The sequence below is a fragment of the Chrysemys picta genome, chromosome 12 (genome assembly GCF_011386835.1).
Source record: "Chrysemys picta bellii isolate R12L10 chromosome 12, ASM1138683v2, whole genome shotgun sequence".
NCBI classification, from domain to species: domain Eukaryota; kingdom Metazoa; phylum Chordata; order Testudines; family Emydidae; genus Chrysemys; species Chrysemys picta.
The window spans coordinates 23,021,152-23,085,504 of NC_088802.1; the positions used below are offsets into that span (position 1 = coordinate 23,021,152).

Consider the following 64,353-nt stretch of genomic DNA (forward strand, 5'->3'; position numbering starts at 1 on the left):
TTTGCATTTCATTTGAGCATCAGCTGGCCCTTCCTCGTTTCAGAAATGACTGACCAGGAGACATTGAGATAAGGGTAACATTTAAAAAAAACCATAAGCAATCTTCAAAAGTGACATAAGAGCCTAAATCCCATTGCCTTTCAGTGAGATTTAGGCTGCTAAGCCTTCATAATTAAGGCACTTTTGAAAATGGGATGTAGGCACCTAAATCACTTAGACTATTTTAAAAATGTTGTCTGAACAGATTGAATGAGCTTATTGGATGGGGACTGGGTACATGTCTGCTTACTATGAAGGACAACAGGAAGTTTGGTTGGAGAAAATGAAAGATCAGCTAATGCTCTGCTGAGATTTAAAAAACTTTCTAAGGGAAATGGCTGAGAACTCGGTGTCTAAATCATAGAATCATAGAATCATAGAATCATAGAATATCAGAGTTGGAAGGGACCTCAAGAGGTCATCTAGTCCAACCCCCTGCTCAAAGCAGGACCAATTCCCAGCTAAATCATCCCAGCCAGGGCTTTGTCAAGCCGGGCCTTAAAAACCTCCAAGGAAGGAGACTCCACCACCTCCCTAGGTAACGCATTCCAGTGTTTCACCACCCTCCTAGTGAAGTAGTTTTTCCTGATATCCAACCTGGACTTCCCCCACCGCAACTTGAGACCATTGCTCCTTGTTCTGTCATCTGCCACCACTGAGAACAGCCGAGCTCCATCCTCTTTGGAACCCCCCTTCAGGTAGTTGAAGGCTGCTATCAAATCCCCCCTCATTCTTCTCTTCTGGAGACTAAACAATCCCAGTTCTCTCAGCCTCTCCTCATAAGTCATATGCTCCAGACCCCTAATCATTTTTGTTGCCCTCCGCTGGACTCTTTCCAATTTTTCCACATCCTTCTTGTAGTGTGGGGCCCAAAACTGGACACAGTATTCCAGATGAGGCCTCACCAATGTCGAATAAAGGGGAACGATCACGTTCCTCGATCTGCTGGCAATGCCCCTACTTATACAGCCCAAAATGCCGTTAGCCTTCTTGGCAACAAGAGCACACTGTTGACTCATATCCAGCTTCTCGTCCACTGTGACCCCTAGGTCCTTTTCAGCAGAACTGCTACCTAGCCATTCGGTCCCTAGTCTGTAGCAGTGCATGGGATTCTTCCGTCCTAAGTGCAGGACTCTGCACTTGTCCTTGTTGAACCTCATCAGGTTTTTTTCTGCCCAATCCTCTAATTTGTCTAGGTCCCTCTGTATCCGATCCCTACCCTCTAGTGTATCTACCACGCCTCCTAGTTTAGTGTCATCTGCAAACTTGCTGAGAGTGCAGTCCACACCATCCTCCAGATCATTAATAAAGATATTAAACAAAACCGGCCCCAGGACCGACCCTTGGGGCACTCCACTTGAAACCGGCTGCCAACTAGACATGGAGCCATTGATCACTACCCGTTGAGCCCGACGATCTAGCCAGCTTTCTATCCACCTTACAGTCCATTCATCCAGCCCATACTTCTTTAACTTGGTGGCAAGAATACTGTGGGAGACAGTATCAAAAGCTTTGCTAAAGTCAAGAAATAACACATCCACTGCTTTCCCCTCATCCACAGAGCCAGTTATCTCATCATAGAAGGCAATTAGGTTAGTCAGGCACGACTTCCCCTTCGTGAATCCATGCTGACTGTTCCTGATCACTTTCCTTTCCTCTAAATGTTTCATAATTGATTCCTTGAGGACCTGCTCCATAATTTTTCCAGGGACTGAGGTGAGGCTGACTGGCCTGTAGTTCCCCGGATCCTCCTTCTTCCCTTTTTTAAAGATGGGCACTACATTAGCCTTTTTCCAGTCATCTGGGACCTCCCCCGATCGCCATGAGTTTTCAAAAATAATGGCTAATGGCTCTGCAATCTCACCCGCCAACTCCTTAAGCACCCTCGGATGCAGCGCATCCGGCCCCATGGACTTGTGCACGTCCAGTTTTTCTAAATAGTCCCGAACCACTTCTTTCTCCACAGAGGGCTGGTCACCTTCTCCCCATGCTGTACTGCCCAGTGCAGCAATCTGGGAGCTGACCTTGTGCGTGAAGACAGAGGCAAAAAAATCATTGAGTACATTAGCTTTTTCCACATCCTCGGTCACTAGGTTGCCTCCCTCATTCAGTAAGGGGCCCACACTTTCCTTGATTTTCTTCTTGTTGCTAACATACCTGAAGAAACCCTTCTTGTTACTCTTAACATCTCTTGCTAACTGCAACTCCAAGTGTGATTTGGCCTTCCTGATTTCACTCCTGCACGCCTGAGCAATATTTTTATACTCCTCCCTGGTCATTTGTCCAATCTTCCACTTCTTATAAGCCTCTTTTTTGCGTTTAAGATCAGCAAGGATTTCACTGTTTAGCCAAGCTGGTCGCCTGCCATATTTACTATTCTTTCTACACATCGGGATGGTTTGTTCCTGCAACCTCAATAAGGATTCTTTAAAATACAGCCAGCTCTCCTGGACCCCTTTGCCCTTCATGTTATTCTCCCAGGGGATTCCGCCCATCTGTTCCCTGAGGGAGTCAAAGTCTGCTTTTCTGAAGTCCAGGGTCCATATTCTGCTGCTCTCCTTTCTTCCTTGTGTCAGGATCCTGAACTCGACCATCTCATGGTCACTGCCTCCCAGGTTCCCATCCACTTTTGCTTCCCCTACTAGTTCTTCCCTGTTTGTGAGCAGCAGGTCAAGAAAAGCTTTGCCCCTAGTTGGTTCCTCCAGCACTTGCACCAGGAAATTGTCCCCTACGCTTTCCAAAAATTTCCTGGATTGCCTGTGCACCGCTGTATTGCTCTCCCAGCAGATATCAGGGTGATTAAAGTCTCCCATGAGAACCAGGGCCTGCGATCTAGCAACTTCTGCTAGTTGCCAGAAGAAAGCCTCGTCCACCTCATCCCCCTGGTCTGGTGGTCTATAGCAGACTCCAACCACGACATCACCCTTGTTGCTCCCACTTCTCAACTTTATCCAGAGACTCTCAGGTTTTTCTGCAGTATCATACCGGAGCTCTGAGCAGTCATACTCCTCTCTTACATACAATGCAACTCCCCCACCTTTTCTGCCCTGCCTGTCCTTCCTGAACAGTTTATATCCATCCATGACAGTACTCCAGTCATGTGAGTTATCCCACCAAGTCTCTGTTATACCAATCACATCATAGTTCCCTGACTGTGCCAGGACTTCCAGTTCTCCCTGCTTGTTTCCCAGGCTTCTTGCATTTGTGTATAGGCACTTAAGATAACTCAATGATCGTCCCTCTTTCTCAGCATGAGACAGGAGTCCTCCCCTCTTGCGCTCTCCTGCTTCTGCTTCCTCCCAGGATCCCATTTCCCCACTTACCTCAGGGCTTTGGTCTCCTTCCCCCGGTGAACCTAGTTTAAAGCCCTCCTCACTAGGTTAGCCAGCCTGCTGGCGAAGATGCTCTTCCCTCTCTTCGTTAGGTGGAGCCCGTCTCTGCCTAGCACTCCTTCTCCTTGGAACACCATCCCATGGTCGAAGAATCCAAAGCCTTCTCTCCGACACCACCTGCGTAGCCATTCGTTGACTTCCATGATTCGACGGTCTCTACCCCGGCCTTTTCCTTGCACAGGGAGGATGGACGAGAACACCACTTGCGCCTCAAACTCCTTTATCCTTCTTCCCAGAGCCACGTAGTCTGCAGTGATCCGCTCAAGGTCATTCTTGGCAGTATCATTGGTGCCCACGTGGAGAAGCAGGAAGGGGTAGCGATCCGAGGGCTTGATGAGTCTCGGCAGTCTCTCCGTCACATCGTGTATCCTAGCTCCTGGCAAGCAGCAGACCTCTCGGTTTTCCCGGTCAGGGCGGCAGATAGATGACTCAGTCCCCCTGAGGAGGGAGTCCCCGACCACCACCACCCTCCTCCTCCTCTTGGGAGTGGTGGTCGTGGAACCCCCATCCCTAGGACAGTGCATCTTTTGCCTTCCAATCGGTGGAGTCTCCTTCTGCTCCCTTCCCTCAGATGGGCCATCTAGTCCACTCTCCGCATTAGCACCTGTAGAGAGAACATGGAAACGATTGCTCACCTGTATCTCCATTGCTGGTGCATGGACGCTCCTCTTTCTTCTTCTGGAGGTCACATGCTGCCAAACCTCCTCACAATCCTTCTGTCCCTGCTGCGCCTGCTCTGAATCTTCAGAACATTGTGGCCGTAGAAGCATCTCCTGACGTCTGTCCAGGAAATCTTCGTTTTCCCTTATGCAACGCAGAGTCGATACTTGTTTCTCCAGCCCTCGAACCTTCTCCTCCAATATGGAGACCAGCTTGCACTTTGTACAGACAAAGTCACTTCTGTCCTGCGGAAGAAAGACAAACATGGCACAACCTGTGCAGGTTACAACAGCTGATCGCTCACCTTCCATATCACCGTCCTCTTAGGAGCTTCCTCACCTCTTGCAGGAACTACTCAGAGAAACCTGCAGATGAAAGCCTCAGTGCGCTCTCCCCACGCGAACTCCCAGGCAAACTCCTGCTGTTAGCCTCTGCTGTTCGCCGCTCAGCTGGTTCGCTGCTGACTGCCCTTATATACCAGTCAGGCCCACTCAAGGCCCACCTGGAACAAAGCACTCCCAATTCACACTTTTCAAACAAACAAGCAAGCAATCAAGCACACGGTCAAACTGACCAACTGTCCCAGCAGCAGGCACTCAGATACTCACCTACACAGCCCCCCTAATGCAGCACTTAGCGTACCTCCTCTTGGACAGCTCCCAGGCAAACTCCTGCTGTTAGCCTCTGCTGTTCGCCGCTCAGCTGGTTCGCTGCTGACTGCCCTTATATACCAGTCAGGCCCACTCAAGGCCCACCTACACAGCCCCCCTAATGCAGCACTTAGCGTACCTCCTCTTGGACAGCTCCCAGGCAAACTCCTGCTGTTAGCCTCTGCTGTTCGCCGCTCAGCTGGTTCGCTGCTGACTGCCCTTATATACCAGTCAGGCCCACTCAAGGCCCACCTACACAGCCCCCCTAATGCAGCACTTAGCGTACCTCCTCTTGGACAGCTCCCAGGCAAACTCCTGCTGTTAGCCTCTGCTGTTCGCCGCTCAGCTGGTTCGCTGCTGACTGCCCTTATATACCAGTCAGGCCCACTCAAGGCCCACCTGGAACAAAGCACTCCCAATTCACACTTTTCAAACAAACAAGCAAGCAATCAAGCACACGGTCAAACTGACCAACTGTTCCAGCAGCAGGCACTCAGATACTCACCTACACAGCCCCCCTAATGCAGCACTTAGCGTACCTCCTCTTGGACAGCTCCCAGGCAAACTCCTGCTGTTAGCCTCTGCTGTTCGCCGCTCAGCTGGTTCGCTGCTGACTGCCCTTATATACCAGTCAGGCCCACTCAAGGCCCACCTACACAGCCCCCCTAATGCAGCACTTAGCGTACCTCCTCTTGGACAGCTCCCAGGCAAACTCCTGCTGTTAGCCTCTGCTGTTCGCCGCTCAGCTGGTTCGCTGCTGACTGCCCTTATATACCAGTCAGGCCCACTCAAGGCCCACCTACACAGCCCCCCTAATGCAGCACTTAGCGTACCTCCTCTTGGACAGCTCCCAGGCAAACTCCTGCTGTTAGCCTCTGCTGTTCGCCGCTCAGCTGGTTCGCTGCTGACTGCCCTTATATACCAGTCAGGCCCACTCAAGGCCCACCTGGAACAAAGCACTCCCAATTCACACTTTTCAAACAAACAAGCAAGCAATCAAGCACACGGTCAAACTGACCAACTGTCCCAGCAGCAGGCACTCAGATACTCACCTACACAGCCCCCCTAATGCAGCACTTAGCGTACCTCCTCTTGGACAGCTCCCAGGCAAACTCCTGCTGTTAGCCTCTGCTGTTCGCCGCTCAGCTGGTTCGCTGCTGACTGCCCTTATATACCAGTCAGGCCCACTCAAGGCCCACCTGGAACAAAGCACTCCCAATTCACACTTTTCAAACAAACAAGCAAGCAATCAAGCACACGGTCAAACTGACCAACTGTCCCAGCAGCAGGCACTCAGATACTCACCTACACAGCCCCCCTAATGCAGCACTTAGCGTACCTCCTCTTGGACAGCTCCCAGGCAAACTCCTGCTGTTAGCCTCTGCTGTTCGCCGCTCAGCTGGTTCGCTGCTGACTGCCCTTATATACCAGTCAGGCCCACTCAAGGCCCACCTACACAGCCCCCCTAATGCAGCACTTAGCGTACCTCCTCTTGGACAGCTCCCAGGCAAACTCCTGCTGTTAGCCTCTGCTGTTCGCCGCCTAATCAGTTAATCGGCTCTAAAAATCTCAGGTGTAAATTTTATTTCTAGGGTTAATGCATTATTTCTTGACAGTCAACGTAGCATTCACCCAATAAAGACAGAGATTTGTTTTAGCATTAGAAGTTTCTTCCCTCTCCAGGACTTTCCCTTTGAGATTAGAAGTTTTACTCTACCGACATAGTATTTGGTTTATTTTTAGACAAACTTTTCCTTGCTTGTTATATTCCCCAGAACAGACGTGCCTTGGGAGACTGTACCTTCCAACAGACGGATATATAATGAATCAGAAAAGACTTTCAACACTTGGTGGAGGGCATGAGGCACAGGGCACGTTACCAGACATGACAATGGCACCTCGGTAGGTGTTCTGGGCTATGACCTTCAATTTACTGGGAACATGGAAGTATGTGGATCCAGTGGGGAGAGAAGATGGACTGAATAACCTGGATCCTGGTACCTGATATGCTATGTCAGGAGGTGACAACAGAGACTCCAGCTGCTGATAGACCCGCCTTAGAGGTAACTCAACCTTTTCCTTCCTTCTCATTTCAAGGTTCAAGCTCAAGGTTTGGGAATCCAAGGGGAACTGGGCAATGATCTCTCCTAAAGTCCCAACCCAAAGCAAAATGGCAGAATTTGGAGAAAGAAAAGACCGGTCAGGTCACTGCTATCCTAGCTCTTTATCTGCCCCCCATCACCATGGTATCTGGGCACCTCACTGTACTGAATGTATCTATCCTCCCACAACCCCATGAGATGCTATTATCCCTGCTTTCCAGATGGGGACCTGACACACAGAGGGACACATTTAAAGAGGTGTTTCAGCACTTAAAGATACAGAGACAGTCCTAGTGGGCGTTAGGTACTGCACTTGCTCAGGCACCAATCCACATTTTTAGGTACCTACCAGCCTTTGGAAATTTGGCCTGACAGTCACAGAAGGAGTTTGACAAAGGAGGGAATTGAAGTAACATGTGCCAAGTCCAAGGTGAACTCTTCAAACAGTGGAGCATCCTTCATTCCACTTTAAGCTTTCCTCCGGGCTACACACAAGATTTTACTTTTCTTTCTGGCACAGACCTCACTGGGGCATTGAGAGGGTTAGTGAGACGATGTGGGTACAACACGGCTGATATTTGCTGCTGTGCTCAGTGCTAGGAGAGCAGACACTATATACAGGCTTGGTAGAATTCAATTTTATTTGTGCAATTTCAACTAATATTGTTTTGTATTTTTAAGTTTCTTTGCGATTTTTAACTATTTTAGTTTTTATAGTTGCGGGAAATTCAGTGGGGGGTAGGGTTGGGGTCAGGGTTAGGGAAATGGGGTTGTGGGGGACTCCCAGCAGTGACAACAGAGGTACAGGTGGCTCCCTAGATGGCCGAGGGGTCCAAGACACCGCAACTGCTATGACCCAGCAGAGCAGAGATCTGTGGCCATGGCTGCGAGGAGGAGGAGAACGATGAGCCCCGGGCCATAGCAGAGGCCACCCCATAGTTGAATCGCTCCGTTTATAGGTAGAAGCCATCCAGCAGTGGGGGGTGGCCTCTCCCATTGCCAGGGACTCATCCTCATCCTCGCAGACCAGGCTGTGGCTCTGGGTTCTTTCCCTCCAGGACTGTAGCCATCCCCACACCTAGCACCTGTAGGGATGGCTGTCACCATGCTGTGAGAGCTGGGGGCAGAGGGATCCCTGCATGGCCGTGGGATCACTGACACACATCCCTGCCGGCACACGGCGTGGGGGGAGGCTGCGCTAACGCCGCCTGTGACCAATATTTTCTGTTGTTGGTTTCAGTGTCTCAGCTGATAGCAATGTTTACCAACATCTATCCATTGAAACCAAATCCTGCCTAGTCATGAACTCCATAATTTCATGATCAGTTTCACCCAAGCTGCCTTCCACTTTCAGATTCTCAACCAGTTCCTCCCTATTTATCAAAATTAAATCTGCAACAGCCTCTCCCCCTAGTAGCTTTCTCCACCTTCTGAAATTAAAAATTGCCTCCAATTTGGCAGATTTGAAAAAATGGCAGATACGACAGCCAAAAAAAGAGAGAGAGAGAATTAATAGTTTTTTAACCACATAAAGGAAAAAAAGAATAAAATGTAGAGCTGATAAAAAATTCTCTATTTTTCCATCAGAAAATACCAATTCATCAAGATCAAAATGTTACATGGAAACAAATTTATTTCTACAAAATTTTGTTAGGGGAAAAAAAAGTTGTTATATATTGTTTTATAAATGAAATACAATAAAATTTAAATAATTTTAAATGTACACATAAAATACAATAAATAATAAAAAACATAAGTAATCTAAAATAAAAATAACCTAGAAATAAAATTAATAATACATATATTTTTAAAAAGTCAAAATTGGCATGAAAGCCAACATTTGACATCATGGAATTACCCATGAAATGGAAATTTGGGTTCCTCACCACTCTACTAATATAAAAATATAATATTTCTTACAAATTTCCAATAGAAATCTTTATGCAAGAGAGGGTAAATTTTTAGCAAAATTGATAGATTCTAGCTTTAAAAGGAGATTGGGTAACTGTATGACCAGCTGTAACATTTCCAACACTGGGGCCCAACTGTATAAGATGGTCACCTGGCTGGGTCTCTGTAAGTGGAGTGTCCTACTGCAGGACTATGAGCTATTGTCATAGGGAAGGACAGGTGTTTCTGCATAAAATTTTCAAAGGGTGCTAATTGAGTTACGCTGCCAATTTCCCCTGCAATTCACTTGCAGTTGGCTGCCCACCCATTGCAATTCCCAGCCCTATTTGCTTGGTTTGTTTCTTTGTTGTGGCTGCCCCTAAAATATAAAATCCTGACCCATTTCAGCAGTGGAACTCCAGCCTATGTTGTTCTGCTTTTAGACACCAGGCAGTCACTATTTGAACCAATATCTACCTAATGTGTCTCCTCTATCTGTGTTCCTGTGCTGTTGTGGCTGAGCCCCAACACCATTGTATCTGAGTGCTTGGTGCCATCTGTCAAGGTACTACACAGCTTTCCAGAGAAATTAACATTTTGTTTAACCTGCAGTTTGCTCAGATATGAAATCTGTCCCAGGGATCAAGAGAGATGGCATTCCCGCTCCCCGTCTTCTATTCTCAACTCAACTATTATTTCAGTAACCAGTAGAGGGAGACAATGAAAATAATGCTGATATTTATTGAGTGAATTTTGTTAATTTATGTCACAGAGTTAATTTCTAACCCATAGACACACTTCATGGCAAGCCCAGAACAGGGAAATGAAACTTTCATCACAGAATTCATCCTCCTGGGATTTGGGACGCTCCCTGAACTGCAAATCCTTCTTTTCCTGCTATTTCTCGTGATCTACATTGCAACCGTGGCTGGGAACATCCTCATTGTGACCTTAGCTGTGACTGATCAGCACCTTCACACCCCCATGTACTTCTTCCTGGGGAACTTGTCCTGCTTGGAGACCTTCTACACCTCCACCATCCTACCCAGCATGCTGACCGGTCTCCTGACTGAGGACAGGACTGTTTCATTTAGTGGGTGTCTCACACAATATTATTTCTTTGGTTCTCTGGCAGGTACGGAATGCCTTCTCTTATCGGTGATGTCTTATGATCGGTATTTAGCGATATGCAATCCAATGCACTATGCAGCCCGTATGAGTGGCAGGGTCTGGCTCCAGCTTGCAGGTGGTTCTTGGCTAGGTGGCTTCCTAGGTAGTAGCATAGCAATGTTGTCGATATCACAGTTAACTTTCTGTGGCCCCAATGATATTGACCATTTCTTTTGCGATCTGATCCCCCTGATAAATCTCTCCTGTAATGATCCTCAGCTGATGGAAATGTTGGCTTTCACACTCAGCTTGATTTTTTTACTGGTCCCTTTCCTACTTACTTTGATGTCCTACATCTGTATCATTGCGACCATCCTGAGAATCCCTTCCACCACTGGGAGGCAAAAGGCCTTTTCTACCTGCTCCTCCCACCTCATTGTGGTGACCATTTATTATGGAACTCTACTCATTGTTTATATGTTCCCAACAACCAATGCACTGAGTGACTTCAAGAAAGTTCTCTCTGTTGTCTACACTGTCCTGACTCCCCTGGTCAATCCCCTCATCTACAGCCTGAGAAATAAAGAGGTCAAGGAGGCTCTGAGGAAAGCTTGCACAAGATGCAGGTTTGGACAATGCTAGCTGATCTGTTTCCTTGGGTTAAAATGAAATAGATATAACATGGAGTGATTTGGGGTCAGTATCAAAGCCTACTAAAGTAGAAGGTCATGTTTTCATTCGCTTCCATTGATTTCTTGTCATGCTTTTGCAGAGTCACAGAGAAATGGAGGTGCACAGACCTTTTAAAAACCTGTGACCCTGTTCTTTTTTGGACCAATATCAGATACCACTGGTGGTTACTACTGGGCTGGTGGGAGACTTGAACTGGTGGCTGATCGAAGTTCAGACAATGCGGGGAGATTGTGCTCAGGGAGAAAATGCAGGATAAATGGACGCAGTTGGAATCCATCCCTTGGAGAGTGAGATATCCCCAGACACACACAACATTTACATTATAAAAATGTAAGATTGCAACATCACCATGGAATTCCAATGACAGGAAATTGTACAATTAACTTCTTTTTTTTTTTATTGTTTATTTCATCCCCAGGCTTCTTTCCAAAGGGAGAGAAAAGCAAAAGGAAACTCTCCAACCTGTGCCACAGAACACAGGACACCAGCCCATGCCTCTTATTTGCCCATTTTCAAAAGTGACTTAGGGCCAGATTTCTAAAGGTATTTAGGTGCCTGGCACATGAGTCAGGCAGGGGAACATCTACCTTCCCCAGATTTCTGCATCGCTCTGGGGCTATGGCATGCGGATGCCTGGTGTGAGGCTGCAGAGGCATGTTGAGAGGCAGAAACATTGGGACTTACGGCACTTTTAAAGCAAAAATTTATGTGCCTACAGGGTTTCCCAACTAATTGGGTTAGTGGTGGGGAAATGCATAGAAATCAGTTATCCAGAGCTCCAGTTGTAATTGACAATGGCACCTAAGGGTGTTGGGTGCTGAAGGAACAGTAATCCACACCATGTAGAGTCAAGCACAGGAGTTTATTACACACATCGCTGGCGGAGTGTCTCTTTGCTTATCAGGCTCAGAGACACTGCAGAACAATTAATTACAATAGATTATATAGGGTGCTCATTGGGAGGAGAGAAGCAATGAGGGATGGGTTTTCCCAAGCCCCTGGATAGGTTCTAGCAGCAAGACAAGATAAGCATAATAAGCCAATGGTCTAAAAGATTACATAATGGCTCCGCCCATGGCCCAAATTAACATATTGCTGACACACAGGTAATTACCCCCAAACTATGTCTATTAAAGTGTATAGGTCAAATCCTAATGTTGGGGTTCAGGGGAAGGAGGTAGCAGCTCTCCCAGTTGACCAACAGATACATTCCTGGAGATTTAAAGCAAAAAAGCAGTAATTAGTATTTAACAATAACAATAGTTTATAAGTGTACCCTTGCATTTCTCTGGGCTAGGACTGGCATACATCTGTGAGAGGAGGTTGTCATAACTTATGTCAATTATATTAGGTCTCTCTCTGAACTCTGTCTGGGATCTGAGGGGTATTGTACCACTATCTCCTCCCTGCATTAGGGAGTAACCGTGAGGCCTTTCTCAGTGCTTCATGTGTCTATAACTTGCGATAAGGACGCCCAATTACATTTGGAGTTATGCTGACTCTGCTTACTGACTTGAAACACACAAAGTTATCTGTTTACCCCAGCTGTCTCTCAGCTACGTATTGTTCTTTCTTAGCTAGTCTTCATCCGGGCCTATATGAAAAGTTCTTGGCAGAAACAGTAGTTAAGATTTTACATCCACAGCAAATGGATTTTGGCCCTTCGGGTGCCCAACTCCCATTCACTGTCCATAGGATTTGGGTGTTTAACATTACCTCTTATGGGAAAACCCAGCCTGTACATTTATAGGCAAACCACTATCCTGAGATTTCCTTCCACTTCCACCAGTTCCTTCTCATGTTTTACCATTTTTAGGCGACCCTAATAATTGTGTCTCTGTTACCAAAAGCATTGTACAATAAAAGAACTAAACTAAGTCTTCTCTTTCTGCCGTCTTTGTTGTCATACATCCCATTATCTACTCCCTTCATAACCAGTGTGAGGAATACATGTGTGAAGGTTTGTCTACACATAGAAGTTGCACCACTTTACCTATACTGGAATATCCCTGCCTGTGACAGGGCCGCGTGCTCTGGGCTGGAGAGCCTGGGGCCAAGCCAGCCCTGATTAGAGAAGAAGCCCAGCTGAGGGGAATCAGGCAATGTTCAATAAAGGGCAGAAGGGGGCTAGAGTAAGAGGCCAGCTCAGGAGGCTGAATTGAGACTTGAGAGCGTGAGAGAGGCTCCTGCAGGGAACACCCTGAGACCAGGGGAATTGCTCCATTATATGGGGAATGAAGAAAGGAAACAGATGAGGGGCTGTTTTCTGGGCTGCCCTGAGTCATCCAGGATGCCCCATGAGGTGTCCCAGCACCTACACAGACTGGATGCAATTATACTGATGTAAAGATGCTCATATCAATATAGCTCATTCCCATATGGGAAGGGGAATAAGTGATACCTGTTTAAGGCACCTTTTAACTGGTAAACTGTGTCTGAACTGGAGGTTGTACCCATAGAACTATTTCCATAACAAAGTCACAGCACTAATCAAAATAGTTATACTGATGCAAAATTTGGGTGGAGACCTTGTGTGAGTGAATCCCTGTGAAAATACATCTGTCCATTCATGGCTTTGAAATGAACTCTGATAATCCAAGGAAACTGTCTTTCGCATTCATAGAATCATAGAAAAGTAGTGTGATGTTGCACTCTATATGATTTTATGAAAATATGTTAATGTAACAGGAATATGCTTCATGCAAAAGGTCTCTTGTAAGGTATCATTACAAAGCTTATAATCTACTGAGTGTATAATCCTCTTTGTATAAATGTACCACTCTTGTATCTAAAAATAGAAATATGAAATATAACTCTGAGGGCCTATTGTAATTATGCAAAGTGTGGGCCATTAATGGTGGTTTGGAATCTTGATGACTCCTGTGGTGGGGCGATTACCCCACACCTAGAGAGACTGGGCTGCGGCAGGCCTAGGCGCCTGCGTAGACGCGCGGCCAATCAGGAGAGGGCTTACTGGGAGCCAATAAGAAGGCAGATTGGAGCCAGCCAATCACGGCCCGGCTTAGCCATATAAAAGGCTGCCCAGAGCAGGAGCAGTCAGTCTGTCCCAGACCTTCAGAGGGGAAGGTCTATCTCCAGAGCTGGGAGGCCAGCACCACGGACAGCGCAGTGCAGGCCAGCCTGAGAGAGTGGGAGAAGGCCCTACTCCATAGCCTGCTAGGCGGCAGGCCTGGGAGGAGGAGGCCTAGCATAGCGAAGGGCTGTTGGGGAAGCGGTCCAGAGGGATAGTCAGAGGAGGAAGGAGAAGGAAGACAGTGAGACTGTCACCCGAGGGCTTCTGGACCGGGACTCAGAGTAGTGGGCGGGCCTGAGTCCCCCCCCCCCTTTTTCCCCCCTTTGTTTGCTGTGCTACCCCACGCACAGCCACAGGCCGCAGGGAGCGGCCGGTCAGAACCACACCAGATCCTAGACTGTGAGGATTGGACTTGAAGGTGTGGGGCTGTTGTTTACCCCCTCCCCCGGAAGGGGGTGTGATTGGACAAAGGGACACTGTCGGAGGGCAGTGCTCCGGAAGAGGACGCCGACGTCGGGAGCAACGCACGTCCGTGCACCCCACAGAGGCGAGACGACAGGCTGAACGCCACCCAAAGAGGACGCTCTACTGGCACAAAACTAATTCCCCGAAGCGGCCGGGAGGAGGCGCCACAGCGGTGAGCTACAGACCCTGTCACAACTCCCATTAACCAGGACAATTGACTGCAGATGGCTCTGTTTTACCTATAAGCCTTCCTGTATACTGTGTGCTGGCAAGTGCGTAATGAAGTTTTACAGTGACAAGTGATCATGTCACCTGAATTGGAATCCATCTTTAACCTGGTGCTTTTCCATTGAGAAGGGGGATGGGTGGGAACCCAGAGGGATAAAGGATTCCCGCCTTATGCAATATATATAAATGGATGGAACAGAACAAAGAGGAGGAACCATCATGAGGAATCCCCTAGCTACCACCTGAGCTGGAACAAGGGCTGTACCAGGGGAGAGCTCTTCTAGACCTACTGCTCACAAACCGTGAAGAATTAGTAGGGGAAGCAAAAGTGGATGGGAACCTGGGAGGCAGTGACCATGAGATGGTCGAGTTCAGGATCCTGACACAAGGAAGAAAGAAGAGCAACAGAATACGGACCCTGCACTTCAGAAAAGCAGACTTTGACTCCCTCAGGGAACTAATGGGCAGGATCCTCTGGGAGAATAACATGAGGGGGAAAGGAGTCCAGGAGAGCTGGCTGTATTTTAAAGAATCCTTACTGAGGTTGCAGGAAAAAAACATCCCGATGTGTAGAAAGAATAGTAAGTATGGCAGGCGACCAGCTTGGCTAAAGAGTGAAATCCTTGCTGATCTTAAAAGCAAAAAAGAAGCTTACAAGAAGTGGAAGATTGGACAAATGACCAGGGAGGAGTATAAAAATATTGCTCAGGCATGCAGGAGTGAAATCAGGAAGGCCAAATCACACTTGGAGTTGCAGCTAGCAAGAGATGTTAAGAGTAACAAGAAGGGTTTCTTCAGGTATGTTAGCAACAAAAAGAAAGTCAAGGAAAGTGTGGGCCCCTTACTGAAAGAGGGAGGCAACCTAGTGACAGAGGATGTGGAAAAAGCTAATGTACACAATCCTTTTTTTGCCTCTGTCTTCACGAACAAGATCAGCTCCCAGACTGCTGCACTGGGCGGCACAGTATGGGGAGAAGGTGACGAGCCCTCTGTGGAGAAAGAAGTGGTTCGGGACTATTTAGAAAAACTGGACGAGCACAAGTCCATGGGGCCGGATGAGTTGCATCCGAGGGTGCTAAAGGAGTTGGCGGATGTGATTGCAGAGCCATTGGCCATTATCTTTGAAAACTCATGGCGATCGTGGGAGGTCCTGGATGACTGGAAAAAGGCTAATGTAGTGCCCATCGTTAAAAAAGGGAAGAAGGGGGATCCAGGAAACTACAGGGCAGTCAGCCTCACCTCAGTCCCTGGAAAAATCATGGAGCAGGTCCTCAAGGAATCAATTCTGAAGCACTTAGAGGAGAGGAAAGTGATCAGGAACAGTCAGCATGGATTCACCAAGGGCAAGTCATGCCTGAATAACTTAATTGCCTTCTATGAGGACATAACTGGTTCTGTGGATGAGGGGAAAGGAGTGGATGTGTTATTCCTTGACTTTAGCAAAGCTTTTGATACTGTCTCCCACAGTATTCTTGCCAGCAAGTTAAAGAAGTATGGGCTGGATGAATGAACTATAAGGTGGATAGAAAGCTGGTTAGATTGTCGGGCTCAATGGGTAGTGATCAACAGCTCCATGTCTACTTGGCAGCCGGTTTCAAGCAGAGTGCCCCAAGGGTCAGTCCTGGGGCCGGTTTTGTTCAATATCTTCATTAATGATCTGGAGGATGGCGTGGACTGCACTCTCAGCAAGTTTGCAGATGACACTAAAGTGGGAGGGGTGGTAGATACGCTGGAGGGTAGGGATAAGATACAGAGGGAACTAGACAAATTAGAGGATTGGGCCAAAAGAAACCTGATGAGGTTCAACAAGGACAAGTGCAGAGTCCTGCACTTAGGACAGAAGAATCCCATTCACTGTTACAGACTAGAGACCGAGTGGCTAGGAAGCAGTTCTGCAGAAAAGGACCTAGGGGTTACAGTGGACGAGAAGCTGGGTATGAGTCAACAGCGTGCCCTTGTTGCCAAAAAGGCTAATGACATTTTGGGCTGTATAAGTAGGGGCATTGCCAGCAGATTGAGGGATGTGATCATTCCCCTCTATTCAACATTGGTGAGGCCTCTCCTGGAATATTGTGTCCAGTTTTGGGCCCCACACTACTAGAAGGATGTGGAAAAATTGGAAAGAGTCTAACGGAGGGCAACAAAAATGATAAGGGCGCTGGAGCACATGAGTTATGAGGAGAGGCTGAGGGAATGGGATTGTTTAGTCTGCAGAAGAGAAGAATGAGGGGGGATTTGATAGCTGCTTTCAACTACCTGAATGGGGGTTCCAAAGAGGATGGATCTAGACTGTTCTCAGTGGTAGCAGATGACAGAACAAGGAGTAATGGTCTCAAGTTGCAGTGGGGGAGGTTTAGGTTGGATATTAGGAGAAACTTTTTCACTAAGAGGGTGGTGAAGCATTAGAATGGGTTACCTAGGGAGGTGGTGGAATCTCCTTCCTTAGAGGTTTTTAAGGTCATGCTTGAAAAAAACCTGGCTGGGATGATTTAGTTGGGATTAGGTCCTGCTTTGAGCAGGGGGTTGGACTAGATGACCTCCTGAGGTCCCTTCCAACCCTGATATTCTATGATTCTATGAAAGGATTGCGCCCAGACTAGGAAGGTGCCCAGCCTGTGAAAGAAACATATTGAAACATTTCTGAGGGTGAGATCTTATCTGTATTCAGTTTCTTACTGTATTAGACATAGACTTGTGCGTTTTATTTTATTTTACTTGGTAATTAACTTTGTTCTGTCTGTTACTACTTGAAACCACTTACATCTACGTTCTGTATTTAATAAAATCACTTTTTGCTTATTAATTAACCCAGTGTTATAGAGGGCGAACAATTTATGAGTATTATTTGGGTTTTATTTGGGGATTTATTTGGGTTTAGATCCCATGGGGAATTGGGCATCTGAGTGTTAAAGACAAGAACACTTCTGTTAGCTGCATTCAGGATAAGACTGCAGATGAGGGGCAAATAATTCAGACCCTGGATCTGGGTTTGCAGCAGGTTAGCGGGTCTGGCTCAAGCCAGGGAGGGCACTGAAGTTCTAAGCTGACAGGGCAGGAAAGCAGGGGCAGAAGTAGTCTTGGCACATCAGGTGGCAGCTTCCAAGAGGGTTTCAGAGCATTTCTGACAGGTGTTTGTCTAACCTGCTTTTAAAAACCTCCAATGACAGAGATTCCAAAATCTTTCTAGGCAATTTGTTCCAGTGCTTAACTACCCTGACAGTTAGGAAGATACTCCTAATGTCTAAACTAAACCTCCCTTGCTGCAATTTAAGCCCATTGCTTCTTGTCCTATCTTCAGAGGTTAAGGAGAACAAATTTCACCCTCCTCCTTGTAACAACCTTTTATGTACTTGAAAACTGTTATCATGTCCCCTTGTCAGTCTTCTCTTCTCTAGACTACATAAACCCAAATTTTTCAAACTTCCCTCATAGGTCATGTTTTCTGAACCTTTAATCATTTTTGCTGTGCGCCTCTGGACTTTCTCCTATTTGTCCACATCTTTCCTGAAATGTGGCACCCAGAATTGGACATACTACTCCATCTGAGGCCTTATCAGCATGGTATAGAGTGAAAGCATTGCTTCTCATGTCTTGCTTACAACACTCCTGCTGATACATCCCAGAATGATGCTTGGGGTGGGGTTTTTTTGTTTGTTTGTTTGTTTGTTTGTTTGTTTGCAACATTGTACTGTGTATGATCTGTTTTTGTACAGTGTCAGCTGCACATGCAAGAATGTACCTGGGGCAAAGCAGCACTGGGGGCAGCAGAGCGTGAGGGATGGGAAAGGGGCAGCTCTGCTGTAGCATGAGTACTAGGGATAGCAGAGGCTGACGGCTGCGGAAGGGGTGGCCTACTGTATAACGGTCATCAGGGGAAGCCGAGGCTAACGTAGCCAATGTTTTATGTAGCCTTCCTAATGATCTCTAAATGGCAGCTGATCACAGGGAAAGGCAAATAGACAGTAATTGTTTTTAAACCTGTGATTTCAGATAAAAATATTCCTTAAATGATTAAGAGTCAATAAACTTGGAATTAAATATTTAAGCCACAGTATGATAACCTTCAGGTCTATTCCAGTATTATAGTCAATATTCAGATTAGACACGTATCCTTCAATGGAATTTCATCCCTGTCTGCAATAGTTTTGCCAGAGATTAATTAAAAAACAAAACAAAAAAAGAAACCTCTTTTTCCAAAATACAATGATGTGAGCCACAAATATTCCACATTTGGGCATTATGAACAACAAAGCTTTGGTGACACACAATTATTCACACCGATGTTAAATTGGAATGAGAACTTATTACACGATTAGGGAGCAATTTATACTAGGAGATGACTGGAAATAACAGTTTTCTAGTTTGTTTTGCTTTCAGAAATAAGTGCATCTTTATATTCTTCCGTTAAGGCTGGAACAAAAACTCCTTCAGAGCAAGAAGTGATAGTATGTCAAAAACTACATGGTGAAAAAGGACAGTTTTGGAGTGAAGTTGCAGAATATATTGCAATACATACAACTGAAATGATTATATTGACTGTACCCAAATCAGACCATGAATTGGCTAGTGTGAATGTATAACACTATCCTTTATGAGATGGAATCTGTCCTGTTCTGTTGGTTATCAAATGCTCTAACAGACCAAATAGAGGCCTGTAGTTCTGGTACAAGATTATCTAATATGTATAATTACTGTGGCACTGAAGATCCACATGACCCTTAAACTTGTCACGGATTTATGAAGAAACTATTTGCACTTTATAATCTCAGGTCTCTGACCTCCATGCTTCCATGGTGTGGGCTTTTCCAAGAAGGCTAAGAACGTTAGGTGCCAAACTCTTATAGCAATATCATGGGAGATGGGTGTTTATTGTGTACATTGCCCCCTTTGAAAATCCCAACCTAAATGTGTAAAGCACCTTGTTCTATCTGCATTTTATCTGAGTAACAATCAGGTAACTTTTTCAAAAACACTTAAGCAAACATCAAAAGTGACTTAGGAGACTAAATCCTGTTGACTTTCAGTAAAGACTTAGACTGCTAAGCCATAGTATCCAAAACACTATTGAAAATGGGATTTAGGCTCCTAAATCACTTAGACACTTTTTAAACTGTTACCTGGATTGATTGAATACGCTTATTGGATGGGGGCTAGGTACTTATGTTTCGTGCTCTTGAGGGCAACAGTAGGTTTTTTTAGAGAAAAATGAAAGTTCAGCTAACTATGCTGAGATTTTCAAAGCTGCCTAAGGGAAATAGATGCGAATTCAGTGTCTAAATCACTCAGGTAGCTCTGAAAGTCTCAGCTGTAAACCTTATTTCTAGAATTAATATGTTATTTCTTTACAGTCACCATAGCATTCACCCAACAGAGAGGGATTGTTTTAAGATTAGAAGTTTCTTCCCTCTCCAGGACTTTCCCTTGGAGACTAGAAGTTTGACTCTACTGACATTTTCTAAAAATAAACCAAATACCAACTTTTCCATCCCTATTACATTCCCCACAGCAGAGGTGCCTCAGGAGACTGCACCTTGCCACAGAAAGATATATAATGAATCAGGAAAGACATTCCCATTTTGGTGGAGGGTATGAGGCACAGGGCACTTTATCAGACATGGCAACAGAGCCTTGGTAGGTGTTCTGGGTTAAGATGTTCAATTTACTGGGAACATGGAAGTATGTGGATGCAGTGGGGAGAGAATATGGACTAAATAACCTGGATCCTCATCGATGACATGCTGATTGAGGAGGTGACAACAGAGACTCTGGCTTGTGACTGACCCGCCTTAGAGGTAAATCAGTCTTTTCCTCCCTGATTCTTGAAGCTTAAGGTTTATGAAGTCATGTACGTTTGCTAGGTAACAAATTCCTTGGGAATATAAGGGGAATTTGGCAATGATCTCCCTCAAACTCCCAACCCAAAGCAAAATGACTGAATTTGGAAAAAGAAAAGACCTGTCAGGTCACTGCTATCCTAGCTCCTTATCTGCCCCCCATCACCATGGTATCTGGGCACCTCACTGTACTGAATGTAGCTATCCTCCCATTGCCCCGTAAGGTGCTATTACCCCAGCCTTACATATGAGGACCTTACACCCAGAGGGACAGATTTATAGAGGTATTTCAGCACCTAAAGACACAGACACCCCTAGTGGGATTTGAAATCCATGGGTGTTAGGTTCTGTACCTACTCAGGCACCAGTGTACATTGTTAGGTATGTACAGAGCTTTCAAAATCTGGCCTGAAGGTCACACTAAGAGTTTGTCACAAAGGAGGGAATTGATCTCCCAAGTCCAAAGCTCGTCAAACACTGGAGTGTCTCATGTTCCACTTGGAGCTTCCCTCAGTGCTATACACAAGATTTTGCTTTTCTTTCTGGCACATGCCTTGCTGCGGCATGGAGAGGGTTAACGAGATGATGTGGGTACAACACGGCTGATATTTGCTGCTGTGCTCAGTGCTAGGGGAGGAAACATTGGATATGAGTAGACTTGGCAGAATTTGGGTTTTTTTTATTTGTTTGTTTGCAATTTTGATGACTAATGTTGATTTTTATTTTTTTATTTCTTTCAATTTTTAACTTTTAATTTTTACTGTTGCAGAAAAATTCTGTGGGAGGTAAGTTGTGGGTCAGGGTTTTGGACAGTGCTGACAGCAGGGCTTCCAGGGGCTCCCAGCAGTGAGAGAGGAGATACAGGTGATTCACTGCACTGCCGAGAGATCCAAGACACCAGGGTGACAGGTGCAGGGAAAGTGGTTGCTCTAACCCAGTGGAACAGAGATCTATGGCCAGGGTTGTGAGGTAGAGGAGAATCACAGAATCATAGGACTGGAAGGGATCTTGGGAGTTCATCTAGTCTAGTGCTCTGCCTCATGGCAGGACTAGACCATTCCTGGAAGGTGTTTGTCCAACCTGCTCTTAAAAATCTACAATGATGGAGATTCCACAACCTCTCTAGGAAATTTGTTCCAGTGCTTAACCACTCTGACAGTTAGGAAGTTTTCTAATGTCCAACCTAAACCGCCCTAGCTGCAATTTAAGCCCATTGCTTCTTGTTCTATCCTCACAGGTTAAGGAGAACAATTTTTCTCCTTCCTCCTTGCAACAACCTTTTATGTAGTTGAAAACTGTTATCATGTGCACTCTGTCTTCTCTTCTCCAGGCTAAACAAACCCAATGTTTTCAATTTTTCCTCATAGGTCATGTTTTCTAGACCTTTCAGCATTTTTGTTGCTCTTCTCTGGACTTTCTCCAATTTGTCCACATCTTTCCTGAAATGTGGCACCCAGAACTGGACACAATACTCCAGTTGAGTGTGTCTAATCAGCGTGGAGTAGAGCGGAAGAATTACTTTTCATGTCTTGCTTACAACACACCTGCTAATACCTCCCAGAATGATGTTTGCTTTTTTGCAACAGTGTTACACTGTCGACGTATATTTAGCTTGTGATCTCTATGATCCCCAGATCCCTTTCCGGAGTACTCCTTCCTAGGTAGTCATTTCCCATTTTGTATGCGTGCAACTGATTGTTCCTACCTAAGTGGAGTACTTTCTATTTGTCCTTATTGAATTTCATCCAATTTATTTCAGACCATTTCTCCAGTTTGTCCAGATCGTTTTGAATTATAATGCTATCCTTCAAAGCACTTGCAACTACTCCCAGTTTGGTATCATCCACAAAGTTTATAAGTATTCTCTATGCCATTATCTAAATTATTGATGAATATATTCAACAGAACCAGACCCAGAATCAGTCCCTGAGCGACCTCACTCAATATGCCCTTCCAACTTGACTCTGAACCTCTGATAGCTACTCTCTGGGAATGGTTTTCCAACCAGTTATGCACCCATCTTATAGTAGCTCCATCTAGGTTGAATTTCATTAGTTTGTTTACGAGAAGGTCACGTGAGACAGTATCAAAAGCCTTATTAAAGTCAAGATATACCACATCTACCGTTTCCCCACTATCCACAAGGCTTGTTACCCTGAATAAGAAAGTTATCAGGCTGGTTTGACACGATTTGTTCTTGACAAATCCATGCTAACTCTTACTCATCACATTATTTTCTGGGTGTTTGCAAATTGATTGCTTAATTATTTGCTCCATTATCTTTCCGGGTACTGAAGTTAAGCTGACTGGTCTATAATTCACCGTGTTGTCCTTATTTCCCTTTTTATAGGTTGGCACTATATTTTCCCTTTTCCAGGTATCTGGAATCTCTCCCATCTTCCATGACTTTTTGAAGAATGATAAGCAACGGGTCATGGCACAGGCTACCCCAGTTGAATGGCTCCATTCATGGAGAGAAACCATCCAGCAGCAGGATGGCCTTCCCCAGAGACACAGACTCATCCTCCTCCTCTCAGCCCAGGCTGGGTGTCTCAGCTCTGGCCCACCAGGACCACAACCTGCCCCACACCTTGCGCCTGCAGGGATTGGTGGCACCAGCCTTGCAGCTGTGCAGGGAGCCCTCAGCAGCTCTGCTGTCACTGCCCCATTCACTCACCCCCATGACAGCCGGGGGCAGAGGGCTTCCTGCACAGCCACAGGACTGGTGACACCCATCTCTGCGAGCGCAAGGCACGGGGGGAGGCTGCACTAACACTGCCTATTACCGATATTTTCTGTTGATTTCAGTGTGTCAGCTGATATCGACATTTACAGATGTCTATCGATTGAAATCAAATCCTGCCAAACGGAGCTATACGTTTTAAAGTAGGCTCAAGGCGTTAGCTGTCCAAATTCCAATGAAATCCACAGGCCCCATCTTTGAAGGCAGTGGAAATTTTATCTTTTACTTCCGTGGGAGAAGGCTCAGATGGAACAAAACTATTTTCGATTTGTAAAATTAACACTATGCATAACTCTATGCAGGATCAGGTCCTTATTTAGCAGTTAATAAGGATAAATAATGGCAGACTAGACAGCCATAAACAAAGAGAGAGAGAGAAATAATATTTTTTTAACCAAAGATAAAGAAGAAAAGAAGAATATGTAGAGCTGCTAAAAATTTCTGATTGGCAATTTTAATGGGAAAAAGTTTTGTTGATTGAGGTTAAAATGGTCTATGGGAAAAAATGAATTTCTCCAAAATTTTGTTTAGGATAAAAGTTATTGTATACAGTTTTATGAAATAATATAAAATTAATATCAATATAAATTAATAGAAACAAATTGAAATAACTATAAAATGAAATGTAATATAAAATTAAAATAATCTAGAAATAAAATTAAAAATAGATAAATACATTTTTAAAATGTCAAAATTGGAAAGAAAACCAACCTTTGAAATCATGGAATTGCCAATGAAATGGAAATTTGGGTTCTATACCACTCTCGCAATATGAAAATAGCACATTTCTTACAAATTTGAAAATTTATACAGAATTTTTCCTTGCAATAGATGATAAATTACTAGATAAAATGGTGGTTTATTGTTGTACGTTTTTTTGTTTTTCTTTATTTTTAATTAAGATTATGTCTCTATATGTATAGTGTCCAATTGCAGGACAATGGAATATTGTCCTAGGGAAAGACAGGTATTTGTCTGATGATAAACATTTTCAAATGGCTTTAATAGATTTAGATTGCCCATTTACAGTGCAAATTCAGTTGGACTTGGCTGCCTAACCATTGCAATACTAGCCCTAGTTGCTTGGTTTGCATCTTTGGTGCAGCTTCCTCTAAAATATAAAATTTTGATCCATTCCATCAGTGGAAGTCCAGTCTATAAGAGGACATTGTTCTGCTTTGGTACACCAGGAAGTGAAATGTGTGACTATTTGAACCAATATCTATCTGTGTTTATGTACTGTTGTATCTCAGTCCCATCAGTATAGTATTCGAATGCATGATGACATCTCTCAAGTTATTACATGTGTTTCCAGAGAGATTAACATTTTGTTTAACCTGCAGTCTGCTCATAGATGAAATCTGTCCCAGGGATCAAGAGATGGCATTTTCCCTCCCTTGGCCTCCATTCAGTTATTGTTCCAGTAGCCAGCAGAGGGAGACGAAGAAAAGAATACTAACATTTTATTGCGTAAATGTTGTTCATTTATATCACAGAGTTAATTTTCTTTCCCATAGACACACCCCATGGCGAACCCAGAACAGGGAAATGAAACATCCATCACAGAATTCATCCTCCTGGGATTCAGCACTCTCCCTGAACTGCAAATCCTTCTTTTCCTGCTGTTTCTAGTGATCTACATTGCAACCATGGCCGGGAATATCCTCATCGTGGTGCTAATTGTGGCCGATCAGGACCTTCACACGCCCATGTACTTCTTCCTGGGGAACTTGTCCTGCTTGGAGACCTGCTACACCTCCACCATCCTACCTAGGATGCTGGCCAGTCTCCTGACTGAGGTTAGGACTATTTCATTCAGTGGGTGTCTCACACAATATTATTTCTTTGCTTCTATGGTTGCCACCGAATGCCTTCTTTTATCGGTGATGTCTTATGATCGGTATTTAGCCATAGGCAAACCACTTCACTATGCAGCCCGTATGAGTGGCAGATCTTGCTTCCAGTTTGCAGGTGGCTCTTGGCTAGGTGGCTTCCTAGTTAGTAGCATAACAACATTGTCAACATCCCAGTTGTCTTTCTGTGGTTCTAATGGTATTGACCATTTCTTTTGTGATCTTATCCCCCTTGTAAAACTCTCCTGCAATGATCCTCAGCTGATGGAAATGTTGGCTTTCACACTCAGCTTGATTTTCTTACTTGTCCCTTTCCTACTTACCTTGATGTCCTACATCTGCATCATTGTGACCATCCTGAGAATCCCTTCCACCACTGGGAGGCAAAAGGCCTTTTCCACCTGCTCCTCCCACCTCATTGTGGTGACCATGTATTATGGAACTCTACTGATTGTATATATGTTCCCAACAACCAACACCCTGAGAGACTTCAAGAAAGTTCTCTCTGTCGTCTACACTGTCCTGACTCCCCTGGTCAATCCCCTCATCTACAGCCTGAGAAACAAAGAGGTCAAAGAGGCCCTGAGGAAAGCTTGCAGGAAATCTATGTTTGGATAATACTAACCGATCACATTCCTTAGGTTAAAATAAAATAGATATAACACAGGCTGTTCTGGGGCCTAAGCCGAAGCCAACTGTAGTTGAAGGCCGTGTTTCCTTTAGCTCCTTTGGGCTTCGTGTCATGCTCTGGGAGAAAGTGGAGATGGACAGATCCTAAAAAGAATGGGGTCACAGGTTTTAAGAGGTCTATGTGAGATGCCACAGGTGAGTACTACTGGGCTGGTGGGCGATTTGAACTTGTGGCTGCTCTAAGTTCAGACAATGAGGGAAGATTGTGCTCAGTGAGAGGGTGCAGGCAAAATGGACTGAGCTGGAATGCTCAGCACCCATTCATTGTAGGGTGAGAGACATATACATATATACACACACATACATATATAAAAATATAAAACCCACATTACAAATTATTGAGTTACAACGTCACCATGTAGTTCATCCCCAGGTTTCTTTCCATAGGACCAGAAAAGCAAAAGGAAACCCTCTAACCTGTGCCACAGAACACAGGACACCAGTCCAGGCCTATTATTTGCCCATTTTCAGTGAAGATTTCAGGTCAGTTTTTCAGGATATTTGGGTGCCAAGTGTGATTTTCAAAAGCATCTGGGCACCTCAGTTGCTGGATTGGGCCCAGCAGGTGAGCCAGACGGGGCAACGTCTCTCTTCCCCAGGTCCGTGCATTGCTCTGGGGCTTCGGCGACAAGGTGCCTGGTGTGGGGCTGCAGGGGGCATGTCCAGAGACAGAAGCATAGGGGCCTACGGCCCTTTTACTGAAAACACTTAGGTGCCTACAGGGTTTGCTGGCAGCTCAGCAGGATTTTGTGAATCCCAGGGGACTGAATTCTGGGATTCAGAGGCCTAAAGGGGAGACTTTGTGACTCTAGCCCTAGCTCTACATTCTTATCCTCACGTTCTAGCTGGGAAACGATGGCAAAAATAGGTGAAGTTACCTACCCAGAGTCACTCAGTGGACTAGTGTCAGGGACAGGCAAAGAAACCAACTATCCAGAGTGCACTGTCCACTCCACAATGTCCAGTTGTAATAGACAATGGGACCTAAAGATGTTACTTGCCCCACTTCCATTCACTGTCCATAGGATGTGGGTGACTAACATCAGCCTCTTATGGGAAAACGCAGCCTGTATATGTATAGCAAAACCAATGTCCTGAGAATTTCTTCAATTCTCAGGTGATGTTTCCCACCAGTTCCTTCTCATGTTTTACCCTTTTTTCGGTGACCCCAATAACTGTCTATCTATTACGAAAAGCATCATGCAATAAAAGAACTAAACAAAGTCTTCTCTTTCTGTTGTCTTTGTTGTCATACCTCCTGTTATCTACTCCCTTCTGTGGGAGAACTGGGAGGGAATCACAGAATCCAGCTCCCCCCGGCACTAGGACCGAAGCGGCAGGTAGGCAGAGCAGGTGATGCGGGGGAAAAGGGGGGAAAGATGTGCAGTGCAGAGCCAGGGAGGAAGGTGGGGGCTGATGTTGGGGTGTCCCTCTCCCCCGCTGGGGTACTGGTCTTCACTGAGCTGGGATGTGGGGACCGGGGGGCACCTAGATTGGTTGTTTCTGGCTGCTGTCTGAGCAAGTGTTCAGGCCAGTGAGTGCTATACTTAAAAAGACAGCATCTGACACACTCACTCTCCCCCAACACACACACTTCCCCAACTCACACTTGGTCTCTTTCTCTCTCTCACTCATACACGCACAACGTCCCCTCCTGCACACACACTTCTGTGGGCTTCTTGTGTTAGTGCTCAGCTCAGCACTCAGATTACTGAGTGCTACTTTTAAAAGTGATTTAAAAGGTGTTACTTTTGGGGCACACACATCAATCATTTCAAGGTTCATAGCACAGTGCAAACAAACACTGCCAGGCTCAGCACACTACAGCAACACACATCACTGTGGCTCCTCAGCTGAATAGCCCCCTCGCTGAGCCCCTCTTATAGACTTGTGTTCACAATGCCCAGCACAATACTGAACAGCAGTGCAGGATCCATGCTTTCTGACAGAGATGGCTGGGGTGCAGGTTACCAGAGCAGTTGAAAAGTGGCTGGTAATCTAATAGGATGCCCATGGAACGAGAAACCTGCATCATGTCACGCTGCACCTGCCCCCACGAGGCATTGCAAACCCTTCCCAAAGCACCCTGCGGCCAGTTGCACAGTAGGATATCTACTCGTGGTGCTCTGCTCTCTGTGTCTATGCAAGAGCTGCTAGTGTGGATGCTGCTCTGCTTATAGTAGGAGCATAGTGTGGACATGCAACAGTGGTTTAATTAAATGTAACTTAAGTCAGCTTAACTTTGTAGTGTAGACAAGGGCTAAGAGCAAAGCTCAGGAGGCTTAAGTGAAACTTCAAAAAGTGGGTGAGGGAAAACCCTGGGGGAATTGCTCCAGCTAGGAAGAGCTGGGAGTAGCCTGCTAAAGCAGGAAGGACTCAGACCAGACAGGGGGAGTTTGGCTGTATGCAGCTGGAGGGAAGACTTCTGGGTTTAATTTTGAACTTTAAGTTAAGAAATGAAACCTAAATAGGGACTGTTGTGACTGGACTGGAAAAAAACGGTGATGAGTTTATTTGGGGAATGAAGATGGAAAACTTAGTTGAGGGGCTGCATTCTGGGCTGCTCTAAGGCCTCCAGGGAATGCCATGAGGGGGCCACTCATCTACACCGACTAGACACAATTATACTGATATATTAGTGTAGTGCATCCCCCTAGGGGAAGGGGAATAAGCTATACCAGTACAAGGCACCTTTATGTGGTAAACTGCGTCCGCACTAGAGGTTGTACCCGTAGAACTATTTCCATAACAAAAACACACCACTAACAAAACAGTTATACTGCTGCAAAATTTGGGTGGAGACCTAGTGGGAGTCCCTAAGAAAATACATTAGTACATTCATGGCATTGAACAAATTCCAATAATTCAAGTTAACTGTCCTTTGCATTCGTAGAATCATAGAAGTATAGGACTAGACGGGACCTCAATAGGTCATCTAATCAAGTCCTCTGCACTCATGGCAGGACTACTTAATAAGTAGAGTGATTAAGAGTCAATAAACTTGGAAATAAAAATGTAAGCCATGGTGTGTGAAGATCCAGGTCTGTCCTAGAAGAGGACTGGGAATAACAATCTTCTAGTTTGTTTTGCATTCAGAAATAAGTGAATATTTGTATTCTTCTGTAAAGGCTGGAACAATCATTTCCTGTAGGGCAAGAAGTGACAGTATGTCAAGCTTCATGCTGAAAAAGGACTATTTTGGAGTCTAGATGTAGAATGTATTGCAATACACACAAATGAAATGATTATATTGACTATATCCAAATCAGACCATGAATTGGCTAGTATGAATGTATAACTGTGGCATGGAATCAGTACTGTTCTGTTGCTTATCAAACAGAAGAGCCACATGATCGTGAAACTTGTCAGGGATTTGGGAAGAAACTAGTTGCACTTTATAATCTCAGGTCTCTGACCTTCATGCTTCCATGGTCTGGGCTTTTCCAAGAAGCCTAAGGGAGTTAGGTGCCAAACTCTCATAGCAATGTCATGGGAGTTGGATGTTTATTGAGCCCTTTACCCCTTTCTAAATCCCAGCCTAAATGAGTGAAGCACGTTGTTGTTCCTGCATTTTATCTGAGTAACAATCTGGTAACATTTTCAAAAACACTTACGCGAACATCAAAAGTGAGTTAGGAGCCTAAGACCTGTTGACCTTCAGTGAAGACCTAGGCTGCTAAGCCTTAGAAACTAAGAAATTTTTGAAAATGGGATTTATGTTCCTAAATCACTGAGATGATTTTTAAAATGTTACCTGAACTGATTGAGTAAACTTATTGGACGGGGACCGGGTACTTGTGTTTCATGTTTTTGAGGGCAACAGGAGGTTGGTTTAGAGAAAGTGCAAGCTCAGCTAACTAGGCTGAGATTTCCAAAGCTGCCTCAGGAAATTAGATGGGAACTCAGAATCTAAATCACTCAGGCAGCTCTGAATATCTCAGATGTAATATCTAGAATTAATGTGTTATTTCTTGCAGTCACCAAAGCGTTCACCCAATAAAAAGAGAGATTTGTTTTAGGATTAGAAGTTTCTTCCCTCTCCAGGACTTGCCCTTTGAGACTAGAAGTTTGACTCTACTGACGTTTTCTAAAAGTCAGCTAAATACTAACTTTTCCTTCCCTGTTACATTCCCCACAGCAGAGACTGCACCTTGCCAAAGAAGGATATATTACGAATCAGAGAAGACGTTCCCCATTTGGTGGAGGGTATACACAGGGCAAGTTACCAGACAAGGCAACAGAGTCTTGGTAGCTTTTCTAGGTTATGTTGTTCTATTTACTGGGTAAATGAAAGAACATGGATGCGGTGGGAAGCGAAGATGGACTGAATAACCTGGATCCTGGTCTCTGAAACGGTGAGTGAGAAGGTGACAACAGAGATTCTGCCTTGTGACTGACCCACCTTAAAGGTAAATCAGCCTTTTGCTCCCTTTTGCTCCCTGCTTCTTGAAGCTCAAGGTTTTTGAAGCAATATAATTTTGCTAGATAACTGATTCCATGGGAATCCAAGGGGAACTGGGCAATGATATCTCTCAAACTCCCAACCCAAAGCATAATGATAGAATTCGGAAAAAGGAAAGACCTGTCAGGTCCCTGCTATCCTAGCTCATTATCTGGCCCCCATCGCTGTAGTATCTGGGCACTTTACTGTCTTTAATGTCTCTATCCTCCCATCGCCCTGTGAGATGCTATTATCCCTGCTTTAAAGACGGGGACCTGATGCCCAGAAGGACAGATTTATAGAGGTGTTTCAGCACCAAAAGAGACACACACACACACACACCCCAGTGGAATTTGTAATTGATGGGTGTTAGGTACCGCACCAATAAGCATTTTTTGTACCTAGAGAGCTTTGATAATTTGGCCTGAAAGTCACACGACTAGGGAGGGAATTGAACTAACCTCGCCCAAGTCCAAGACGAGCTCGTCAAACGCTGGAGTATCCTTTATTCCACTTTAAGCTTCCCTCCGTGCTACTTACAGGATTTTACTTTTCTTTCTGGCACAGACCTCGCTGGGGCATGGAGAGGGTTAGGGAGATGTTGTGGGTAAAAACAGAGCTGATATTTGCTGCTGTGCTCAGTGCTAGGAGAGGAGACATTGGCAATAAATTCGCTTGGCAGAATCCGGATTTTTTTTTTGTAGTTTTCACAACTACTGTTGATTTTTATTAATTCCCCCTCCCCCCCATTTTAAACTATTTTATTTTTTACGGTTGCAGGAAGTTCAGCGGGGGGGGGGGGGGGTTGGGGTCAGGGTTAGGGCAGCGCTTACAGTGGGGCTGCAGGGGCTCCCAGCATTCACCAATAGGATACTGGTGGCTCCCTGCACCACCGAGGTGCAAGGGGCAGGAAGGTGGCTGCCCTGGCCCAGTGGAGCAGAGATCCATGGCCAGAGCTGTGAGGAGAAGGAGAACGAGTCCCTGGCTGCAGGGGAGCCCTCCCTGAATGGCTGTCTCCATGGGCAGAAGCCATCTAGCAGCGGGATAGCCTCCCCCATAGCCACGACTCCTTCTCCTCACAGCCCAGGCTGGGGGATCTCTCTCTGCTATGGCCTGCCAGGACTGCAGTCTGCCCCGCACCTTGCACCTGCAGGGATGGGTGTCACCGGCCCCACGGCCATGCTGGGAGCTCTGTCACTGCCCCGCTCGCTCACTCCAGTGACAGCTGGGTACGGAGGGTCCCTGCCCGGCTGTGGGGCTGGTGACTCCCATCCCTGCCAGTGCATGGTGCGGGGGGGGGGGGGGGGAAGCTGCGCTAACGCCGCCTGTGACCGATCGTTTTTGTTGTTGGCTTCAGTGTCTCGTTTACCGACGTCTAGCGATTGAAACCGAATCCTGCCGAGCCGAGCTATAAGTGTCAAAGAAGGCTCAAGGTGTTAGCTGTCCAAACCCCATTGAAATCAAAGGTCCCATCCTTGAAGTCAGTGGAGATTTTATCTTTGACTTCAGCGCGAGAAGGCTCAGACTGAACAGAATTACTCGGGCTTGTCAAATTAACTTTGTGCATAACTCTGGGCAGGATCAGGTCTACTAATAAGGATTAGTAATGGCAGACTAGACAGACACAAACAAAAAGGGAGAGAGAGAGAGAGAGAATTAATGTTTTCTTAATCAAATGTTAAAGAAGAAAAGAATAAAATGTAGAGCTGAAAAAAAATTCCGATAGAACATTTTTGCATCAGAAATCGTCCGTTCATGATCAAAATGTTCAATGAGAACACAGCAATTTCTACAAAATTTTGTTTAGGAAAAAAGTTATATAGTTTTATAAAATCTTAAAGTATAAAATTAGAAAATTTAAATAATTATAAAAATATTATTATTGTATCAAACAAAACACAATACAAATATAAAATAACTTAAAAGTAATATAAAATGAAAATCAAGAAATACAATTAAAAATAGATACATACATTTTTTTAAAGTCAAAATTGGACTGAAAACCAACATTTTGAAATCATGGAATTGCCAATGAAAGGGAAATTTGGGTTCCACACCGATCTCATAATATGAAAATTGCACATTTTTTACAAATTTCAAACTTTATACAGAATTTTTTCTTGCAATAGAGGATAAATTTTGATCTATAATGGTGGTTTCTAGCTTGAGGTTTTTTGTTTATTTGTTTATTTTTAATTAAGATTGGGTCTCTGTGTAGAGTGTCCTACTGCAGGACAATGAAATATTGTCCTAGGGAACGACAGGTCTGTTTAGGATAAAAACTTTCAAGGGGCGCTAATAGAGTTAGGTTTAGGGTTATTTCCATTTCAATTGCAACTCACTTGGAGTTGGCCACTCAAACACTACAAATCCCAATCTTCTTTACTTGGTTTGCTTCTTTCTTGTCCAGTGGAGCAGTGAAGTGGCTTCCCCTTAAATAAAAAATCCTGACCCATTTCAGCAGTGGAACTGCAACCTATCAAAGGACACTGTTCTGCGTTAATACACCAGGAAGTGAAAGCTGTGACTATTGGAACCAATATCTATCTGTGTTTCTGTACTGTTGTACATGAGCCTCATCACCATAGTATTTGAGTATTTAGTGTGATCTCTCCAGTTACTACACAGGTTTCCAGAGAGATTAATGTTTTGATTAACCTGCATTCTGCTCATATATCAAATGTGTTCCAGGAGTCAAGTGAGATGGCATTTTCCTCATTTCCCTTCACTAGCCTCCACTCTATTCAGCTATTGTTCTGTTAAGAAGCTGCAGAAACAATGAAAACAATGCTGACCTTTTATTGAGTGAATGTTCTTCATTTATATCCCATAGTGAATTTCTTTCCCGTAGATACAACCTTTGACGAACCCAGAACAGAGAAATCAAATGTCCATCGCAGAATTCATCCTCCTGGGATTTGGGACTCTTCCTGATCTGCAAATTCTTCTTCTTTTCCTGCTGTTTCTCTTGATCTACATTGCAACCATGGCCGGGAACATCCTCATCATGGCGCCAGTTGTGATTGATGGTCACCTTCACACCCCCATGTACTTTTTCCTGGGGAACTTGTCCTACTTGGAGACCTGCTACACCTCGACCATCCTGCCCAGCATGCTGGCCAGTCTCCTGACTGAGAACAGAACCATTTCATTTAGTGGGTGTGTCACACAATATTTCTTCTTTGGTTCTATGACTGCCACAGAATGCCTTCTCTTATCGGTGATGTCTTATGATCGGTATTTAGCGATCGCAAGTGCATTTTTTTCGCCTTCTAATCTGTAATAACCTCAGGGAGGGAGATGATACGGGGAGCATAGAAACATTTGCAGCTGCAGGGAGGAAAAAAAGGGAGAGTAGATTTTTAAGAAGTTAAATTTCTGAGATCAAAAGGGAGACTCTTTCACAGTGAATCAAGCAATTCACAGCAGACAGCACATGTGTTTTAGGTATAAGGTCGCATTTTGCCTTTTATATTGAGCACCTGCTGGTATGGTGACACATCACACACGGCTGGGCAACAGAATTCAGATTCCAGGCAGCCATGGTAAGACAAAGGGTATACAGGGTTGGCTTCTTCCGCGTTCATAACTTGTGGGAATGGTTTCAAACTGCAGCGCCCTCCTTTCCAATAACAACCAATGCCGGTTGTGTTTGCCGTTTAAAAGGAGGCGCTGTGGTTGCCGTTTAAAAGGAAGGTCTGCATTTTTGGGATGGATATGCAGCAAACCCCTTCCCCCCACATACACACGTGGTTATTGTCTGGGATGATCCCTTTTAGCCAAGTGCAAACAGCCCACTATGACTGGGATCTAATGTGCCGGGAATTACTGTTCCCTTACAAAAATTCCCCTATTTCAACCAGGTGACCATGAATGCTATCCCTCTCCTGAGGCTGACACAGAAAGAGAAAGATCAAATGTTGCTTGAATGTGACCAAAACCCAGGACCATTTGCTGTCATGCTTTGTGCTGCAATGATTCCAGACTACTTGCTACTGGCTTGGCATGGTAAAGTGTCCTACTGTGGAGGACAAAATAAGGCAGCCCTGCCCAGAAACCTTCTGCAAGGGCTTTCAGAGTACCTCCAGGAGAGCTTCATGGAGATGTACCTGGAGGATTCCCTCTCCATTCCCAGACACGTTAACAGACTTTTCCATTAGCTGTACTGGCCACAAATACATCCCAATTGTTCAGGGCAAATCAAACATTAAACACAATTGCTTTTAACCCCTGTCGTGTCATTACAATTGTGCACTGACCAGAGGTGCCTTCTCTGCCTCCAGGGTCTGGGAACAATAGGCCCTGGGAGGTTAATGGCTACAGGGTGAGGAAAAGTTCCTGGCTGCTGCGGAGAACGGATTCTCCACTTGCCTGCTGGGCATTCTCCTCCTGCTCCTCCTCTTCCTCATCCACAAAATCCTCGTCCCTATTGTGTGAGACTCCCCCCTTGCAGGTGTCCACAGACAGTGGTGGGGTAGTGTTAGGGTCCCCCCCTAGAATGGCATGCAGCAGATCATAGAAGTGGCCTCTCTGGGGCTCTGACCCGTAGCGACCGTTTGCCTCTTTTCTCTTTTGGTAGGCTTGCCTGAGCTCCTTAATTTTCATGCGGCACTGCCGTGTATCCCTGGTGTAGCCTCTCTCCACAATGCCCTGGGCGATTTTGGCATATATATCAGCATTTCTTCCTCTGGATGGGAATTCTGCCTGCACAGATTATTCTCCCCATGCTGCGATCAGATCCACTGTCTCCCGTTCGTTCCATGCTGGAGCTTGTTTGCGATTCTGGGGGGACTGCATGGTCACCTGTTCTGCTGAGCTCACCACACTGAACAAACAGGAAATTAAATTCGAAAGTTCCCAGTGCTTTTCCTGTGTACCTGGCTAGTGCAGCGGAGTTGAAAGTGCTGTCCAGAGCGGTCACATTGGAGTACTCTGGGATAGCTCCTGGAGGCCAATATCATCAAATTGCACAGTGCTGCATCTGCACTACCCCAAATTCAACCCAGGAAGATCAATTTTTGCACTACTTCCCTCATTGGGGAGGAGTACAGCAGTCAGTTAGGTCGGCAGAACGGGGTTGGTGGTGTAGACGCATTCCTTATAAAATCGACCTAATGCAGCTAAATTCAACCTAACCTCATAGTGTAGACCAAACCTTAGGTGCCTACAGGGTTTGCCGGCAGCTGAGCAGGGTTTTGTGAATCCCAAGGGGCCGGATTCTGGGATTCAGAGGCCTAAAATGGAAGCTTTGTAACTCTAGCCCTAGCTCCACATCCTTATCCTCACATTATAGCTGAGGAAACAAAGGCAGAAAGAGGTGACGTTACCTGCCCACAGTCACTCAGTGGGCTAGTGGCAGGGACAGGCATAGAAACCAGTTATCCAGAGCCTTAGTCCAGTGCACTGTCCACTCCACTATGTCCAGTTGTAATGGACAATGGGACTTAAGGGTGTTAGGTGCCCAACTCCCATTCACTGTCCATAGGATTTGGGTGCTTAACATCAGCCTCTTATGGGAAAACCCAGCCTGTACATTTATAGCCAAACCAATGCCCTGAGAATTCCTTCCATGCCCAGGCGATGCTTCCCACCACTTCCTTTTCATGTTTTACCATTTTCTCAGAGACCCTAATAGCTGTGTATCTGATACCAAGCGCATTGTGCAATAAAAGAACTAAACTAAGTCTTCGCTTTCTGTCGTCTTTGTTGTCATACCTCCCATCTATCCCCTTTGTAACCAGTGTGAGGAATAAATATGTCAAGGTTTGTCTACACATAGAAGTTGCACCACTTTATCTATACTGGCCTATCCCTGCCTGTGACAGGGCCGCGTGCCCTTGGACTGGAGAGCCTGGGGCCAAGCCAGCCCTAATTAGAGAAGAAGCCCAGCTGAGGGGAATCAGGCAATGTTCAATAAAGGGCAGAAGGGGGCTAGAGTAAGGGGCCAGCTCAGGAGGCTGAAGTGAGACTTGAGAGAGTGAGAGAGGCTCCTGCAGGGAAAACCCTGAGACCAGGGGAATTGCTCCAGGTAAGAAATGCTGGGAGTAGCCTGCTAAGGCGGGAAGGACTCAGACCAGACGGGGGGAGTTTCGGGTGTATGCAGCTGGAGCCAGGGTTTACATGTTTATAGAGTATTTCTCAGAGCTCCCCCCCCCACCCACTGCACCCCGCAATATGCTATGTAAACACCAGGGGGGTTGAAAATATTTATGAGAGCTCCAGACAGCTCTGGATGTATTTAAGCCATCATCTGGAGGGAAGACTTCTGGGTTTAGTTTTGAACTTTAGGTTAATAAACGAAACTGAAAGGAGGGCTGTTGTGTCTGGACTGGAAAAAAACCTGTGTGAAGATTATTTGGGGAACAAATAAGGGAAACTGAGGTGAGAGGCTGTTTTCTGGGCTGCCCACTCATCTACACAGAATGGACGCAATTACACTGATTCAAAGGCGCTTATAACAGTATAGTTAATTCCAATACGGGAAGGGGAATAAGTGACACCTGTATAAGGCACCTTTATATTGATAAACTGTGTCCACATTAGAGGTTGTTATGGAAATAGTTCTATGGGTACAAAGTCATATCTCTAAACCAAATAGCTATACTGATTCAAAATTTGGGTGGAGACCTCGTGTAAGTGAGTCCCTATGAAAATACATCTATACATTCCTAGCTTGAAACAAACACTAATAGTCCAGGGAAACTGTCTTTTGCATTCATAGAATCATAGAAGAGTAGGACTGGAAGAGACCTCAATAGGTCATCTAGTCCAGTCCCCTGCACTCAAGGCAGGACTACGTAATAACTTGACCATTCCTGTCAGGTGTTTGTCTAACCTGTTCTTAAAAACCTTCAATGGTGGAGATTCCATAAACTCTCTAGGTAATTTACTTAACTACCCTGACAGAAAGTTTTTCCTAATGTCCAAACTAAACCCCTCTTGCTGCAGTTTAAGTTCATTGCTTCATGTCCTATCCAGCTTAAAGAGAACAACTCCTCCTTGTAACAACCTTTTATGTACTTGGAAGCTGTTATCATGTCCCCTCTCAGTCTTCTCTTCTCCAGACTAAACAAACCCATTTTTTTTCAATCTTCCCTCATAGGTCATGTTTTCTAGATCTTTCGTCATTTTTGTTACTCTCCTCTGGACTTTCTCCAATTGAACTTTAATCCTATCCTCCAAAGAACTTGCAATTCCCTACCAGCTTGGTATCATCCACAAACTTTATAAGTGTATTCTCTATGCCATTACTTAAATCATTGATGAAGATATTGAACAGAACCAGACCCAGAACTGATCCCTGCCCTTCCAGCTGGACTGTGAACCACTGATAAGTCTCTGGGAATGGTTTTCCAACCAATGATTTACCCACCTTATAGTAGCTCCATCTAGCCTATATTTCCCTAGTTTGTTTATGCATTAAGATGGAATGCGGATAATCCGAGTCAAAAGCAGCTGACTGATGGAAAGAGAGGTCAGAGTGAACAATTCACAGCTTAGATACTTGGGGGGCATCCACGCTGAAGCCGAGGGTGTGAATGGCAGCTCCTGTAGATGAGACACTGTAGCTGTACCCTAGCTAGCTCGCTAAAAATAGTAGTTAGGAAACCATGGTACCGGCTTCAGTGCTGGCTGCACAAGCAAGAATGTACCGTGGGCCAAGGGGCATTGGGTGCAGCAGAGGGTGAGTGATGGGAAAGGGGCAGCTCTGCTGTATCATGGATACTAAGGATAGCAGAGGGTGAAGGCAGGGAAAGGGGTGGCTATAGTGGAAGATGGGCATTCGGAGGAAGCAAAGGTTAATGTGGCCAATGTTTTATGTAGCCTTTCTAGTGATCTCTACATGACAGCTGATTGCAGGGAATGGCAAATAAGCAATATTTTTAACTGAAATCATAGATTTAACAATTACTGTCTAAGTGATTAGGAGTTAATAAACTTGGAAATAAAAATGTAAGCCCCAGTGTGTGAAGATTCAGGTCTATCCCTGTGTTATAGCCAATTTTCAGTTGAAACATGTATTCTTCAAAGACTTGAGCTGTGGGATTTCATCCCTATCAGCAATATGTTTGCCAGAGATTAATTTAAAAACAAAACAAAAAAATAGAAACCTTTTTCCAAAATACAATGATGTGAGCCACAAATATTCCACATTTGGGCATTATGAACAACAAGGCTTTGGTGACACACAATTATTCAAACTGGTGATAAATTGGAATGAGGACTTATGACATGGTTAGGGAGCAAATTACACTAGGAGAGAACTGGGAATAACAATATACAATCAGAAATGAGTGAATATTTGTATTCTTCAGAAAAGGCTGGAAGAAGCATTACCTTCAGGGCAAGATGTGGCAGTATGTCAGAAACATCATGCTGAAAAAGGACAGTTTTGGAGTCAATTTGCAGAATATATTGCAATACACACAACTGAAATGATTATATTGACTGTACTCAAATTGGACCATGAATTGGCTAGTGTGAATGTATAATGCTGTCCTCTACAGGATGGAATCCGTATTGTTTGGTTGCTTATCAAACACTCCAATAGACCAATCAGAGGCCTATAGTTCTTGTACAAGATTATCTAATTTGTACAATTCCTGTGGCACTGAAGACCCACATGACCCTGAAACCTGTCAGGGATTTGGGAAGAAATGGTTTGTACTTTTTTTATAATCTCAGGTTTCTAGCCTCAATGCTTGCACGCTCTGGGATTTTCCAAGAAGCCTAAAGTAGTTTTCCAAATTCTCATAGGAATTCAATGGGATTTAGGTGTATATTGTATACATTACCCCCCCTTTGAAAATCCCAGTCTAAATGTGTAAAGCACCTTGTTCTACCTGCATTTTATCTGAGCATTAATTGGGTAACATTATCAAAGACACTTAAGCAAATGTCAAAACTGATTTAGGAGCCTAAGTCCTGTTGATTTTCAGTGAGACCTAGGCTGCTAAGCCTTAGTAACAAAGACACTTTTGAAAATGAGATTTAGGCACCTAAATCACTTAAAGACTTATTAAAATGTTACCTGAACTGATTATCCAATGTTATTGGAGGGGGACTGGTACAGGTGTGGTTGCTATTGAGGGCAACAGGAGGTTTCTTTGGAGAAAGTGCAAGCTCAGCTAAGTATCCTGAGATTTTCAAAGCTGCCTAAGGGAATTGAATGGGACCTTGGTATCCAAATCACTTTGGCATCTCTGGCAATCTCAGCCGTAAACTTTATTCCTTGAATTAGTGAGTTATTACTTCACAATCAAAATAACATTCATCCAGGAAACATAAATTTGTTTTAGGATGAAAAGTGTTTTCTCTCTCCATGACTTGCCCTTTGAGACTAGAAGTTTGACTCTTCTGACATTGCCTAGAAAAAAATGAAACACTAACTTTTCCTTGTCTGTTATGTTCCCCTAATCAGTCGTGCCTCAGGAGACTGCACCTTCCCACAGAAGGATATATACTGAATCAGAGAAAACATTCCCCATTTGTCTCAGGGTATGACGCACAGGGCATGTTAACAGACATAACAGAGCCAAGGAAGCCAATCTGGGTTATGACGTTCTATTTCCTGTGTACATGGAAATACGTGGATGTGGTGGGTAGAGAAGATGGACTGAATAACCTGGATCCTGGTCCCAGAAATGCTAAGTGAGGAGGTGACATCAGATTCAAGTTTGTGACTCACCCGCCTTAAAGGTAAATCTACCTTTTCCTGCCCCCACTCCTTGAATCTTGAGGTTTTAGAAGCAATGTAAGTTTGTAGGATTCCCATGAAATTAGTTACCTAATGGGAAGATTGCAATGATCTCTCTTTAAACTCTCTACCCAAAGCAATATGACTGAATTTTGAAATATAAAATATCTCTCAGGTTACTGTTATCCTAGCTCCTTGTGTGGTCCCCATCACCATGGTATCTGGGCACCGCACTGTCTTTAATGTATCTATCCTCCCAACATCCCATGAGGTATTATTATCCAAGCTTTACAGATGGGGACCTGACACCCAGAGGACAGATTTATAGAGGTGTTTCAGCACCTAAAGACACAGGAACCCTTAGTGGGATTCGAAATCGATGGGCGTTAGGTACTGCCCCTACTCAGGCCACAATGTGCATTTTTAGTTATCTACCGGCCTTTGGAAATCTGGCATGAAAATCACACAAGTAGTTTGTGACAAAGCAGGGAATTGAACCAACAGCTCCCAAGTACAAAGCTAGCTCTTCAAACACGGGAGCATCGTTCATCAAGCTTTGAGCTTCCCTCCATACTGCATACAGGATTGTACTCTTAATTGCAGCTCCCACCTCACTTGGGTGTTGAGAGCATTCATGAGATGAGGTTGGTAAAGCAGAGCTGATATTTACTGCTGTGCTCCGAGCTCGGGGTGCAGACATTGGCTATAAGTAGGCTTGGCAGAATTTGTTTTTCTTTTTCTTTTGCCCTTTTGATGATTAATATTGGGATTTTAATCTTTATGATAATTCCTGATATTTAACAATTTCAATTTTTACAGTTGCAGGAAATTCAGTGGTGGTAGGTTAGGGTCAGAGTTAGGGCAGTGGGGTTGTGGGGGGCCCCCAGCAGTGCCAGCAGGGATACTGTTCGCTCCCTGCCGGGTGAGGGGTCCAAGATACCCGGGTGAAAGGGGCAGGGAAGTTGACTGCTCTGGCCCAGTGGAGCAGAGTTCCATGGCCAGGACTGTGAGGGTGCAGAGGGCTTTTGCACAGCCGTGGGGCTGATGGCACCCAATCCTGCAGTGCAAGGCATGGGGGGAGGTTGCACTAACGCCGACTGTTACGGATCTTTCCTGTTGTTGATTTCAGTGTCTCAGCTGATATCGACATTTACCAATATCTATCGATTGAAATTGAATCCTGCCGAGCTGAGCTATAAGTGTCAAAGAAGGCTCAAGGCGTTAACTGTCCAAATCCCATTGAAATCAATGGGCCCCATCCTTCAAGTCAGTGGAGTTTTTATCTTTGACTTCAGAGAGAGAAGGCTCAGACTGAACAGAATTATTCCTGGTTTGTAAAATTAACTCTCTGCATAGCTCTACACAGAATCAGGTCCTTACTTAGCAATTAATAAAGATTAGTAAATTGGTCAAATAAAAGCTATTACCTCACCCACCTTATTTCTCTAAGGATTAGTAATGGTAAGAGAGATTGTGGCTCTCTCATCTGACATGACTAATAAAAAGAGGGGAGGAGAGAGAGAATTAATATTTTTTAACCAATGTTTAAGAAATAAAGGATAAGAAATAGAGCAATAATGGACTATTTTTGCATCAGAAAATGTCAGTTAATTGAGATCAAAATGTCCCAGGGGTACATATCAATTTCTACAAAATTTTGTTTAGGAAAAAAGTTGTTGTACATATTTTATAAAATGATATCAAATGAAATAAAATATAAAAATAAACTAGTATAAAATACATTTAAATTATAAAATAGGATTCAAATAAAATACATTAAATATATAAAATAACTTAAGTAATATAAAATAAAAATAGTCAAGAAATAAAATTAAAAATAAATAAATACATTTTTAAAAAGACAAAATTGGAATGAAAACCAACATTTGAAATCATGGAATATTCAATTAAATGGAAATTTGGGTTCCACACCAATATCATAATCTGAAAATAGCATATTGTATAAAGTTAGAAATTGGTAAGGAAAGATTTTTCTTGCAATAGAGGATACATTTCTACCTAAAACGTTGGTTTCTAGCTAGATTTTTTTTTCCCTTGGTTGGTGGGTTGATTCTTTTTAATGAAGATTGGGTCTCTGTGTAGAGTGTCCCACTGCAGGACAATGAACTATTGTCCTAGGGAAGGACAGGTATTTGCTTGTTTAGGATAAAAACTTTCAAAGGGTGCTTATAATTAGGCTGCCCATTTCACTGCAATTCACTTGCAGTTGGCTGCCCAACCATTGCAATTCCAAACCTTATTTCTTTGGTTTGTTTCTTTGTTGTGGCTTCCCCTAAAATATAAAATCCTGACCCATTTCAGCAGTGGAACTCCAGCCTGTCCAAGGACACTGTTCTGCTTTGATAGACCAGGAAGTGAAATCTATGACTATTTGAACCAATATCTATCTGTTGTTCTGTACTATTGTACATTAGCCCCATCCCCACATTACTCGGTTGATTGGTGTGATTTGTCAAGTTACTACACAGGTTTCCAGACAGATTAACGTTTTCTTTAACCTGCAGGCTGATCAGATATGAAATTTATCCCAGGAGTCAAGTGAGATGGCATTTTCTCCCTTTCCCATCCGCTAGCCTCCACTCTCTAATTAGCTATTGTTCCGATAGCCAGCTGGGGGGACAATGAAAAGAATGCTGATGTTTTATTGAGTGAATGTTCTTCATTTATATCCCAGAGTGAATTTCTTTCCCATGGACACAACCTATGATGAACCCAGAACAGAGAAATCAAACGTCCATCACAGAATTCATCCTCCTGGGATTCGGAACTCTCCCTGAACTGCAAATCTTTCTTTTCCTGCTGTTTCTTGTGATCTACATGGCAACCATGGCCGGGAACATCCTCATTATGGTTCTTATTGTGGTTGATTGTTGCCTTCACACCCCCATGTACTTCTTCCTGGGGAACTTGTCATGCCTGGAGACCTGCTACACTTCAACAATCCTGCCCAGCATGCTGACCACTCTCCTGAGTGGGGACAGAACTATTTCATTTAGTGGGTGTCTCACACAATATTATTTCTTTACTTCTATGGTTGCTACAGAATGCCTTCTTTTATCAGTGATGTCATATGATCGGTATTTAGCGATATGCAATCCAATGCACTATGCAGCCCATATGAGTGGCAGGTCTTGCCTACAGTTTATAGGTGGCTCTTGGATAGGTGGCTTCCTCTGTAGTGGCATAATAACATTGCCGATATCCCAGTTAACTTTCTGTGGCCCCAATGGTATTGACCATTTCTTTTGTGATCCTATCCCCCTGATAAATCTCTCCTGTAATGATCCTCACCTGATGGAAATGTTGGCTTTCACACTCAGCTTGATTTTCTTAGTGGTCCCATTCCTACTTACCTTGATGTCCTACATCTGCATCATTGTGACCATCCTGAGAATCCCTTCCATCACGGGGAGGCAAAAGGCCTTTTCCACCTGCTCCTCCCACCTCATTGTGGTGACCATGTATTATGTAACTCTACTGATTGCCTATATGTTCCCAACAACCAACACCCTGAGAGACTTCAAGAAAGTTCTCTCTGTCTTCTACACTGTCCTGACTCCCCTGGTCAATCCCCTCATCTACAGCCTGAAGAACAAAGAGGTCAAGGAGGCCCTGAGAAAAGCTATCAGGAAATCCATGTTTGGACAATGCTAACCAATCAGTTTCCTTAGGTTAAAATAAAATAGACATACCATAGGCTTGTTTAGGGCCTGAATCCAAGCCTGCTATAGTCCAAGGTCATGTTTCCATTAGCTTCACTGGGCTTCCTGTCGTACTCTTACAGTGTCAGAGCCATGGGAGAAAGTGGAGAGAGATAGGTCCTAAAAAGAATGGGGTCACAGATTTTAAGTGGTCTATATAAGTCACTGGTGAGTACTACTGGGCTAGCGGGAGCTTTGAACTTGTGGCTGCTCTAAGTTCAGACAATGAGGAGAGACTGTGCTCAGTGAGAGAGTGCAGGGATAATGGCCTCACTTGGAAAGCTGAACATCCATTCTTTGTAGGGTGCCTCTCTCTCTCTCTCTCTCACACACACACACACACACACACACACACACACACACACACACACTCTAATGTTAGGAAATTCTATAATTAACTTTTGATTCTTATAGTGTATTTCATCCCCAGGCTTCCTTCAAAAGGAACAGAAAAGCAAAAAGAAACCCTCTAACCTTTGCCACAGAACACAGGATTCCCATATAGTGCCCATCTATAAAAAGGGAGAACCGGGGAATTACAGACCAGTCAGCTTAACTTCAGTACCCATAAACATAATGGAGAAATAATTAAGCAATCTTTTTGTAAGCACCTAGAAGATAATGAGGAGATAAGTAACAGTCAGCATGGATTTGTCAAGAATAAATCATGTCAAACCAACCTGATAGCATTTGCTGACAGGGTAACAAGCCTTGTGGATAGGGGAAAGTGGTAGATGTGGTATATCTTGACTTTAAAAAGGCTTTGATACTATCTCGCATGACCTTCTCATAAACAAACTAGGGAAATACAACCTAGATGGAGCTAGAATAAGATGGGTGCATAACTAGTTGGAAAACTGTTCCCGGAGAGTAGCTATCAGTAGTTCATAGTCATGCTGGAAGGGCATAATGAGTGGGGCCTGGATCCCGTTCTGTTCAATATCTTCATCAATAATTTAGATAATGGCATAGAGAATACACTTATAAACTTTGTGTACAATACCAAGCTGGGAGGGGCTGCAAGTGTTTGGAGGATAGAATTACAATTCAAAATGATCTGGACAAACTGCAGAAATGGTCTGAAGTAAATAGGGATGAAATTCAATAAGGACAAATGCAAAGTCCTCCACTTATAAAGGAACAATCAGTTGCACACATACAATATGGAAAATGACAGCCTGGGAAGGAGTACTGCGGAAAGAGATCTGGGGGTCACAAGCTAAATATGAGTCAACAGTGTACAGGTCTGTCACATCTTACGCGCATTTAACATGTGTGAATTCAGCTTTACGCGGTTGGCAAAAGTAAAAAAACAAAAAAAAAGAGAGAAAAATAACAATTTAATACTGTACCTGTAGTGCGGGTGATTCCACCCGCCATTACACTCAATGTAATTTTGACTATACGCGATTTTCGCTTTACGTGCTGACTGCGGAATGTAACCCCAGTGTAAGATGCGACAGACCTGTAATGCTGTTGCAAAAAAAGCAAACAACATTCTGGGATGTATTAGCAGGAGTGTTGTAAGCAAGTCACAAGAAGTAATTCTTCAGTTCTACTCCTCACTGATTAGGCCTCAACTGGAGTATTGTGTCCAGTTCTGGGCGCCACATTTCAGGAAAGATGTGGACAAATTGGAGAAAGTACAGAGAAGAGCAACAAAAATGCTGAAAGGTCTAGAAAACATGACCTGTGAGGAAAGATTGAAAAAAATGAGTTTGTTTAGTCTGGAGAAGAGAAGACTGAGAGGGGACATAATAACAGTTTTCAACTACATAAAAGGTTGTTACAAGGAGGAAGGAGAAAAATTGTTCTCCTTAACCTGTGAGGATAGGACAAGAAGCAATGGGCTTAAATTGCAGCTAGGGCAGTTTAGGTTGGACATTAGAAAACTTCCTGCCCTCATGGCAGGACTAAGTATTATCTAGACCAGGGGTCGGCAACGTTCGGCACGCGGCTCACCAGGATAAGCACCCTAGTGTGCCGGGCCAGTTTATTTACCTGCTGACACGGCAGGTTCGGCCGATCGTGGCCCCCACTGGCCACGGTTCGCCATCCCGGGCCAATGGGGGCGGCGGGAAGCCGCAGCTAGCACATCCCTCGGCTCGTGCCGCTTCCCGCCGCCCCCATTGGCCCGGGCCGGTGAACCACAGCGAGTGGGGGCCACGATCGGCCAAATCTGCCGCATCAGCAGGTAAATAAACTGGCCCGGCCCACTAGGGTGCTTACCCTGGCGAGCCATGTGCCGAACGTTGCCGACCCCTGGTCTAGATAATACTTAGTCCTGCCATGCGGGCAAGGGACTGGACTAGATGACCTCTCGAGGTCCCTTCCAGTTCTATGATTCTATGATGCAAAATTATGGTGAAGACCGTGTGTAAGTGAATCCCTGTGAAAAAACATCAGTATACTCATGGCTTTGAAACTAGGGTAATCCAGGGAAACTGTCTTTTGCATTCATAGAATCATAGAGTAGGACCGGAAGGGTCCTCAATAGATCACAAAGTCCAATCCTCTGCACTCAAGGTAGGACTACATAATTACTAGACAATTCCTGACAGGTGTTTGTCTAATCTGTTCTTAAAAGCCTTCAATGAGGGAGATTCCACAACCTCCTTAGACAATTTATTCCAGTGCTTAACCACTCTGATAGTTAGGAAGTTTTTCCTAATGTCCAAACTATACCTCCCTTGCTGCAATTTAAGCCCATTGCTGGAAAATGGGCATTAGGGAAAGTCAAGGTTAATGTGACACATTTTTTATGCATCCTTTCTAATGATCTCTAGATGGCAGCTGTTCATATGGAATGGCAAATAGTCAGTAATTGTTAAATCCGTGACTTCAGTTAAAAAATATTGCTTAAGTCATTAAGAGCCAATCATCTTGGAATTAAAAATTTAAGCCACGGTTTGTGAAGATTCTGGTCTATTGTTCTGTTATAGCCAATTTTCTGTTTAGACATGTATCCTTCAAAGAGTTAGGCAATGGGATTTCATTCTTGTCAGCAATAGTTTTGCCAGAGATTAATTAAAAAAACAAAACAAAAAAAGAAACCTCTTTTTCCAAAATACAATGATGTAAGCCACAAATATTCCACATTTGGGCACTATGACAAACAAAACTTTGGTGACACACAATTATTCACAATGATTATAAATTGAACTGAGACTTTATGACATGGTTAGAGAGCAAATTATGCTAGGAGAGGACTGGGAATAACAATCTGATAGTTTGCTTTGCGTTCAGAAATAAGTGAATATTTGTATTCTTCTGTAAAGGCTGGAACAAACCTTTCCTTTAGGACAAGAAGCACAGTTTTGGAGTCAAGTTGCAGAATATATTGCAATACACATAACTGAAATGATTATATTGACTGTACCCAAATCGGACCATGAATTGGCTAGTGTGAATGTATAATGCTGTCCTCTACAGGATGGAATCTGTACTGTTCGGTTGCTTATCAAACATTCCAACAGACCAATTAGAGGCCTACAGTTCTGGTACAAGATTATCTAATTTGTACAATTCCTGTGGCACTGAAGAGCCATGAAACCCTGAAATTTGTCAGGGATTTGGGAACAAACTATTTGCACTTTATAATCTCGGGTTTCTAACCTCCATGCTTCCATGGTCTGGGCTTTTCCAAGAAGCCTAAGGCAGTTAGGTGCCAAACTCTCATAGCAATTCCGTGGCAGTTGGGTGTTTATTGTGTACATTACCAGCCTTTGAAAATCCCAACCTAAATGTGTAAAACACCTTGTTGCATCTGCATTTCATTTGAGCATCAGCTGGCACTTCCTCGTTTCAGAAATGACTGACCAGAAGACATTGAGATAAGGATAACATTTTCAAAAAAAAGTAAGCAATCTTCAAAAGTGACATAAGAGCCTAAATCCCATTGCCTTTCAGTGAGATTTAGGCTGCTAAGCCTTCGTAACTAAGACACTTTTGAAAATGGGATGTAGGCACCTAAATCACTTAGACTATTTTAAAAATGTTATCTGAACAGATTGAATGAGCTTATTGGATGGGGACTGGGTACATGTCTGCTTACTATGAAGGACAACAGGAAGTTTGGTTGGAGAAAATGAAAGATCAGCTAATGCTCTGCTGAGATTTAAAAAACTTTCTAAGGGAAATGGATGAGAACTCGGTGTCTAAATCAGTTAATCGGCTCTAAAAATCTCAGGTGTAAATTTTATTTCTAGGGTTAATGCATTATTTCTTGACAGTCATTGTAGCATTCACCTAATAAAGACAGAGATTTATTTTAGCATTAGAGGTTTCTTCCCTCTCCAGGACTTTCCCTTTGAGATTAGAAGTTTTACTCTACCGACATAGTATTTGGTTTATTTTTAGACAAACTTTTCCTTGCTTGTTACATTCCCCAGAACAGACGTGCCTTTGGAGACTGTACCTTCCAACAGAAGGATATATAATGAATCAGAAAAGACTTTCCACACTTGATGGAGGGCATGAGGCACAGGGCACATTACCAGACATGACAGTGGTGCCTCGGTAGCTGTTCTGGGCTATAACGTTCTATTCACTGGGAACATGGAAGTATGTGGATCCAGTGGGGAGAGAAGATGGACTGAATAACCTGGATCCTGTTACGTGATATGCTATGTCAGGAGGTGACAACAGAGACTCCAACTGCTGATAGACCCACCTTAGAGGTAACTCAACCTTTTCCTTCCTTCTCATTTCAAGGTTCAAGCTCAAGGTTTGGGAATCCAAGGGGAACTGGGCAATGATCTCTCCTAAAGTCCCAACCCAAAGCAAAATGGCAGAATTCGGAGAAAGAAAAGACCGGTCAGGTCACTGCTATCCTAGCTCCTTATCTGCCCCCCATCACCATGGTATCTGGGCACCTCACTGTACTGAATGTATCTATCCTCCCACAACCCCATGAGATGCTATTATCCCTGTTTTCCAGATGGGGACCTGACACACAGAGGGTCACATTTATAGAGGTGTTTCGGCACCTACAGATACAGAGACAGTCCTAGTGGGCGTTAGGTACTGCACTTACTCAGGCACCAATCCACATTTTTAGGTACCTTCCAGCCTTTGGAAATTTGGCCTGACAGTCACAGAAGGAGTTTGACAAAGGAGGGAATTGAAGTAACATCTGCCAAGTCCAAGGTGAACTCTTCAAACACTGGAGCATCCTTCATTCCACTTTAAGCTTTCCTCCGGGTTAAACACAAGATTTTACTTTTCTTTCTGGCACAGATCTCACTGGGGCATCGAGAGGGTTAGTGAGACGATGTGGGTACAACACGGCTGATATTTGCTGCTGTGCTCCGTGCTAAGAGCTATATACAGGCTTGGCAGAATTCAATTTTATTTGTTCAATTTCAACCGTTATTGTTTTTTATTTTTAATTTTCTTTTCGATTTTTAACTATTTTAGTTTTTATAGTTGCGGGAAATTCAGTGGGGGGTAGGGCTGGGATCAGGGTTAGGGCAATGGCGTTGTGGAGGACTCCCAGCAGTGACAACAGAGGTACAGGTGGCTCCCTAGATGGCCGAGAGGTCCAAGACACTGCAACTGCTATGACCCAGCAGAGCAGAGATCTGTGACCAGGGCTGCGAGGACGAGGAGAACGATGAGCCCCGGGCCATAGCAGAGGTCACCCCATAGTTGAATGGCTCCGTCTATGGGTAGAAGCCATCCAGCAGTGGGGGGTGGCCTCTCCCATTGCCAGGGACCATTCTTCATCCTCGCAGACCAGGCTGTGGAGCTGGGTTCTTTCCCTCCAGGACCACAGCCTGCCCTTTGCACCTGTAGGGATGACTGTCACCATGCTGTGAGAGCTGGAGGCAGACAGATCCCTGCATGGCCACAGGACCACTGACACACATGCCTGTCGGTGCACGGCACGGGGGGAAGCTGAACTAACGCTGCCTGTGACCAATATTTTCTGTTGTTGGTTTCAGTGTCTCAGCTGATAGCAATGTTTACCAACATCTATCCATTGAAACCAAATCCTGCCGAGTCATGAACTCCATAATTTCATGATCACTTTCACCCAAGCTGCCTTCCACTTTCAAATTCTCAATCCATTCCTCCCTATTTATCAAAATCAAATCTGCAACAGCCTCTCCCCCAGTAGCTTTCTCCACCTTCTGAAATTAGAAATTGCCTCCAATTTGGCAGATTTGAAAAAATGGCAGATACGACAGCCACAAAAAGAGAGAGAGAGAAGTAATATTTTTTAACCAAATAAAGGAAAAAAAAGAATAAAATTTAGAGCTGATAAAAAATTCTGTTGGAATATTTTCCAGCAGAAAATACCAATTCATCAAGATCAAAATGTTACATGGAAACAAATTTATTTCTAGAAAATTTTGTTAGGGAAAAGAAGTTGTTATATATTGTTTTATAAATGAAATACAATAAAATTTAAATAATTTTAAAATATACACATACAATACAATAAACAATAAAAAACATAAGTAATCTAAAATAAAAATAATCTAGAAATAAAATTAATAATACATACATTTTTAAAAAGTCAAAATTGGCATGAAAGCCAACATCTGACATCATGGAATTGCCCATAAAATGGAAATTTGGGTTCCTCACCACTCTACTAATATGAAAATATAACATTTCTTACAAATTTCCAATAGAAATTTTATGCAAGAAAGGGTAAATTTTTAGCAAAATTGATGGATTCTAGCTTTAAAAGGAGATTGGGAAACTGTGACCAGCAGTAACATTTCCAACACTGGGGCCTAACTGTAAGGTTTTTCAAATTTCATTCTTTTTTGCATAAGATGGTCACCTGGCTGGGTCTCTGTAAGTGGAGTGTCCTACTGCAGGACTATGAGCTATTGTCATAGGAAAGGTGTGTCTGCATAAAATTTTCAAAGGGCGCTAATAGAGTTAGGCTGCCAATTTCCCCTGCAATTCATTTGCAATTGGCTGCCCACCCATTGCAATTCCCAGCCCTATTTGCTTGGTTTGTTTCTTTGTTGTGGCTGCCCTAAAATATAAAATCCTGACCCATTTCAGCAGTGGAACTCCAGCCTATGTTGTTCTGCTTTTAGACACCAGGCAGTCACTATTTGCTCCAATATCTACCTAATGTGTCTCCTCTATCTGTGTTCCTGTGCTGTTGTGGCTGAGCCCCAACACCATTGTATCTGAGTGCTTGGTGCCATCTGTCAAGGTACTACACAGCTTTCCAGAGAGATTAACATTTTGTTTAACCTGCAGTTTGTGCAGATATGAAATCTATCTCAGGCAGCAAGAGAGATGGCATTCCCCCTCCCCTGTCTTCTATTCTCAACTCAGCTATTTTTTCAGTAGCCAGCAGAGGGAGACAGTGAAAACAATGCTGATATTTATTGAGTGAATTTTGTTCATTTATATCACAGAGTTAATTTCTTACCCATAGACACACCTCATGGCGAGCCCAGAACAGGGAAATGAAACGTCCATCACAGAATTCATCCTCCTGGGATTTGGGACTCACCCTGAACTGCAAATCCTTCTTTTCCTGCTATTTCTCGTGATCTACATTGCAACCGTGGCTGGGAACATCCTCATCGTGACCTTAGTTGTGACTGATCAACACCTTCACACCCCCATGTACTTCTTCCTGGGGAACTTGTCCTGCTTGGAGACCTTCTACACCTCCACCATCCTACCCAGGATGCTGGCCAGTCTCCTGACTGAGGACAGGACTGTTTCATTTAGTGGGTGTCTCACACAATATTATTTCTTTGGTTCTCTAGCAGGTACGGAATGCCTTCTCTTATCGGTGATGTCTTATGATCGGTATTTAGCGATATGCAATCCAATGCACTATGCAGCCCGTATGAGTGGCAGGGTCTTGCTCCAGCTCGCAGGTGGTTCTTGGCTAGGTGGCTTCCTAGGTAATAGCATAACAACATTGTCAATATCACAGTTAACTTTCTGTGGCCCCAATGATATTGACCATTTCTTTTGCGATCTGATCCCCCTGATAAATCTCTCCTGTAATGATCCTCAGCTGATGGAAATGTTGGCTTTCACACTCATCTTGATTTTCTCACTTCTCCCATTCCTACTTACCTTGATGTCCTACATCTGTATCATTGCGACCATCCTGAGAATCCCTTCCACCACTGGGAGGCAAAAGGCCTTTTCTACCTGCTCCTCTCACCTCACTGTGGTGACCATTTTTTATGGAACTCTACTGATTGTGTATATGTTCCCAACAACCAATGCACTGAGTGACTCCAAGAAAGTTCTCTCTGTCTTCTACACTGTCCTGACTCCCCTGGTCAATCCCCTCATCTACAGCCTGAGAAATAAAGAGGTCAAGGAGGCCCTGAGGAAAGCTTGCAGGAAATGCAGGTTTGGACAATGCTAACTGATCAGTTTCCTTAGGTTAAAATGAAATAGATATAACATGGAGTGATTTAGGGTCAGTATCAAAGCCTACTGAAGTAGAAGGTCATGTTTCCATTTGCTTCCATTGGTTTCTTGTTATGCTTTTGCAGATCACAGCCCTGGAAGAAATGGAGGTGCATAGACCTTTTAAAAACCTGTCACCCTGTTCTTTTTAGGACCAATATCAGATGCCACTGGTGGTTACTACAGGACTGGTGGGAGATTTGAACTGGTGGCTGATTGAAGTTCAGACAATGCGGGGAGATTGTGCTCAGGGAGAGAGTGCAGGATAAATGGATGCAGTTGGAATGCTGAGCATCCATCCCTTGGAGGGTGAGATACGCCCAGACACACACAACACCTACATTATATAAATATAAAATTGCAACATCACCATGGAACTCCAATGACAGGAAATTGTACAATTAACTTCTTTTTCTTATTGTTTATTTCATTCCCCAGGCTTCTTTCCAAAGGGACAAAAAAGCAAAAGAAAACCCTCCAACCTGTGTCACAGAACACAGGACACCAGACCAGGCCTCTTATTTGCCCATTTTCAACAATGACTTAGGGCCAGTTTTTCAGGATACTTGGGTACCCAGTGGGATTTTCAAAAGCATCTTAGGGCCAGTTTTTTAAAGGTATTTAGGTGCACAGCACATGAGTCAGGCAGGGAAACATCTACCTTCCCCAGATTTCTGCATCGCTCTGGGGCTGTTGTGTGCAGATGCCTGGTGTGAGGCTGCAGAGGGCATGTTGAGAGGCGGAAATATTGGGACTTATGGCACTTTTAAAGCAAAAATGTAGGTGCCTACAGCTGGTAGCTGAGCAGGGTTTTGTGAATCCCAGGGGGCCAGATCCTGGGATTCAGATGCCTAAAGTGGAAGCTTTGTGACTCTAGCCCTAGCTCCACATCCTTATTCTCACGTTATAGCTGGGAAATGAAGGCAGAAAGAGGTGAGGTTACCTGCCCAGACTCAATCAGTGGGCTAGTGGTGGGGAAATGCATAGAAATCAGTTATCCAGAGCTCCAGTTGTAAATGACAATGGCACCTAAGGGTGTTGGGTGCTGAAAGAACTGTAATACACACCATGTAGAGTCAAGCACGGGAGTTTATTACACACAGCGACGGCGGAGTGTCACTTTGCTTGTCAGGCTCAGAGACACTGTAGAACAATTAATTACAATAGATTATATACGATACTCATTAGGAGGAGAGAAGCGATGAGGGATGGGTTTTCCCAAGCTCCTGGATAGGTTCTAGCAGCAAGACAAGATAAGCATAATAAACCAATGATCTAAAAGATTACATAATGGCTCTGCCCATGGCCCAAATTAACATATTGCTGACATACAGGTAATTACCCCCAAACTATGTCTATTAAAGTGTATAGGTTAAATCCTAATTTTGGGGTCCAGGGGAATGAAGTAGCAGCTCTCCCAGTTGACCAGCAGGTACATTCCTGGCGATTTAAAGCAAAAAAGCAGTAATTAGTAATTAACAATAACAATTGTTTATAAGTTTACCCTTGCATTTCTGTGGGCTAGGATTGGTATACATCTGTGAAGGCAGGGTGTCATAACTTATGTCAATTATATTCGGTCTCTCCCTGCACTCTGTCTGGGTTCTGAGGGGTATTGTACCACTATCTCCTCCCTGCATTAGGGAGTAACCGTGAGGCCTTTCTCAGTGCTTCATGTGTCTATAACTTGCGATAAGGATGCCCAATTACATTCGGAGTTATGCTGACTCTGCTCACTGACTTGAAACACACAAGGTTATTTGTTTATCCCAGCTTTCTCTTAGCTACGTATTGTTCTTTGTTAGCTAGTCTTCAACTGGGCCTATATGAAAAGTTCTTAGCAGAAACTGTAGTTAAGATTTTACATCCACAGCAAATAGATTTTGGCCCTTCGGGTGCCAAACTCCCATTCACTGTCCATAGGATTTGAGTGTTTAATATTACCTCTTATTCGAAAACCCAGCCTGTACATTTATAGCCAAACCAATATCCTGAGAATTCGTTCCACGACCAGGTGATATTTTCCACCACTTCCTTCTCATGTTTTACCATTTTCTAGTCGACCCTAAAAACTATGTCTCTGTTACCAAAAGCATTGTGCAATACAAGAACTAAACTAAGTCTTCTCTTTCTGCCGTCTTTGTTGTCATACATCCCATTATCTACCCCCTTCATAACCAGTGTGAGGAATACATATGTGAAGGTTTATCTACACATAGAAGTTGCACCACTTTACCTATACTGGTCTATCCCTGCCTGTGACAGGGCCGTGTGCCCTGGGCTGGAGAGCCTGGGGCCAAGCCAGCCCTGATTAGAGAAGGCCCAGCTGAGGGGAATCAGGCACTGTTCAATGAAGGGCAGAAGGGGGCTAGAGTAAGAGGCCAGCTCAGGAGGCTGAAGTGAGATTTGAGAGCGTGAGAGAGGCTCCTGCAGGGAAAACCCTGAGATGAGGGGAATTGCTCCATTATATGGGGAATGAAGAAGGGAAACAGGTGAGGGGCTGTTTTCTGGGCTGCCCTGAGTTGTCCAGGGTGCTCCTTGAGGTGTCCCATCACCTACACAGATTGTATGCAATTATACTGATGTAAAGGTGCTCATATCGGTATATCTCATTCCCATATGGGAAGGGGAATAAGTGATACTTGTTTAAGGCACCTTTTAATTGGTAAACTGTGTCCGCACTAGAGGTTGTACCCGTAGAACTATTTGCATAACAAAGTCACAGCACTAATCAAAATAGTTATACTGATGCAAAATTTGGGTGGAGACCTCGTGTGAGTGAATCCCTGTGAAAATACATCAGTCCATTCTTGTTTTTGAAATGAACTCTGATAATCCAAGAAAACTGTCTTTTGCATTCATAGAATCATAGAAAAGCAGTGTGACGTTGCATTTTATATGATTTTATGAAAATATGTTAACATAACAGGAATATGCTTCATGCAAAAGGTCTCTTGTAAGGTATCATTACAAAGGTTATAATCTATTGAGTGTGATCATCCTCTTTGTATAAATGTATCACTCTTGTATCTGAAACTAGAAATATGAAATATAACTCTGAGGGCCTATTGTAATTATGCAAAGTGTGGGCCATTAATGGTGTTTTGGAATCTTGATGACTCCTATTAACCAGGACAATTGTCTGCAGATGACTCTGTTTTACCTATAAACCTTCCTGTATACTGTGTGCGGGCAAGTGGGTAATGAAGTCTCACAATGACATGTGATCATGTCACCTGAACTGGAATCGATCTTTAACCTGGTGCTTTTTCATTGAGAAGGGGGATGGGTGGGAACCCAGAGGGATAAAGGATTCCCGCCTTATGCAATATATATAAATGGGTGGAACAGAATAAAGAGGAGGAGCCATTATGAGGAATCCCCTAGCTACCACCTGAGCTGGAAAAAGGGCAGTACCAGGGGAAAGGACTGTGCCCAGACTACGAAGGTGTCCAGTCTGTGAAAGAAACGTATTGAAACATCTCTGAGGGTGAGATCTTATCTGTATTCAGTTTCTTACTGTATTAGACATAGACTTGCATGTTTAATTTATTTTACTTTTAATTAACTTCGTTCTGTCTGTTACTACTTGAAACCACTTAAATCCTACTTTCTGTATTTAATAAAATCACTTTTTACTTATTAATTAACCCAGAGTATGTATTAATACCTGGAGGGGAGGGGGGCAAACAGCTGTGCTTATCTCTCTATCAATGTTATAGAGGGCGAACAATTTATGAGTTTACTCTGTATAAGCATTATACAGGGTAAAACAGATTTATTTCGGGTTTAGACCCCATTAGGAGTTGGACATCTGAGTGTTAAAGACAAGAGCAGTTCTGTTAGCTGCTTTCAGGATCAGCCTGCAGCTGGGGGCAAGTAATTCAGACCCTGTATCTGGGTTTGCAGCAGGCTAGCGGGTCTGGCTCGAACCAGGGAGGGCACTAAAGTTCTAAGCTGACAGGGCAGGACAGAAGGGGCAGAAGTAGTCTTGGCACATCAGGTGGCAGCTCCCAAGAGAGTTTCAGTGATCTAACCCATCACAAGTAGGACTGAAAGGGACCTCAATAGGTCATCTAGTCCAGTCCCCTCCACTCAAGGCAGGACTAAGTAATAACTAGAGAATTTCTGACAGGTGTTTGTCTAACCTGCTCTTAAATCTCCAATGATGGAGAATCCACAACCTCCCTAGGCAATTCATTCCAATGCATAAGCACCCTGATAGGATTTTTTTTCCTAATGTCCATCCTAAACCTCCCTAGCTGCAATTTAAGCCCATTGTTTCTTGTCCTATCCTCAGAGGTTAAGGAGAACAATTTTTCTCCTTCCTCCTTGCAACAACCTTTTATGTTGTTGAAAACTGTTATCATGTCCACTCTGTCTTCTCTTCTCCAGGCTAAACAAACCCAATGTTTTCAATCTTTCCTCATAGGTCATGTTTTCTAGACCTTTAATCATTTTTTCTTGCTCTCCTTTGGACTTTCTCCAATTTGTCCATATCTTTCCTGAAATGTGGCACCCAGAACTGGACACAATACTCCAGTTGAGGACTAATCAGTGGAGTAGAGAGGAAGAATCACTTCTCATGTCTTGCTTACAGCAGAATGATGTTTCCTTTTTTTGCAACAGTGTTACACTGTTGACTCATATTTAGTTTGTGATCTCTATGACCCCCAGATCCCTTTCCGCAGTACTCCTTCCTAGGTAGTCATTTTCCATTTTGTATATGTGCAACTGATTGTTTCTACCTAAGTGGAATACTTTGTATTTGTCCTTATTGAATTTCATCCAATTTATTTCAGACCATTTCTCCAGTTTGTCCAGATCATTTTGAATTATAATCCTATCCTTCAAAGCACTTGCAACTACTCCCAGTTTGGCATCGTCCACAAAGTTTATAAGTACTCTCTATGCCATTATCTAAATTATTGATATCTAAACACCTGATAGCTACTCTCTGGGAATGGTTTTCCAACCAGTTATGCACCCACATTATAGTAGCTCCATCTAGGTTGAATTTCATTAGTTTGTTTACGAGAAGGTCACATGAGACAGTATCAGAAGCCTTATTAAAGTCAAGATATACCACATCTACTGCTTCCCCCCTATACACAAGGCTTGTTACCCTGAATAAGAAAGTTATCAGGCTGGTTTGACACGATTTGTTCTTGACAAATCCATGCTGACTCTTACTTATCACCTTATTATTTTCTGGGTGTTTGCAAATTGATTGCTTAATTATTTGCTCCATTATCTTTCCGGGTACTGAAGTTAAGCTGACTGGTCTTTAATTCCTCGTGTTGTCCTTATTTCCCTCTTTATAGATTGGCACTATAATTGCCTTTTCCAGGCTTCTGGAATCTCTCCCATCTTCCATGACTTTTTGAAGAATGATGAGCAACGGATCATGGCACAGGCTACCCCAGTTGAATGGCTCCATTCATGGACAGAAACCATCCAGCAGCAGGATGGCCTTCCCCAAAAACACAGACTCATCCTCCTCCTCTCAGCCCAGACTGGGTGTCTCAGCTCTGGCCCACCAGGATCACAACCTGCCCTGCACCTTGCACCTGCAGGGATGGGTGTCACCAGCCATGCAGATGTGCAGGGAGCCCTCAGCAGCTCTGCTGTCACTGCCCCACTCACTCACCCCCATGACAGCTGGGGACAGAGGGCTCCCTACACAGCCACGGGACCAGTGACACCCATCTCTGTGGGCACAAGGCACGGGGGGAGGCTGCACTAACACTGCCTATTACCGATATTTAATGTTGATTTCAGTGTGTCAGCTGATATCGACATTTACTGATGTCTATCGATTGAAATCAAATCCTGCCAAACTGAGCTATACGTTTTAAAGTAGGCTCAAGGCGTTAGCTGTCCAAATTCCATTGAAATCAACAGGCCCCATCTTTGAAGGCAGTGGAAATTGTATCTTTTACTTCCATGGGAGAAGGCTCAGATGGAACAAAACTATTTTCGATTTGTAAAATTAACACTATGCATAACTCTATGCAGATCAGGTCCTTATTTAGCAATTAATAAGGATAAATAATGGCAGACTAGACAGCCATAAACAAAGAGAGAGAAAGAAATAATATTTTTTTAACCAAAGATACAGAAGAAAAGAAAAAATGTAGAGCTACTAAAAAATTCTGATTGGCAATTTTAATGGGGAAAAAAAATGTTGATTGAGGTTAAAATGATCCATGGGAAAAAATCAATTTCTCCAAAATTTTGTTTAGGAAAAAAGTTATTGTATACAGTTTTATGAAATAATATAAAAAATAATATCAATATAAATTAATAGAAACAAATTGAAATAACTATAAAATGAAATATAATATAAAATTAAAATAACCTAGAAATAAAATTAAAAATAGATAAATACATTTTTAAAAAGTCAAAATTGGAAAGAAAACCAACCTTTGAAATCATGGAATTGCCAATGAAATGGAAATTTGGGTTCTAAACCACTCTCAGAATATGAAAATAGAACATTTCTTACGAATTTTAAAATTTGTACAGAATTTTTTCTTGCAATAGAGGTTAAATTACGAGATAAAATGGTGGTTTGTACCAGTACTTTTTTTGTTTTTCTTTATTTTTAATTCAGATTATGTCTCTATATGTATAGTATCCAATTGTAGTTCAATGAAATATTGTTCTAGGGAAGGACAGGTATTTGTCTGATGATAAAAATTTTCAAACGGCTTTAATAGTTAGACGGCCCATTTACAGTGTAAATTTACTTGGACTTGGCTGCCCAGCCACTGCAAATACCAGCCCTAGTTGCTTAGTTTGCCTCTTTGTTGCGGCTTCCTCTAAAATATAAAATCCTGATCCATTCCACCAGTGGAAGTCCAATCTATAAGAGGACATTGTTCTGCTTTGATACACCAGAAGTGAAATGTGTGACTATTTGAACCAATATCTATCTGTGTTTATGTACTGTTGTATCTCAGCCCCATCAGTATAGTATTCGAATCCCCTTATCTACAGCCTGAGAAACAAAGAGGTTAAGGAGGCCCTGAGGAAAGCTTGCAGGAAATCTATGTTTCGATAATGCTAACTGATCAGATTCCTTAGGTTAAAATAAAATAAATATAATAGAGACTTTTGGTGCATGAGCTTAAGCCTACTTTAGTTGAAGGTCGTGTTTCCATTAGCTTCCTTGGGCTTTGTGTCATGCTTTGGGAGAAAGTGGAGACAGACAGATCCTAAAAAGAATGGGGTCACAGGTTTTTAGACGTCTATGTGAGATCCTACAGGCAGGAGCGCTGCCAGCTTTTTTGCCGCCCTAGGCGGCGGAAGTTTCCGCCCCCGAAATACCGACGATGACTGGGGCGGCTGAACATCCAGCCGCCACAGTCACCGCCCCCCACATGTTAGTGCCCTGGGCAACCACCTAGGTCGCCTAATGGGTTGCGCCGGCCCTGCCTACAGGTGAGTACTACTAGGCTGTTGGGTGATTTGAACTTGTGGCTGCTCTAAGTTCAGACAATGAGGGAAGATTGTGCTCAATGAGAGGGTGCAGGCAAAATGGACTCAGCTGGAATGCTAAGCACCCATTCATTGTATGGTGAGAGACTTACACACAAACACACACACACATATATATATATATACAGAATATTGAGTTACAAAATCACTATGGAACTCCAGTGTTAGGAAATTGTATAATTAACTTTTGTTTCTTAGTGTATTTCATCCCCAGGTTTCTTTCCAAAGGAACAGAAAAGCAATAGGAAACCCTCTAACCCATGCCACAGAACACAGGACACTAGTCCATACCTATTATTTGCCCATTTTCAGCAATGATTTAGGGCCAGTTTTTCAGGATACTTGGGTGCTCAGTGGGATTTTCAAAAGCATCTGGTCACCTCGCCTGACAGATTGGGCCCTGCAGCCAAGTCAGGCAGGGGAACGTCTATCATCCCCAGGTCTGTACATCGCTCTGGGGCTTCACCGTCCAGGTGCCTGGTGTGGGGCTGCAGGGAGCATGTCCAGAGACAGGAGCATAGGGGCCTACGGCCCTTTTACTGCAAACACTTAGGTGCCTATAGGGTTTGCCGGCAGCTCAGCAGGGCTTTGTGAATTCCAGGAGGCTGGATTCTGGGATTCAGAAGTCTAAAGGGAAGCCCTTGTGACTCTAGCCTTAGCTCCACATCCTTATCCTCATGTTATAGCTGGGAAAAGATGGCAAAAATAGGTGAAGTTACCTGCCCAGAATCACTCAGTGGGCTAGTGGCAGAGACAGGCAAAGAAACCAACTATCTAGAGTCCTAATCCAGTGCACTGTCTGCTCTGCCATGTCCAGTTGTAATTGACAATGGGACCTTAAGATTTTAGGTGCCCCACTCCCATTCACTGTCCATAAGATCTGGGTGTCTAACATCAGCCTCTTATGGGAAAACACAGCCTGTACATTTATAGCCAAACCAATGTCCTGAGAATTTCTTCAACTCTCAGGTGATGTTTCCCACCAGTTCCTTCTAATGTTTTACTGTTTTCTTGGTGACCCCAATAACTGTGTATCTATTACCAAAAGCATCATGCAATAAAAGAACTAAACTAAGTCTTCTCTTTCTGTCTCTTTGCTATCATACCTCCTATTATCTACCCATTTCATAATCAGTGTGAGGAATAAATGTAACAAGGCTTGGCTACACATAGACGTTGCACCACTTTAACTGTACTGGCCTATCCCTGCCTGTGACAGGGTGGCGTGCCCTTGGGCTGGAGAGCCTGGGGCCAAGCCAGCCCTGATTAGAGAAGGAGCCCAGCTGAGGGGAATCAGGCAATGTTCAATAAAGGGCAGAAGGGGGCAAAAGCAGTGGCTCTCAACCAGGGTATGTGTATCCCTGGGTACACAGAGGTCTTCCAGGGGGTAAATCAACTCATTTTGATATTTGCCTAGTTTTACAGCAGGCTACATAAAAAGCACTAGCGGAGTCAGTACAAACTAAAATTTCATACAAACAAAATGAGAAAGGAAGCAATTTCTCAGTACTAGAGCGCTGTGACATGCTAGTTTTTTTATGTCTGATTTTGTATGCAAGTAGTTTTTAAGGCCTGGTCTACACTAGGAGGTTATGTCGAATTTAGCAGCGTTAAATCGAATTAAACCTGCACCCGTCCACACAAGGAAGCTATTTAGTTCGACATAGAGGTCTCTTAAATTCGATTTCTGTACCCCTCCCCAACGAGGGGAGTAGCGCTAAATTCGACATGGCCATGTCAAATTAGGGTAGGTGTGGATGGAAATCGACGCTAATAGCTCCAGAAGCTATCCCACAGTGCACCACTCTGTTGACGCTCTGGACAGCAGTCCGAGCTCGGATGCTCTGACCAGCCACACAGGAAAAGCCCCAGGAAAATTTGAATTCCTTTTCCTGTCTGGGCAGTTTGAATCTCATTTCCTGTTTGGACATCGTGGCAAGCTCATCAGCACTGGCAACGATGCAGAGCTCTCCAGCAGAGGTGACCATGCAATCTCAGAATAGAAAGAGGGCCCCAGCATGGACTGATCGGGAAGTCTTGGATCTGATTGCTGTGTGTGGCGATGAGTCCGTGCTTTCAGAGCTGCGATGGAAAAGACGGAATGCAAAGATCTATGAGAAGATCTCAAAAGCCATGACAGAGAGAGGATACAGCCGGGATGCAACGCAGTGCCGCGTGAAAATCAAGGAGCTGAGACAAGCGTACCAGAAGACCAAAGAGTCAAACGGACGCTCCGGATCCCAGCCCCAGACATGCCGTTTCTACGAGGCACTGCATTCCATTCTAGGTGCGGCCGCCACCACTACCCCACCACTGACCGCGGACTCTGAGGATGGGATATTGTCGACAGCCGCTTCCTCGGAGATGTTAGCGGACGGGGAAGATGAGGAAGGTTAGGAGGAGGACGAGGCAGTCGACAGCGCTTACAACACTGATTTCCCAGACAGCCAGGATCTCTTCATCACCCTCACAGAGATCCCCTACCAACCGTCCCCAGGCGTTAACCCAGACCCTGAATCAGGGGAAGGATCAGTCGGTAAGTGTTTTAAACATGTAAACATTTATTTTGAATGGAACAGGAATATTAACAATGGGTTTTTCATGATTAGTTTGCCCTAGGCGCTCTACTTTTTAGTCCTTGCCAGTTCAGCTACTGGAAAAGAAGGTCTATATATCCGGGGATAGAGCTGAAATCCTCATGGGACATCTCCACGAAGCTCTCCTGGAGGTAATTGGAAAGCCTTTGCATGAGGTTCCTGGGGAGAGCGGCCTTATTGTGTCCTCCATGGTAGGAAACTTTTCCTCATCAGGCTATCATCAAGTACTCTGGGATCATTGACTTACAGAGCATGGCGGCATATGGCCCTGGTTTTTGCTGGCTTTCACGCAGCATGCGTTCTTTCTCGGTCTCAGAAATTCTCAGCAGAGTGATGTCGCTCATGGTGACCTGCTTAGAATTAGGGGAATGTTACTATTGGGACTGCTTGCCTGCTCCTTTACAGAACTGTCACCAGCAGTTTACCGCCACGCGGCGGAGGCAGGAGAGGGGCAGCATACAGGGATCTTTCCCCGGGAAAGCCACAAGGGGGTGGGACAGGGGCAGAGTTCATGCTTGCCGGATTGCCGGCAGCAGGAACTGGCCAACGCTAGGAGCATTGCTTTGAACGTGAAAGGAGGGCATTGCTCTAATTTAAGTTTTAAGCAGCCAAAAGTCTACGGCTTGCCATGTCAGCCTTCTACCTGAATTCCGCTGTCCTGCCCCGCTTGTCTGATCTCCACTGCAAGACCCCAGGCACTGAATGCGAAGGCCGAAAATTCGACCTTGTCCTGAGTGCGCATGTGATAGGTGTTGTGCATGGTCTTGTTCACAGAGAAAGACTATGTTCATTGTTCACAAAAAATTATCTTTGTGAGGAATTCACTCCCTTTTTCCCATCCTACAGCTGCAACTGTCTCCCGACCTACCCTGGCATCCCACTCGCAGAGGCTGGCGCAGATTAGGCGGAGAAAGAAAAGGACACAGGACGACATGTTCTCAGAACTTATGGGCTGCTCCCGAGCCGATGCGGCCCAGCAGACCCAGTGGAGGGAGAACATGTCACAATATCAGTGAGCACACAGCGAACGGGAGGAGAGGTGGCGGCAGGAAGACCAGCAGGTGACTCAAACGCTGCTTGGACTAATGAGGGAGCAAACGGACACGCTCCGGCGCCTTGTGAATGTTCTGCAGGACCGGAGGCAGAAGGACAGAGCCCTGCTGCAGTCTATCTCTAACCGCCCTCCCCCGCCACAAACTCCCGTACCACCCTCACCCAAAGTCCCAAGAAGGAGGGGCGGCAGGGGTCGTGAAAACTGTCACTTCACCCCTGCAGACTGCTCAAGTACCAGAAGGCTCTCATTCCCAAAAATTTGATAAGTCCTTTCCTTCCTACCTCACCCAAGCCCCCATCCCAGTTTCATCCCCTAACTGTGTAGTTGCTAATAAAAGATATGTTTCTGTTAATTACTGTTTCCATCATGATCTTTTAGGGGAGAGTGTGTTTGAAGGGGGGGAAGGGGGCTGGTAATTGGAGAGGACAATCACCTTTACCAGGGTACAGACACGGGGGCAGGTTCAGGAGAAGGTCACACACACATTGCAGTCACTAGGCACCTTGTTCAGTCTGGGAGGTGGTTTTCATGTTCTTTGGGGGGTGGCATGTGACTTTGTGGCTGGGGAGGGCGGATAGAGATCTTATGCTGCGGTCCTTATCCTGGATCACAGAGCCACGCAGCAGGGGATCTGTAACCGTCCTCCCCCGCCACAAAGTCACATAGCCCCCACACACAGTCCCGAAAAGGAGGGGTGGCAGGCTCCACTGAAACAACCAGTCCACCACTGCGAGCCTCTCTAGGAGCAGGAGCCTGTCATTCCTCAAGTTTAGAAGCGTTCTTTCCATCACTACGCCCGCTCCCCACCACAGTCTGCGTCCCAGTTTCAACACTTTACCGCGAAATCCGTAATAAAGAAAACGGTGTTCATTAACAAAGTTCCATTTATTTTATTTTTAAACATGTGTTGGAAGGGGGGACGGGGTTAATGGGGTATGTAGCTGGAGAGGATAGTCAACAGTAAGTGGGTAAAGAAATGGGGCAGGTTCAGCTTCTCTTTAAACAAACTTAATAGTCACAGGTTACCCTGCTCACTGTGGAACCTAGCTTTCAAAGCCTCCCGGATGCACAGCGCGTCCCACTGGGCTCTTCTAATCGCACGGCTGTCTGGCTGGGCGTAATCAGCAGCCAGGCTATTTGCCTCAACCTCCCACCCCGCCATAAAGGTCTCCCCCTTGCTCTCACAGAGATTGTGGAGCACACAGCAAGCTGCAATAACAATGGGGATATTGGTTTCACTGAGATCAGAGCGAGTCAGTAAGCTTCTCCATCTCCCCTTGAGACGGCCAAAAGCACACTCCACCACCATTCTGCAGTTGCTCAGCCGGTAGTTGAAGAGTTCTTTTTCACTGTCCAGGGCGCCTATATAGGGCTTCATGAGCCATGGCATTAGCGGGTAGGCTGGGTCCCCGAGGATCACTATAGGCATCTCCACATCCCCAAGAGTTATTTTCTGGTCCGGGAAGTAAATACCTTCCTGCAGCCGTCTAAACAGACCAGAGTTCCTGAAAACATGAGCATCATGAACCTTGCCCGGCCAT

At 44.3% G+C, this 64,353-nt stretch overlaps 4 protein-coding genes across 4 annotated transcripts; all 4 read left to right on the forward strand.

The window, feature by feature from the left end:
- The first annotated feature begins 9,534 nt into the window (after positions 1–9,534).
- Positions 9,535–10,485, forward strand: LOC112061082 (olfactory receptor 11A1-like). Its single transcript, XM_024113647.2, has one exon. The coding sequence runs from the start codon at positions 9,535–9,537 to the stop codon at positions 10,483–10,485; it is 951 nt and encodes a 316-aa protein (XP_023969415.2).
- Positions 10,486–24,366: 13,881 nt separating this feature from the next.
- LOC112061081 (olfactory receptor 5AP2-like) lies at positions 24,367–25,311 on the forward strand. Its single transcript, XM_024113646.2, has one exon. The coding sequence runs from the start codon at positions 24,367–24,369 to the stop codon at positions 25,309–25,311; it is 945 nt and encodes a 314-aa protein (XP_023969414.2).
- Positions 25,312–42,245: 16,934 nt separating this feature from the next.
- LOC112061080 (olfactory receptor 10A7-like) lies at positions 42,246–43,196 on the forward strand. The gene has a single exon (XM_024113645.2). It carries the CDS (start codon positions 42,246–42,248, stop codon positions 43,194–43,196), a length of 951 nt encoding a protein of 316 aa, XP_023969413.2.
- Positions 43,197–50,663: 7,467 nt separating this feature from the next.
- LOC112061079 (olfactory receptor 5AP2-like) lies at positions 50,664–51,614 on the forward strand. The gene has a single exon (XM_024113644.2). The coding sequence runs from the start codon at positions 50,664–50,666 to the stop codon at positions 51,612–51,614; it is 951 nt and encodes a 316-aa protein (XP_023969412.2).
- The last annotated feature ends 12,739 nt before the right edge of the window (positions 51,615–64,353 follow it).

Bases quoted from the DNA above. Each gene is read 5' to 3' on its own strand.
- LOC112061079 (XM_024113644.2), top strand. From the start codon at position 50,664: ATGGCGAGCCCAGAACAGGGAAATGAAACGTCCATCACAGAATTCATC.
- LOC112061082 (XM_024113647.2), top strand. From the start codon at position 9,535: ATGGCAAGCCCAGAACAGGGAAATGAAACTTTCATCACAGAATTCATC.
- LOC112061081 (XM_024113646.2), top strand. From the start codon at position 24,367: ATGGCGAACCCAGAACAGGGAAATGAAACATCCATCACAGAATTCATC.
- LOC112061080 (XM_024113645.2), top strand. From the start codon at position 42,246: ATGATGAACCCAGAACAGAGAAATCAAACGTCCATCACAGAATTCATC.